General features: G+C 30.1%; 6 protein-coding genes and 1 long non-coding RNA gene across 8 annotated transcripts in view; 3 read left to right on the top strand and 4 right to left on the bottom strand.

The window, feature by feature from the left end:
• The first annotated feature begins 3,808 nt into the window (after nt 1-3,808).
• On the top strand, nt 3,809-8,877 carry LOC105124466 (adenine deaminase). 2 transcript variants are annotated; one of them, XR_842050.1, is made up of 7 exons: nt 3,809-4,067; nt 4,328-4,445; nt 4,540-4,610; nt 5,877-6,164; nt 6,288-6,388; nt 6,728-6,836; nt 8,563-8,877. XR_842050.1 is itself a non-coding variant. In XM_011024492.1 (7 exons), the coding sequence occupies exons 1-7, from the start codon at nt 4,044-4,046 to the stop codon at nt 8,639-8,641; spliced, it is 786 nt and encodes a 261-aa protein (XP_011022794.1). In that variant the 5' UTR covers nt 3,810-4,043; the 3' UTR covers nt 8,642-8,877. The 2 variants fall into 2 exon arrangements, 1 of the variants encoding a protein (XP_011022794.1); XM_011024492.1 differs by having other exon boundaries at nt 3,810-4,067; nt 6,288-6,384.
• Nucleotides 8,878-17,298: 8,421 nt separating this feature from the next.
• On the top strand, nt 17,299-21,745 carry LOC105124465 (BTB/POZ domain-containing protein DOT3-like). Its single transcript, XM_011024491.1, has 6 exons — nt 17,299-17,687; nt 17,854-17,923; nt 18,356-19,242; nt 19,350-19,614; nt 19,698-19,826; nt 21,169-21,745. The coding sequence occupies exons 1-6, from the start codon at nt 17,500-17,502 to the stop codon at nt 21,541-21,543; spliced, it is 1,914 nt and encodes a 637-aa protein (XP_011022793.1). The 5' UTR covers nt 17,299-17,499; the 3' UTR covers nt 21,544-21,745.
• A 5,746-nt stretch (nt 21,746-27,491) lies between these two features.
• On the bottom strand, nt 27,492-31,605 carry LOC105124464 (CMP-sialic acid transporter 5-like). Its single transcript, XM_011024490.1, has 7 exons — nt 31,323-31,605; nt 30,717-30,765; nt 30,392-30,618; nt 29,597-29,795; nt 29,374-29,517; nt 28,180-28,254; nt 27,492-28,050 (listed from the first exon to the last, which is right to left on the bottom strand). The coding sequence occupies exons 1-7, from the start codon at nt 31,448-31,450 to the stop codon at nt 27,889-27,891; spliced, it is 984 nt and encodes a 327-aa protein (XP_011022792.1). The 5' UTR covers nt 31,451-31,605; the 3' UTR covers nt 27,492-27,888.
• A 3,451-nt stretch (nt 31,606-35,056) lies between these two features.
• Nucleotides 35,057-40,222, bottom strand: LOC105124463 (oxidation resistance protein 1-like). Its single transcript, XM_011024488.1, has 8 exons — nt 39,469-40,222; nt 37,862-38,388; nt 37,657-37,729; nt 37,191-37,268; nt 37,053-37,116; nt 36,076-36,163; nt 35,639-35,723; nt 35,057-35,459 (listed from the first exon to the last, which is right to left on the bottom strand). The coding sequence occupies exons 1-8, from the start codon at nt 39,595-39,597 to the stop codon at nt 35,376-35,378; spliced, it is 1,128 nt and encodes a 375-aa protein (XP_011022790.1). The 5' UTR covers nt 39,598-40,222; the 3' UTR covers nt 35,057-35,375.
• An 18,868-nt stretch (nt 40,223-59,090) lies between these two features.
• Nucleotides 59,091-61,715, top strand: LOC105124462 (annexin D2-like). Its single transcript, XM_011024487.1, has 5 exons — nt 59,091-59,267; nt 60,021-60,166; nt 60,354-60,572; nt 60,751-60,963; nt 61,214-61,715. Exons 1-5 carry the CDS (start codon nt 59,192-59,194, stop codon nt 61,508-61,510), a joined length of 951 nt encoding a protein of 316 aa, XP_011022789.1. The 5' UTR covers nt 59,091-59,191; the 3' UTR covers nt 61,511-61,715.
• A 488-nt stretch (nt 61,716-62,203) lies between these two features.
• LOC105124461 (uncharacterized) lies at nt 62,204-64,181 on the bottom strand. The gene is made up of 3 exons (XR_842049.1): nt 63,935-64,181; nt 62,693-63,549; nt 62,204-62,590 (listed from the first exon to the last, which is right to left on the bottom strand). It is a non-coding gene; the product is annotated as an uncharacterized LOC105124461 (long non-coding RNA).
• A 6,110-nt stretch (nt 64,182-70,291) lies between these two features.
• LOC105124460 (hematological/neurological-like protein) overlaps nt 70,292-70,777 on the bottom strand; it is a 3,188-nt gene continuing 2,702 nt past the window's right edge. Inside the window, exon 5 of the mRNA XM_011024486.1 lies at nt 70,292-70,777. This exon is cut by the window's right edge and continues 44 nt beyond it. Within this exon, the coding sequence (XP_011022788.1) occupies nt 70,549-70,777 (229 nt within the window). The 3' untranslated portion in view covers nt 70,292-70,548.

Below are 70,777 nucleotides of genomic sequence, written 5' to 3'. Positions count from 1 at the left end.
ATCATGAAATAAATAATACTTTATATATAATATTTTTTATTATTCTATTAAATTATCTACAATTCCATCATGCATGAAAAACATTCGACAATAACTATAGTTTTTTTGATTTCATAGACGTGTAACAATACCAAGTAAAATATAATCAGGAATAAAAATAGAATTGCATTCAAATTCTACAAATGTCACATTATCAAACAATCTTTGTCTAATTTATATAATGTTATTAAATAATGTTAAACACTAGTTTTTTTGAATAAAATATAATTAAAAAAATAAAAAATATTTTTTATTTTTATTTTATTGAATTAAACTCATTTCAATACATTTTAAGCTTTGTACGGGAACTCATACGATTAGAACAATAGAGCTGGCTACCCTGTTCATGCTAATTAATTAATATGATGTGTGTAAGAAGCAATAGAGAGGTAGGAATACTATGAGAGAAGCATGTAATTTCAGTTTTAATAAAACAATTTTTTTAACATAAATAATGGTAGGGTCTATGCATGAAAATCACAGCTGAATTCATAACCAAACAATATATTGTAATTGTTAAATAATAAATACAGTAAATGTTTAGCCAAACAAATTTTAAATATTATATTTTAAAAATATTTAAATTTTTATTAATGTATTTTTTACGTTATTATATTATTTTATTGTGTTGATTTAAAAATAATTTTTTTAAAAAATAAAAAATATTATTAATATTTTTTAATAAAAATACTTTAAAAAATAATTATAACCACGTTACCAGACATGTTATGTATTGCTGAAAGGAGTTAGTTTTAGACAATTTTGTGCCAAAATATATAAACTTTTTTTTGGCACGTGTTCCATGATTGGATAGCTAATTTGAAGTGTTTATCATTATTGTTTATTTTATTGTATTTTATTTTATTACCAGAATGTATAATATTTCTGTTTATACGGGAAGAGGTGCAATAAAATTAAATGTTCTTCTTTATTTGAGGAGAGTAAGCAGTCCAGTGTCGGCAGGGATTTAAATGGATGCCGCATGCCAGCAGGAGTGCTGTGGGAGGTTGGATAGTGTAATGGCTACAAATGCGAGATGGTCCGAATGCAGCCTGACAACCCAACAATTTGACTTGTTTTCTCAAGGTACGTTTGGCATGCCTCTTGCGGGGGTTGCTGGCTTGCTGGACGCTGCCCCTTGTGTTGTTTGTTGGGATAAGGAAGACAATATCTGGAAGCCCACTCCATCTCGACTAATCTGATCAATCTATGTCAGCTAATTAAATATTAAAATTCTCTTAATAATTGTATATTTTATATGCAAAATTCAAGATCTTATTTAAAAAAAACAAGTGTCAAATTATTTAAACGATTTTCTGAGAATCTCACAGCACGAACATAACTTTAAAAAATAATTATAACCACGTTACCGTTACCATACATGTTATGTATTGCCGAAAGGAGTTAGTTTTAGACAATTTTGTGCCAAAATATATAAACTTTTTTTTGGCACGTGTTCCATGATTGGATAGCTAATTTGAAGTGTTTATCATTATTGTTTATTTTATTGTATTTTATTTTATTACCAGAATGTATAATATTTCTGTTTATACGGGAAGAGGTGCAATAAAATTAAATGTTCTTCTTTATTTGAGGAGAGTAAGCAGTCCAGTGTCGGCAGGGATTTAAATGGATGCCGCATGCCAGCAGGAGTGCTGTGGGAGGTTGGATAGTGTAATGGCTACAAATGCGAGATGGTCCGAATGCAGCCTGACAACCCAACAATTTGACTTGTTTTCTCAAGGTACGTTTGGCATGCCTCTTGCGGGGGTTGCTGGCTTGCTGGACGCTGCCCCTTGTGTTGTTTGTTGGGATAAGGAAGACAATATCTGGAAGCCCACTCCATCTCGACTAATCTGATCAATCTATGTCAGCTAATTAAATATTAAAATTCTCTTAATAATTGTATATTTTATATGTAAAATTCAAGATCTTATTTAAAAAACAAGTGTCAAATTAATTAGACGATTTTCTTAGAATCTCACAGCACGAACATGTTACATCGTGGGAGAATAATTGCCTTTTCTTCCAATTAGAAAAAACTTATTATTGTTTATTGATATGAAAACAGAGAAAAATTAATTAAGAAAGAAAAAAAGGGTTAAAAAATAAAAATAAAAATAAAAATGAAAATACAATGTAATAAAGGTTGTTGAAGAAGTGAATTACCAAAAGGAGCTACAATAACGGATAATAATGGCCGCGAACTGTATAATGATGTCGATGTTTGCTGAGGTTCATAGAATACTAGGTGCCTTTTTAACCTAGAACAGGCAATACCACAGTATTCATACATGGCGTGAAAGTTTAAGGGGTTAGGTAAGCTTCTCATATAATACATATAATTTTATAATATATTTTTTCAAGTAAGCTTCAATTTCATAAATATTTATACTTAATTTTTTATCAAATAAAATAAAATAAAATAATAAAATTTAAATTCATAATTATTTAGTTAATAAATTTCTAATATCATATAAAAAAATTCAACCTAATAATTTAAATCCTTAAATAAAACTTCAAGATATATTTATATAATTCTATAACATAGTACAGTATAACAATTTTTAAAAATAAAATTATTAAATTTGATTGATATTAAATTCTGGGTCATATATTAAACATGTTAATCTAAATTTATTTTAAACAATATTTTTTTAAAATTTTTGTAAAGTTAAAATAGTATTATTTTAAAAAAATTTCATAAAAAATTCAAATTAAATTTTAATTAGATCATGAGTTAATTAATCGAGTTAACCCCTTCTATCCATGTTTATTTTTACTTCTTTATTTTTTTTTAAAAAATCTTACCTGTATTAGATTTTAAATCAACAAGCATTTTAATTACCCTAGACTCAGGCCGAGTTTTTATAATAGTAATTGCAACTATGAGATTACAGGACATGGAAAATTCTTTTTAACAATTTATATTATATTATATTATATTTAAAGAAAATATAACGAGTAAAAAATAGCCCCCTATGAATATTAAGGCCGGCAGATAAAAATTGCGGACAGAAATAAACAATGATATATCAAATCATGGAGGGATATGGATTGCTTTCGAATTGTTTATGCTATTTTAATTTGTCGTCATATGTCAGTCCATATGAACCCCCCAAGCTGTGTTGCGGTTCAACCGTAATTTTATAAATTTATTTTTTATTTTAAATTTATTTTATATATTTAAATTATTTTAAAGTGATAATATTAAAAATAATTTTTTAAAATAAAAAAATTATTTTAATACATTACTAAATAAAAGATACATTAGAAAACAACCTCTATTACTATTCTTCACACTTATTTAATAAAAAAAAATTAATCTATCTCCAACTCATAATCCCATGAAAATAAAAATTTAATTAATTTTACAAAACTTGGATACTTGGTATTTATTTAATTTATTGTTCAGGTCTAATTGTGTTTTATAAATTTTATAAATTTTTTTAGTGTTTTTCTATAATTTTAATATATTAATATTAAAAATATTATTTTAATAAAATTTTAAATAAAAAAATATTTTAAAAAACAACTTTTATAACCTATACAAACACTGTGGAGTACAGAATATTAAACTTTTTATTGATTTTAGCAACAGTGCTATATATATATATATTTCTCTGTCTCTCTCTCTCTCTATATATATAGTAGTATTCGTATATTAAGAAAAAAAGAAAGCAATCATAATAGTAATAAAAAGACTTTGAAGGGGCAATATAGTCATATAAGAAAAAAAGAGAAGCTTTATGTGTCTTCCTCTTTAAAGATGTCATCAGTAGACACCAGTAACTGAGTCTTTTCTGTCTCTTCATTTTTATCTGCAGAAACCCGTGCCACTGCCACATAAAGAGAGTCTCCTCTCCGCTCCGCTCCTCTTCTCTTCTTTCAATGTGACTACTCTATTCTCTAATTCTCGCTCCTTCCTATCTGTTTAGTATATTTATTTCACGCACACATGTGAAGTTGCCTTTTCTCTGCAATATCTCGCTCTGCATACTGCAATGACTACTGATTCCTTCACCAAGGTCAGAATTTAGATCATTTTCTGCTTCAGAAGCTCCATTTTCTCTGTTTTTTTGTTAAAACCTTGGCTGCTACAACTTCCCTTTTTGCTACATTTTAGTTCTAGCTAGTTAATCACGCTCTTATTTTTTGTTTTATTTTGCTGGTTTCTACTTCTTTTAATTTATCCTTACTAACTTTTTTTTTCTCAGTAACCAAGCAGATCTTCCCTTACGTTAGTTAATTTGTTTTTATTTTTTTTTATTTTTTTTGACTCATGAAGGAAAGCGAGTACTTTCCAGCTGCGAATTTTGATGGAAGTTGCGATTTGCCTGTTGGAGACTCGTATTTCCAGTCACTAAAGCCGAGTTTTGACGATGTCAACCAGCATCGTTCTTTAGGTAATGGTGTTTTTAGTGAGCTATTACGTGATTAATTGCTTTAAATACATGTAGCAAGCTAATGGAAGCTTTTTTTTTGGTGTTGGAATATTAGATGCTTTGCCTATAATCATTGATGAGGCGTCGTTTCCGGTTGAAGAAAAATGTGCCTTTCGCAATTCACATGTAAGCTCGTCTTTGCTAAGATAGTAATTGGTATTGTCTGGCACCTTAAGCCTTTTTGGTCTATGATGGTTTGCCAATAGGAGCTCTGCTATGATCAATCAGTGTTACCTCCCGATCATCAATCCTTGAGCTCAGAAATCCGCCTCTAGTCCTAACTAATTCAAGAATTCCAACAAGATAACAATTGATGTTCAATAGGATGGCCAATCGGTGAAATGTTGCCTCGATTTGCTCTAGCCAACACATTTTCTTTCATAATAATGGTAGAATGTCATTGATGGCAGAAAAATCATGCCATTATAGTAATCTTTCTAAAACGTTGTTCTAATGCTGAGTAGTTGATGCTAGGGGACTGGATATACTTTTCTTTGTATATTTGCATTTTATAGACAAATTCATGTCTATGCCGTTGGAACAATGCTTGCGTGATTCCTTGGTGATCTTTCCAACATTACTTAGAATAGTCCGTTATAGAAAATGATCTAGCATTCTGCAGTGCAGTGTCTATTTGGCAGGTTGATTGAAATACGTACATACAGATATGCAGACAAGGATTGCAACCCATATACTGCACGATATGTTGAATCTAGAAATTCTATAATAGGAAGAATCAAGGAAACATTGATCCCTGTTCATAAATGAATAGATCTTAATCTTATCAATGGATCTAGACAACTGAATCGTACTTAATGTTTATTCTATTCTGTTGGTGGATGAAGAACTGATTGAGGCTAGACACCCTACATATTATTTTGTACGATTCCTAATCCTTAGATCTTTGTCTCAGAGGGGGATTCCTCCGACACAGTTTTGTTCTTTAGATTGTAAGTCCTGTTAGATTTTAACTAATGAATACTATGAAGATGATCAGGATCATCATATGTATAAACGATATGGCATACCTTTGTCTAATTAAGTTTGTTTAGATTGCAATCTTCGGTATTTTAAACTAATTGATGAAGAGGCCTGTGCATGATATATATGGTCTTGCAAATTTTTACACGAGGCCAATAAGGAATTTGAAGACAATATTTACACAATTTTTTTTGCTAATAGTGACTCTTTTCTGTCATTTCCATATCGAAGTATTCTGCGATCCTAACCTTAACTGCTTGAGTTAGCACTCCCTTTTCGCTCTTTCATGAAGAACCTTGTGCCTATTGAAACTTTCATTTCTTTCTCATGAGATGGTCAATAATGGTCATTTAGCAGCCATATATGATTAAAATTGTGCATATCTTTTGAAGTTTTTTCACCTTTGTTTAGGGCCAAGATGTCTTTGATTTTTCGATGTTGTCCGAGGAAAGCAAGACCACTTCACAATTTACATCTCAGCTAGCCTTTCTAAGCTTTGTAGAGCTTCCTTTACCACCGAAGAAGCAGATGTGCTTAGATGCTCAATTCAGTTGCCATAACTTCATTGATTTACAGATGGAAAGTGAAGATTCTTATTCACCATGCGTTGTGGATATAGATATTGAGATGGAAACTATTGCAAAACCCAAATCTGGTGGTATAACTGTTGGAAGTATAGAAAACGAAGATCCATTAACTGTAAGTTCCAAGGATGGTCTGCAATGTTTTGTTTTATTTCAAGTGCTTGCTTGTTTAGCCTCAATGTGAGATTTGTCAGTCTTCCTCTAATTGTGGTATTTGTTTGCTTACATCATTATGCAGGGGGTGGTGCAGAGACAGGCAAACCTGAAAACATGTGGGAGATTCATGCAACTTTTTACAAATCATGGATCATCATTGCTGAAGTTAATTTCTAAAGGCATGTAAGCATACTCCATTACATCACTGCTGTTCACCTAATCCAATTGGATATGTTCATGATAGTCTAGTCAAAGACTGCTAGCTACCTGACCTGCTATTCACATATGATTTGTTACCATCATTCTCTTAGAGATGTCCCAACTAGTTTGGGATTGACACTTTGTTGTCGTGATATTCTTTTAAGAGATGCAAATTGTTTATCACACGTACTCCTGCTCCTGGCATCTGGTCCCCATGATTTTGCATACGCCTCTTTTCATATTTATTATTAATCCAGCAGAATATGCTTGCAACAATAAATGAGAATCTACTTTGTGTTAGTAATTCCTTTCATTTAACAGACAAGTCATTCACTGAGAGAGTTCATGATACACCAAACAACAGATGGAGAAGGTATAAGCGTGCATCCTCATTTGATTCAAGAAAAATTGTTCTCCTATTCTCAATCATGTAAGCTCTAAATTCAAAAGCTAATTATACAGCAAAGTTTTAGTTGTTGCTTTTACTTTGGTCTACCTCAGTGCTTCATTAATTCTATTAAGTTTTCCGGTGCCTCCCATAGTTGTATATGCATTGCCAACATGCATCTAGTAATGTAATGGACTGAAAATGTGATAGACAGTAATTAACTTCAAACTCATTTTACTCTGATCATCTTTTACTGATCATGTTCTACAATTAGCAACTCATTTTTATGTTTAAGATGGATACTTCTGTGGAAATCTACATGAAAGTAGGCAATCCTAATTGGACTTATGGAGACAAGCTTGTTTAAGGATAAAATTAGACTGTAATATCGCTTGTCCAATGTAGGATCATCAATCATCAAGAATTGAAAAGCTTGTGACCTGAAGATTGTTTGCCATTGAGCATTGATTACCATGGTTTTAAATAATGGTCAGTACATTATACGATGGTTTAACAAAAAAAAGGTCTTATCCTTTATTTCATTGCACCACTATACTATGTGTAACAACATTTCATTCTGAATGACAATAACAGCATTTTATAACTGTAAAGTCGTCCATTTTAACTTTAAAAAGCAGAAAAAATCATGTTTTGCTCCAGTCTTCTGAGTTTTTTTTGTTTGCATAATGCCCAAATGTTTTTGGGGAAATAGCACAATAGAAACTTATTTGGGGAAATAATAATTTAGTTATTGCGACCAATTTAAATTTTAAATGCTTTAAATTTGAAAAAAAGTTGCTGTCATTCTTGTGCATTTAAACTTTTTTGTTTCAAATTGTACTTTGCATTAATAAATATGTTTTTCCTATGCATTTCATAAATGTTATCTATTTTGTTTCTTGCTTGGACAATGTGAATATAATGAAATATCATTCTGGTTATGCATGGGAATCTGTGATTTCTAATTTGTAAAGTGGGAACATATGATTTTTCCATGCACTTTACAAAATGATTGTCCCATGCACTTCACAAAATGATATTTCTTTCTATTCACATGGTCGAGGGAAGAAACAAAATAAAATAGCTTTGTGATGTGCATGGGATAATCATCTTTATTAATGTAAAGAACACTTTATTTTTTAAATTTAAAGAATGTGGCAATGACGCTGCTTCAACCTTTAAAATTTATTTTGGCTGTGCCGCAGCTCAATGAATTGTGTTATATCCCCAAATAAGTTTCTTACCATGCTATTTCACCCAAAAAAATCCAGGCGCTGTGCTAGTTTTCCGAAAAGAAAAGAAAAGAAAAACCTCCAGTCTTAAATTCTCTCGTCTTTCTCAACCCCTTAATGCAAAATTCATAAAAAAACAAATCTTATCATGCTTGGCTATTGATATTATAAATCTATCAAATCCTATAAGACTTGCAGATTTTATGCCCTTTCCCCTTCATATTTGATCGACATGACCATTCATGCATGGTATGCACTTTCACATCTCTCTCTGCATGTTTCTTATCGATGAATAAAGTTGGGTTAGCGATCTACCTAGCTGGTTGGCAGCCTAGACCGGATGTACAGTAACAGAAAAGCACAGAAGCTGTTCATGTCTCTATCAGGGGAGATGCCATCCATCTCTCCTTTCCACGAACACCTCTCTCTCGTCCCTTTCTTAGTAATGTTCATAAAACAGGAACTGGAATTTTCCTTTAATTTTCAATCGTGGACTAACCATCTTATTTTTTTCTTGCTTCTTTTCTTTAATCCAGGTCAAGTTTGGGTACGTTGATATTGATATATCTAACACTGAGAGTGAGGCAGACGGTTGATGGGTATGTCAATGTCTAATGGCTTTACGCCTTTGTGCTTCTAGTTCATGCTTGAACTTGCCATTTTAAGTTATCTATTGTGAATAACTGGTGCTGAAGTTCTCTTTTGTGCCTTTCTTTTCTCTTTTTTTCCCTCCCTTTTTATGGTGTCCCTGTACATATGTAGTGATTATATTCCAATTTAGTTGATTTACCGTCTACTGCATTTTACAACCAAAGGGGGCTATGCCCGCCTATAATATTTTGCTGCCTTTCGCAATTACGAACCAGTAGTGTTCATGAGATACCATGGAAGCAACAGCTTTGTTAGTGGCAATAATCAGTCTACCCTCTCAGATACAAGGCAAACAGTTATTTTGGGGTGTACAGAAATTTGTTTTTTCAACCATTCAAAATTTGTGTTATTTTTTTTTTATTTCTACATAAAAAATAAATTAGAATTTAAATAAATGACATATAAAATAAATGGTCTATGTATATTTCTTGACCACTAAAAAATTGATGTATGACATGAGATATTTAAGATTATTTTATTATAAATACAAGATTTCATAAATAAAAATTAATCAATAAAATAATATATGATTTGCAAAAGACCTGAATGCTTTTATAAATATAGAGCTTTACCCTGGACACAAAAAGAAGAGATATCTTCCTGTATATATTCTAGAAGTAGAAATCTTAAATATATAAAATTTTTTTTAAGACAAACTATTCAAGGAAGATTGTCCTTATAAAAGCTCTTAAGCTTCTAAGATTTATCCTAAAAAACTATAAAGAACAAAGCTTTTCTTGGAATTACAAGGAACAAAGCTTTGGATTAAAGTTTAAATATTTCATGAGAGTTTTTAAAGAATACTTCGAAGACAAATAAAAAAAACTCTTTAAATTGTCAAATCATCAAATTTTGCTTCATAGATACACAACAAATTAAGATAAATCTTAGCTTGATTTTATTCTTAAATCAAATTAAAGAAAAGAATTACATGATTGTTTATTATTTTGTAAAAATATTTCAAATAGAGATCTTATATAGTTATATTTTAATAAAATTAAATATTTATATATGTATGATTGCTTAATTTTAGATACTTAAATTTATGTTTATAAATTCCTTGAGACTCCACTAGGAATATCTATCTCTCATCTTTTCCATTCAAAAAAGAATTTTCAACAACCTCTCAATAATAACTAGAAAGAACACAATTACTGTTATTATTTCCAAAGCAACAAGACTACTAAGTTAGGTTGTCGACACTTCGTTAAAGATTCTTCAATCCTCCTATTAAAAACAAAATCCATCATTGAGTTGGATGTGCAAACTAAACTAATTCTCGAGCCTATAACCACATCAAATGCATAATGGGCAAGAGGATTCACTACTTCAAGTTTAAAATTACAAGTAACTCCATCATAAAAGTCAAGTGGGGTGCGTGACCTTTCCATCATCACCCAGGGTGGCCATTTCAACAATTTACTTGTGAAGACTTCTTCATACTAACTAACTATATCGGTGATGATGACTGAAACTATATTTTTAGAGGATCAAGTGGCTAATTTTTTTTTTTTTTGATTTATGTGGGATGTTCGGGCCAGCTTGCGCGCACCACGATTAATCTCCACGACCCATTAGATACCCTGCAAATCCAGTAGGCATGTAAGGCACCACGGGGGTGACAGGCGTGCACACCAGGGCTCGAACCCAGGTGCAGTGGAAGGAGCCAAGCCCCTTCCACCGCTAGGCCAAGCACTTGAATGCATCAAGTGGCTAATTTGACAACACTTGTCGATGAGCTTTCAACTTCACTCAATAGCAAAGTTGATGAACAAACTCAAAAGTATTAATAAGGGAGGCCAAACTTTAACTAGCCTTGTATAAAGATCACTCGGATATTGTTAAGGATCCCATAATTAGAGCTACAAGGAATATGTGTGATATTACTAACAATATATAATTTGAAGCTGTTAGAGGTCATATTATTTTTAGTAGAGTCGCCAAAAATTTATAGACACAAATTTGAGTACTTGATACTAAGCAAGCACACATATATGAATATTTGATTTTATTAAAATATATGACTGGGTACGATTTCTATTTAAAATATTTTATAAAAGAATAAACAATAATTTGATTCTTTTTTTGAATTTGATTTATGATGACCTGATTTGTTTGTAAAATTAAACTAAGATTTATGTGCCTTGCAAGAACGTGAATCTAGACATGTATGTATAAAACATGATTTGATACTTTTAAGAGTATATTTGATTTGTCTCTAAAGTGTTATTGAAGAAATTTTATAGGACGTTTAGGTTTGATCCAATAGAGTTTCGTTTCTTGTAGTTTTCAAGCTTAGATGAAGGACACTTAAGAGCTTTTGAGAAAGTTTCTTTACTTAAAAAGTTTGCCTTAAAGAAAATTTTGTATCTAAAAAAATAAAGTAAAATTAAAATAAATAGAAAATTTTGATTGGTTGATTTTTTTTTTGTTTCTACATATACCTTCTTTAGATAGGTTCACTTAGATTTAAAAATAAGCGGGTATGTCTTAAAAAAATGGTTAAGAGGGTTTTATAAAAATGGTTAAGAGGGCTTTATACTTTGAATATATTTGTTCAACTAAAATTTGATTTGAACATATTAATTTTTCACAATAAATTAATATAGATATATTTAAATCTGAAAATAAAACATAATTGTGAAAATTGAAAATTTAAGGATTAATTTTAGTTGAAATTTATCAAATTAAATGATAGAATTTAATTGCGATGCTCAATTTCAAACAATTACAGATTTTAAAAAACATATAAAATTTAATACTAGCAACTTTGACATGTTAATAAGATTTTTTTTAACCAGAAGTAGTTATTATAGGATCATGTTTAGAAGTTCTTGTCATCATAAATTCAATGGAGCTATTTGTTCACAATTCTTATTAGTTGTTTAAAGATATTGATGTCTTTTTCTCTCTTTATCTTGATTTTTGTGCACTCATTGCTATAATTTCTTTCTTTTTTTTATGAGTAAGTAGTAATGTCACCACCACTAGCACCCACGATACTTTTATATTATCAATTATAGTTATAATTAGTATATTAGCGTGCACTCTACAAAGGGTTAATATCAATTTATAAAAAAAAATTAAAGAAAAAATTAAGAGTATGAAAAATATTTTAATAATATTAGTAAACCTAACCAAGTGGGTTAGTTTTTAAATCTCCACTCATCTCTTTGACAGACCCACATGCAAATTCAGACACCTTAGGTCTGACATCCATGCCAGACCTAGACACCCTGGCAATAATGCTAGACTCAGTCATGTCAGACCTATGTGCCTTGGTGTGATAAACATGCTAGACTTAGATGCTTAGCTTGACAACCAGACCAGACTCATACGCCTTAGTGTGACAAATATGCCAGACCCAATCATGTTAGACCATAGTTATCAAACTTGGCTTGTGGGTTAACCCAGCTAGGGGATCAGGTCTCGGGTCATACATGTTGATCCTAGTCACACGGGTTGACTCAGGTCACCTAGAAAAATTAATTTTTTTTTGAGGTTTTAATATTTCATATGAAAAAATTAAGAAACAATTTATATGGATATAAGTTAAAAGATTATTTCAATTTTTTTTATCCCACATTAAAAATATATTATCTTATCCTATTAAGTTGAAGTATTTGAACTAAAAATGTTTTTTTATCCCACATTAAAATGTTAGTAACCAACTGAAAAAGATGAAAAAAGAAAGGTTTCTGGCTAGGAAAAAAAACACATTTGAAAAAAAAACAGATTTTTACCGGGTTTTGATGAGTCACCCGAGTTTCAAGTTGAACCCACTGGATCAGGCCAGGATGAGTCTGATAACTATCCTTAAACAACAAAAAGTAATCTTGAGAGCGTTAATTATACTTATCCTTTTATTTAATAAAATCAATTAATTGATCCTTAAAAATTCAAATTATAGATTTATGTTCTCTTTTGTACTATTATTTTCTAATATTATTTTTGACCAAGCATTTAGGCATGACAATCATACTAGATCCATGCACTTTTTTTTGAATGACAAACTCAAGGCATTTGGATCTAATAGCCAGGCGAAACCTAAACATGATTGTCAGATCCAAAACACTTGAGTCTGGAATGGTTGCAGACCTATATACCTTGGGTTTGATGTCTAGGATTTACATAATTTTATGAGTCAGACAAAGGTAATAGTTTTGTTAAGGATCAAAATACTTGTGAAAATATATTGAGTGGTCTTAGGATATCTAACTAATAATTCCTTGTGGACATCTAATATATTGTTAAGAAAAAAACTAGACTCATGCGCCTTATTTTTTAAAGTATAGGAATTCACTTATAATTGTTCTAAAAATATATTTATTTTGTATTTTTGGCTGTCTTTTTAATCAAATATATTTTTATCTTTTCTATATTTCTTTCTTCTATTTTGGGACATTAAACACATGCTTCTGTAAAATTCACTCAATTTTTTTTTATTAATCTCGAATTTTAGTGAAGAAATAACTACAAAATTGTACAAATTAAGATAGTTTAAAGAAAAATAAGTTTTTTACATGTATAGTATTTTATTTTCCTATAACATAATGTATCAATTCAAAAGTTTTCTCTTATGATCATATATTTCAAATTTTCATATATACTAATAGTTATAATATAAAATAAACTCTCATTGTAACAAACTTTGACAATTAGATCATGCAACACCTTAAATTTCAAAAAGCATGAAACCTTTAAAAAAATGTGCAATACTCAGATGGAAACATAAAATTAATATTTTTATCCATAATGCATACAAAAAAAGATAAGTTTATTTTTGAAGACTTGAAATAACTCACTTAGAATTCAATATTTTTTTCCCATTCTTTCGTCTTTTAATATAATAAATTTATAAAATAAGTTGCATAAACAAAAAAAAAATTATAGTTAAGTTCTACTGCATATAAATAAAAAATTCCATTTCAATGAACAGTGTTTGTTTTTACAGTCCAAACTATAAAAATTTAATTTTTTTGACTTAAGTGCACGGGTCTGATATGGTTGCCAAACCTAGGTGCTTGGGTTTAGACCTAAGTGACTTAGGTTGAAAAACCATTATAGAACCATGTGTATGGTCTGACAGCCATGCCACCTGTGCACCTGGGTCTGTCAGACCCTTGTTTTGGTTTAACAACCATGCCATACTTATGCCTGGGAATGACAAACATGCATAACTTTATAAATAACAAACAAAAAGGATAATTATGCACTTTAGTTGTTAGGAGAGATAAAAAAAATACAAACATTTGATCATCGACGACAATCCAACCATTATCTATTTACATGTGCCACACCATGTGTAATAGGGTATGACTACATATCTAGTTAGATGATGAATTTCTAGATTTGGCTGCCGGAAAGCATCGTATTCATCTCTTTAATGACGGAAGTGCTGCCCACTCGCTGGAATGTGAGAAACATTTGCCCGTAATTTTTGCAAGTAAAAATTAATGAATGCATCATGAAAATACTAAAATGCTCTTGTGGTTCTTTTAATTACACAAAATATCCATATAAAAATACAAAAATATCCCCCAAATCAAAGCTTCTTTTTTTTTGTTTTTACGAGACTAAAAATATTATTTGATTGTACTTGGAAATTGAGAAAACCAGAATAGCATTGTGGAAAAAAGTCAAAAAAAATATATATCCACTAATAAAAAATTGAGAAATTAAAAGTAAAATTACTATTATAATTTATAATAAAAACTCTTGTGATCTTCATTTTCTGTACTATTGAACTTTTATTATAATAATTCACCTTCCTCATTTGTTAATTTAATGTTGTTATGCCAATTTGAATTTAGTAGAGTGAACTTCATATTTTAGGAAGGGATATCGAAGAAAGAGAAATAGTTAGCACAAATTTGACGAGCTATCCCCCATATTTATATGATTTCACCCGTTCAAAAGCTAGCATCTAACACACTCAATTGGCAAGATCAATAATTGAACTTAATGTGTTATTTTTTATTTGTTTTTGTTTTTTTAATTTTAAGCTCTGATGAACACGATCCATTCTTTTATTTGAGCTTTTTTTCTCTCCTGGCCGGCAAAGACAATCACATAAGACTGCATTTACAACTGGGCACCAAAGCTTTTTCTGTCTTCTACTCCTTGTCTTTTTATTTATTTGGAAAAAAGTTTGTTCCCAAGTGGCGCATGCACCTGGGTCTCTTCCTGCTCAAATTTCAACAAAGAAAACAACACAGATATTTTGACAGATCATGACCAACTCGCTAGGTTCCACGGAATGGACTGGTATCATTTTGGATTATTATCTCTCTGTTCTTAGTCAAAAATCCCACTTCCTCTTAGGATTAATTATGTACTTACAGAAAAAATCAAAAAACTATATGTATGTTTACCGGCTTATTTTTCGACTAGCTCCGAGCAGGAAAAGAAAAGGGAAATCCTAATGCAAAATGGAAATTAGGGTTTATGTATTTATGTATATAACGATATCATGGACCCAGATTTCAGATTTGGTAACCCTGCCTGAAGCGCAGACACAGTAATTGCCCTAATCTTTTGAAAATCTTTCCATGGCTCGTGAGAGAAGCTGCTGCTGCTGCGGGTATATTAGCAGATATTGATTCGTCTTCTTAATTTTTCTTGTCCAGGATATCATTTGCGTAGTACGAAGATCCATCAATTGTAAAGGGATTTTTCTGAAAGAGCTAGCAAACGAGAGAAGAACGTCCAAGTTGAAGAAGAAAATGTTAAACGGTTCTGCTAAGACCGAAGTGAAAATGTGTATTTGGCTCGGAAATGTGATTGATTTTTTTTTAAGTAAAAGGAACATTTTATAAAAAATAAAAAATACATGTTTTTTTAATTATAAAAATAAGTTGAATTGATTAAATTTTAAATTTGTTTTTTAATAGTTATGAGTTTGTGTTATGAATTTCGAGTTTACTAATAATTATTAAAAGTTTATATAATTATTAATTTTAAAATTTATAAAATTATTTAAAATATATACAAGTTAGCTTAAATATCAATAATAATTAAAAAAAATATACTTTTTTATGTGCATCCCATGGAAAACCACCCCTTCCTTCGAGCCAAACGCCCCTGAAAAGGCTTAGCGAGATGAATTTTGGTCACTTTATCAGGGTTGAATTAGTCATTGCAGCTCGAGTTCATTTTTTCGAGGATACATTTTAGGTTCTGGAATGAATTTTGTGAAGGAAAGGCTAAGGTGCCGTTTGGAGAATTGTGTTTTGTTTAATTTAAAATTATTATTATATATATATATATATATATTTAAAATATTTTAAAATAAAAATAATTTGAAGATGCAATTATTAGTTTATTACCCCACTCTCAACACTTTATACAATTATTAGGAGCTCCAAGTTAGAGAACAAGTGGAAAAGGTTGCAGGTTACTGAAGCTGATCGGCAGGTCAAACTGTCCTTGCTGGCACAGTTGGTCCAGGGGCATATTATACTCAGGCGCAGTAAATTGATCATGATATTGCAGATGATAAAAATTAGGGCAAACTGTTACTAAGACTTGAGTGGTTTATTGAAAGTAATTAATTAGTCCTTGTAATGTCAGAGATAATTAACTAATTTCTTGACTGACCATCACCTCAATCTAATTTTTCTTGTTTAAGAAATGTAAGGCCCTGTTCCATAACAAAAAAAAATAATTTTTTTAATTTTCTTTTTTTTCATGGAAAATTAAAAAAAAAACATGTTAATTTATTAAAGTCTCAGAACATTTTTTTTTCAAAAAAACCAAAATATATATTTGTATTGCATTGTTTTCCATTTGAAGAAAAAAAAATAGAACATAAATCTTGCTCAAATTAAACTTGTTTCTTATGATTATTTTTACATTTACATAAATTAATATTCTTACCACTTTTTTTAACATAAATGGATGTTGTTCCAATTGAGTATTCAAAAGTTTCTCATGAATCGAAATCCATGCAAATATAACCACAATTCCTTTCGATTCACCTTCTTTCCTTCCCCACTAAACACTCCCACCACCAAACATTACCATCGCTGCTTCTTCTTCAAGACTTGTTTTCCTCTCTTTGTAGTGAAGAATTGAATTCCAAGAGAGAGTAAGAGCATAAGTATATATTGGATACAGTTGAAATTGAGCAGTTCTAATGCAACTGTACCGACAGAGTTTCTCTGGAAAAATCTACTCGTACAGCATTTGCACGGATGCGATGGTGATTTCAGGCAACCCATTAACGGATAAAATGGATTTGATTAGGACAGTAAGCACAAGCAGAGTTTCACCTCCTTTCAATAATTCCACACACCAGAGTTAGAGGGACAGCTGCTGGAAAGTAACATACAGTAAGCACAAGCAGAGTTTCACCTCCTCTCAATAATTCCACACACCAGAGTTAGAGGACAGCTGCTGGAAAGTAACATCCAGGATAGAGCCACACAATAATTCATTGGTCCTAACTCTGGTGTAATTCAATTAGTTCGTCATTGAATTTATTTTTAGAAACTATTAGTTTGAATGCCATAGATTTTAAAATTATTAGAAACTTGGATGGTTAACTTTGGAATTTTAGAAGATTAATTAAACTGAATATACGCTAATCCGGATATTCATAATTACACAAAAATAAAAATCCATTGGACCGGTGCACAAATACGTGTTTGAAAATTGACTATTCAAGGCCAACATTCTTTTTCCCATGAGCTTGAGTGATCTCTATCAGAATTCCCTGAAATTCCATACTTGCCTCACAGTGCTCCTCCCATGCTAGCCACAGACTCACATCTCACATTTATGATCGAGCCCACTTTCTCCTTTCATGTCCTCGCCATTAAATGTTCGGTGCCCTCACAGCAATGCCTTACATCCTCATTGCAAACATGAAGAAGTCCCTTCTTGTAGTTCAATCACAAAGCTCAGAGAGTGATTCTGATGGCACTGATCAAGCTCACAACCAGAGCATTGTAGTTCCTACTACAGTCATTGCGATAGCCGATAGCCTCCAAAAGAAAGATAACTCATGGTACAACTCAAATCAACCCTGATACAGCCCACAGATTGTTAGCATGACTATGTTAATGTTAGAATATCCAGGCAGACATTTTCCTTTTGGTCCTTCTCTGTTTTCAAGCTGCCTGTCTCTCTTACTAATGTTTCTCTGTTTGTTTTCCACTGACGGGATGGCGCAGGGTTGTTACTTCCCAAATCGCTACAGATCTATCGATTCAAGTTCAAGACATCACTTTTACTGTTCACAAGGTAACTTACAGCTCGTGTAGAATCATTTCCCCCTCTCTACCTGTGTATCAAAACACTAGACAAAATTATAACTAGGTCTGTCTTTTAACTAGAGTTACACACACAAAGAACAGGAGATGGATTTACAACATGTGAAGTTAAGAACACGCCATAACTAAAGTGAGTTCATCTATGCTCACCAGAGTCAAACATAATAATCCCCTTCTGTTCTTCCAGTTGATTTATGAGCAGTGTAAACAAGTAGAAGATTAACAAATCAATTCTCAAGGCATGAACACATACTAATTAAGGTGACCTCCCTTTCTTGGTACCTGACAAGGTTTCATCTATGGCTAAGACAGTTAATAAACACACTGATGGATCTAATGCACTCACTGCCTGTAAGGAATGAACCAACATCATTTGCTAACTCCTCTGTTTCTCCTGATCCAGTATCCATTGGTATCAAAATGTGGCTACATAGGCCGCCTGGAACTTCAGCCTTCGATTTCAAATTTTGGGTACGAACTCAAGCTTGAAAACTTCCCAGGTGGATCAGAAGCATTCGAAATCATTCTAAAATTCTGTTATGGTCTCCCGTTAGACTTAAACCCCAGCAACATTGCTCCACTACGATGCGCATCAGAATTCCTAGAAATGAGTGAAGAGATTGATGATGGAAATCTCATCTCAAAGACAGAAGCTTTCCTCACATTCGTAGTCCTCTCATCGTGGAAAGACACCATCACTGCTCTCAAATCATGCGAAACTTTATCTCCATGGGCTGAAAATCTTCAAATAGTTAGAAGATGTTGCGACTCAATAGCATGGAAGGCTCCTAGAGACAATTCAATGGTTAATGATGAAGGGTGGTGCTTTGATGATGTGGCTTCCCTTCGCATTGATCATTTCATGAGAATTATAACGGCAATAAGGGCAAAGGGAGCAAAACCGGAGATCATAGGTAAATGTATCATCCGCTATGCAGAGAGATGGTTGCCAGGCATGGATGCAGAGTTAGAAGGACTCAGAGGGTATGGGTATGGAAAGAATGAACTGCAGCTCAGTATTGTGATCGGAAGGAAGGAAGACGAGGGTATTGAACATAGCAAGGAGCAAAAATCTATTATTGAAAGCCTAGTAAGCATACTTCCTCCTCAACCAGAAGCAGTCCCATGTAAGTTCTTGCTGAAGATGTTGAAAATGGCAATGGTTTACTCTGCATCCCAAGCTTTGATCTCAGAGCTTGAGAAAAGAGTGGGGATGGTGTTGGAAAATGCCAATGTGAATGATCTTTTGATTCCTAATTATAAAAGTGAAAATCAGGGGAAAATGGTCAAGTAAGTATTCAACTATCCCAGTCTCCTTAAGATTGCCTAACCTTGCATAAAAAATTGAGGCAAGTCTTTCCACCCTCGCTAATTATCATTCATGTATATTCATATAGATCACTTGAAAAACAAACAATGCACAACACAGATGTGGTACAAAGAATGGTTGAGTATTTTTTGATGCATGAACAAGAGAAGCAACAACTGCCACCGACATCAGGGAAATCAAATGTTAGCAAGCTTTTGGAAAATTACCTAGCTGAAGTAGCAAAGGACCCTAATCTTTCCATTACCAAATTTCAAGTTTTGGCTGAAGCCCTGCCAGAGAGAGCTCGGGCATGTGAAGATGGTCTTTATAGAGCCATTGACACCTATCTCAAGGTTTGCCATCAGTTGTCTTTCTGGTACTCCGTCCTTTTAGATAAACAATAAGACGAAGCTAAAAACTCTATTGTTCTTTCCAGACTCATCCTTCGCTCTCTGAGTACGACCGAAGAAGACTATGCAAAATAATGAGCTGTGAGAAACTATCACTTGATGCGTGCATGCATGCAGCACAAAATGATAGGTTGCCTTTAAGAACAGTGATTCAGGTAAAATATGCAACCATTTTCCACTATGAATCTATGATACCCATCAGTAATAAATCAAATAAATATGCCTGCCATGTACCCAAGCTGTAAATTTAATGTCTTCTTTCAGTCATTAAATCAAAAGCCATAAGAGAGGCCACAAGCCACGTGGCAAGTATAAAAGAGGATCATGGGATCTACAATGGTTAACAAAGGCTATAGCAAACTGGTAGTTTAGCTATTTAGAAGGCAAGGAAAAATCTAAGAGATCGATTTAGCACCGTTTTGAGAAACATCCCAAGTGCCAAAAAAACATGACGCATTTTGCAGAATCCGAGACACTCTCAAAAGTTTCTGATAAACAACAATTGTTTTCCCACAGAGCTTAGGGGCCTGTTATCTGATTTTACTTTACTGTGCCTGAGATATCAGTCAACACATTTTCCAACACCTTGAACTACATTTTTTTTGCATTCCACTCAAGCTGCCAACTACCCTTACCATCATCAACACAAAGAAAAGCCATCCAATTAGGTTATACTCTACTTGATCTTTACTATTCCAATTAGGTTATACTCTACTTGATCTTTACTAACTTCATCTTCTTAAATATAGTCTTTCCAGCTCTATCTCTCTGTAAATTAAAAGGGGCTCTGGATTAAAAAAAAGGTTAGTGGGACGAACTCAGTGAATGACACCTATTTACATAAAACCTAAAAATAACCCAATACACAATTCTGAGATACCATGAAAACGCTGTAGTTAAGGACTTTTGGAAACCAAAGCTACATGGTATAACATGTACTGTCCAAAATAATCACATTTACTACCACTGACTTCCATTTTAGCCATAGGATCCTAGTGATCTATGTAAAAGCAAGTTGCACATTGTTTGTTGTTGAGCTCAACCAGAACTTTAAGTCTGTTTCTAGGAACTCCAGGCTCTAATAATTTCTTTCAGATTGTTTCTTTGAAGGACTGTCAACTTTTATACAAGACATAACCACAACAATGGAAGACACTTTAAATGAATAATTGACTAGCTTTATTGTTAATCCCCAAATTTCCACATGACAAAATTGCTGATATTGTAAAAGCAGAGTGGCAATACACAATATTTCAAAACATTAGGTTAAACCAAAAACCACTCCTAACAAAAGCTGTTAACGCTACGTCTGCATGCCTTTGAACAGATATTCTAAAAAAAATAACTTAGAGGATAGGCCTTCTAAATTTTTCTTTCCGTGTGAATCACAAACCTTGATAGCATGATGTGCAAATACACGGACCAAACAAAGTGAAAGGCAGACTTTAATGTTTCATCAAAATTAACATTTCTGACTAAGATGGGACGGACATGCAGGTGTTGTTCTCGGAGCAAGTAAAGATGAGGGCAGCAATGCAAGGAAAAGAGCCAGCAGCAAGTGATAACAACTCAGAACGGGAAATAACTCAAACATCAACAAAAACTGAGATCAGGACCCTAAGAGCAGAGCTAGAGAATGTAAAGATGCAAATGACAGAGCTGCAGAGGGACTATTCAGAACTGCAACATGAATATGAAAAGCAAAACAACAAGCATAGAAATGGATCAGCTTGGAATTTTGGGTGGACAAAGATCAGGACATCCGCTCTTTTTCATAGAAAATTAGATGGGAATGAAGGTGGAGAAGGACACCAGAGATCAAATTCACTTGGTAGCAAAATCAATTTCAGAAGACGACAATCCATATCATAAATTTCTAGTCACCATGCCCACCCCCACCCCCACAAATTCTTGTTTGATATCAATTACACTGTTTTCTTAGGGTAAGTTCACCTGGAAGAACAAGCTTGGGTACATCTTGCTTGTCAAAGCATACAATCAACCAAGTTGTGGTTTCATCCGATGTTAAAAAAAGGCTTGCAAAGAATAGAATAAATTCCAGTACATTACGGCAGCCTCGTTCCTTACAATCCCACTCACTAAAGCATTACCATATCCATAATTCAAAACAAAATTTGTTTCAACAAAACTCAACTACCAAAACAAAAACTTTGCTTCGCCCTAGCATTCGACAGAGCACTGAATCTAAGAACAACAGCTATACTTCTAATTAATTTAAAAACTAATATAATTACCATTAATCTGAGAACATTCCTGTTCTCATACTATATAATTTCCAAGCAGATCCAATCAAAATAAGTCTAATAAATTCCAACACAATTAACACGATAAACCCTAATTTACCGAAATCAAGCCAATACTTCTCATTCCTCAAATAAAAAATAAAAAATCCTAAAAACACCACCTAGAATTAGCAGTAGCACTCCTCATGGAGCTCCAAGGAAACTTGGCCTTCTCCGCCACCACATCACCAAGACCACCACACCATCCATGGCCGCCACCGCCACCCTCCTTATCATCAAGCCAGTGACTTCTATTGTCCTCAAAAAAACTATTCTCGGTTTCTTCTTACTCATTCGCTACTTCTCTTCTTCAATAACTCTAATAGGAAACAAATTGGGGGAAATGGAGAGCGGATTTCTAAGCGTTATGTATGTTTTTTTATATTCAGGTTTGGCGATGAGTAATCCGCCGCGTTTTTTTCTTTTTCCATTCCATGTTAAGAGTGCGTACCTTTTCGACTTGGAAGCCTTTGAGTGATTAGAGGACGCGCTTGATTTTGATTTTGGAAGCTGAAGGGATTGTTTTCAGTATAATTTCGTAAATGTTCGTATATGTTGTTGCCATTAGGATCTTTATTGGAAGGTTTGCGAAGTTCATCACTCTTCTTCCCAATCTGTCTACCATTTCTTTGCTCCGACGAATATGTTATGAAGTAACAAAAATTCAACTAGCATAGTAGCTATAATGAATGTGTTCTATTAATTTTATAATTTTTTTTATTTTTTTTTTATTTACGTGGGGTGTCCGGACCAGTTTACGCGCACCATGACTAATCTCCAAGGCCCACTGAACACCCTGCAAACCCAGCAGGCAGGTAAGGCAGCGCGGGGCTGACAGGCATGCAACTCCAAGACTCGAACTCTGGGCAGCAGAAGGCGCAAGACGCCTACCACCGCTAGGCCAATGCCTTGGGTGCATTGATAAATTGTATTCGGTCCTACCACTATGAATTATAGCTAATACTTATAAAAAAAATATTTTAATGGAGATAAAAGATTTTCTAGTATTTAAATAAATATTTAAAAAAAATATAATAATATTCTAGAAAAAATACTTTAAAAATATATATAAAATATAAAATAAAGATTATAAAACTTAGTTTTGAAGGTTCGATGATGTATTTATAGTTTATAAGTTTTATTTTTCTGTGAAGAGTAGAAACTAAAGTGTAATTTTATTTTTATAATATTTTAAGTTGCATTTTACTTATTTTATCTGGTTAAAAGATAGTGACATGGCTGGTCATGAAAGATTTTAATATATCTAATAGTCTCGAAGGAATATAAACTTATTTAATTAAGCTCAGTTGTTGATAAATAATTCATTTATGATTTTTATATAAAATTTACAAAATTAATGGTGTTAGACTCAATCATCTCTTGAATCAGGTCAATGCCAAACCCAACATGTTTAGCTTAAGCAAATTAAAAAGTTCATGTGAGGCTGAGTTTGGTGTTACTACCAACCTCATTCGTGGTTAGGTCTGGCTAGCACTAGACCTGTCACGCCTAGAGCTTAGCATAATACCAAATCCAATCGTATTTGGGTCTAGGATCGGCCAACCTATCATATCTAGGGCTTGACAGTGTGTCAGGCCCAATAATAACCTAACAATGCAATGAAATGAGATTTAATTAAAATAATAAATCTCTTATTAATACACTAAATACATATTAAAAACATGATTTGTTGCCTTTTAATTTTATATATATAACTAGGTTACATGATATGAATGAGTTACTTATAATCATATAAGATTAGAGAAAATAATTAAGCGAAACATATATGTTATATTTAGATAAAGAATTGTCACATAATTGATTTAGAAGCCACATAAAAATATGATTGATAAGTTGTGTTATCTATATAATTTAATTGATTTTGATTTGTTGAGTTAGTTAAGGTCATATAAATTAAATAGGATCATATCCTACTAAGAGATCTAAGCAAGATTCTCCGAATTAATTGTGATGACTATTAATTTACAGGAAAATAATGGGAGATCAAATTATAATTAAAGATATTATCTAAATCTTATTATAAATATTTATTCATGAAACAAATACTCATTTTCTTTACATGGATATGTTGATAAATTATCATAAGTAAAAATAAATGTATTCTTATGTAGCATACTTGATGCTAATAAATTGATTAAACCAAACATTTTGGACTGATATCAAAATATGAGAATTGTTCTAAAAAAATAATGTTGTATGTTCTTGAAAATCATATTTTTTTTGTATTTTTTTTGTTATTAATAAAGAAATTGAAAATGAAATTAAAACTGAATATCAATGTCATTAATGATAATGAGCATGCTATATGTGTGATGTCAATCAAAATATCACTTAAGCTTCAAATATAACATGAAAATATAAACACTTAAATAATAATTATGCATCTTAAATAGTTGTTTGATGCACTGAGAAATATGAAACCTTTAAGGAATTGTTTCGTTGTAAGATGATAAATGGTTCTTTGGTGAATACCCATATATTAAGGATAATTGGTTATTTTAAGAAATTATACCAATTAGGTTTTGTTACAAACCATAAGTTAATCATTGATTTGGTCTTGCAGTTCAAGCATAAAAGCCTACTTGGGGCATCAAGAATGATAAGCGTATTTGTCATCATTATGGCAAGGAAAATAATTATAGAAGGATCTACAAAGACTAACTTACAATCGTTGAGGCTAAAAATCTTATTGAAGCTTCTGTTTCATGTGTGTTTATAATTGAATAAAGGTAAAGTGGATCTATAATGAAGCAAGCATAATTACACTAACTTTTTCAAATAAGCTAATACTAAAACTTGATAATTGTTATTTTATTCTAGCACTTTTAAAAAACATAATATTCATTTCTGAATGAATTTGAATTTATTATTAAGAAAAAATATTATTTCTTTTATAATAATGATGTGTACAATGAATTTAATACTTATATAAAATTTGTGAATTTTGTTTATTAGATAAGAAAACTAAAATACCATTTGTTGAAAAGAGTGAAAGGTCTAAAGAATTGTTAGGTCTAATAGATACAAATATATGAGAATCAATAACAATTAGTGTCATAATTAGATATATATGTTTCATCATTGATGACCATATTGAATATAATCATATATATTTGATGAAAATCTAAATTATTTAAAAGGTCCAAAGAATTTAGAAATAAAGTTGAAAAATAAACTGGAAAGAATATTATTATATTTTGATTGGATAGAAGTGATGAATACTTCAACATCTATTTTTAAGATTATCTAAAAGAGAATAAGATTATCTCATACTGAACACCTTTTGAAATACCATAATATAATAGAGTTTTTAAAAGGAAAAATTGCACCCTACTAGATAATGTAGGTTTCATGATGAGCTATACAAACTTTTCATCTTCCTTCCAAAGCTATGCCCCTATAAACTGCTTCCAAGGATATGCTTTTATAAACTGCTGCTTACATTAATTTTTTTTTTTTTTTTATCAAAATCTATTAATAAGACTATATATAAAAAATAAAATGATATGAGACTAATCTTATCATACTTAAAAAGTTAAGATGTGATGCTTTTGTGAAGCGTATTGTATTTAAAAGGCTAAGAGCTAGGGCAAATAAATATAAGTTTAGGATATCTATAAAAAATTATTGTATAATATTTATGTCACCTTAAGGAGCGAAAGTGTTTGTTTTAAAACATGTCATCTTTCTAAAGAAATAATTTGTTTTTAAAATAAGCAATGATAAAAAAAATAGAACTTGAAAAAGTTCAAAAACTATAAAATGATATCCAAATAGAGGATATGAGGCTACAATATTTTTTGTTCAACTTAAAGCTTTAGAAACATAAAAAAATCCTTAAATTTGGTAGGACACGTTATACACCAATAAGATATGGACTTCTCATGAAAATTGAATGAAAATTTAAAATAACAAGTTACTCATATTTGATAAGCCTACCAATTACATAAAACCAATATTAGATATTAATTCTAAAAAATAGATTGAGTCTATGAAATAAATTTCATATAAGACAACCAGGTATAGATTGTGGTTGATCCACCTAAAAGAATAAAACTCATTCAATGTAAATAAGTCTTTAAGATAAAGATTGGTATAAATACTAATGTATAAATATACAAAACTAAACTAGTTGTCAAATATTACAGACAAGGACAAATAGATTAACTTTGATGAAACCTTCTTGTTGATAATTATGTTAAAGTTTATAAGAATTTTGCTTATTATGATTATAATGTTTGGAAAATGGATATAAAAATTATATTTCTAATGGGAATCTTCAAGAAGATGTGTATGTGACATAACCGGTTTTGAATATAAGAAATTTTGCAATAAAGTATGCAAGTTATGAAAATTCATATATTGGTTCAATTAAGTTTCAAAGAGTTGGAATATCCATTTTGATGAAATAACCATAATGTTTGACTTCATTAAAATCCATTTGAGTTTATAAAAGCGTTAGTGAAAGTTGAACTATTTTTATAATATTATATTTGCATGATATATTATTAATGAAAAATGATATTTCTTTACTTTACTTAGTAAAGATTTAGTTGTTTAGTAATTTCTTTATGAAGAATATAAGAGAAACAACCTATATACCGGGAATAAAGATCTACAAAAATATATCTAAAAGTTTGTTTGGATTGTCTTAATCCATGCAAATAGACAAGATGCTAAAATAATTTAGCATGAAAAAATCTAAAAAATAATACTTACCTATTTCATATAGGATACATCTCTCTAAGATTATGTGCTTTAAAACACAAATTGAGATATATAATGAAAATCATTCCTTATATGTTAAAAATATCATGTACAAGATTAAATATATCTTATGCTTTGAATATAATAAATAAATATCAATCTAATCAATATAAAAGTAATTGGAAGATAGTTAACAATAATATTAAGTGCTTAAGAATAACTAAGATGTTTTTTTAGTTTATAAAGAAGATGAACTAATAGTTCATAATTATTTGAATACTAGTTTTTAATTAGATATTAAAAATAAAAAAAAATAATCTAGTTCTATTATACTCTATATAATGATGCTATAAATTGAAAGAGTTTCAAATAAAATATTGAAGTAAATTTTACAATTAAAATTGAGTATATTTTTGCATTTGAGGAAAAAAACTTGTTTGGATAAAAAATTCCATCACTAAACTGGATGTAATTTCAAGGATTTTGGACATAATTTCTAGTATTATTAATACAGTAGCTATTTATTATAATTATATTATATTCAAATAGAGGTTCATCCATGATAACAAGGATCGATTTGTCAGTGACCCTCGCATTGGTGCTATCTTGTACATTCTTCCTTTTTTATTTTATTTCCTTCTAAATTTCTAGAACTGAATTTGGACTTCCACCATAGTTGCATGGGTGGAGGAGTACATTAGCAGAAATACGAGATCCCAACAGGAAACAATTAAGCAAAGAACAAAAAGTTCTAACATGCATTTCTCCGACAGAGCTAGAGAGACAGAGAGAGAGAGGAAACACCCTTGCATGGGTTTTGTTTTCTACATTAAATCCATTCGTGTCAAGTTCACAACGTGCAACAATAAAATATTCATGTTGACAAGATTCTAAAGAACACAAGTCATCCATAGTCAGAAGGGATCACAAATCAGTACCCTGTTCTCTTCCTTTTGCTAGAAACCAGTATTGAATTTTGTCGAATGAAGACTGCATACAATTTTGAGGGGAAGAAAAAACAAAGCAGTGCTTTGAGCCCTCGTCTCCTTATCTGGCAGCTATGGAGAAACTTCTTTAAAATAGCAGTACTTTCTCCATCTACTAGTTGAGATGCCTAAATTTTAAACCAAAAGAAACCTCTATCTACTGGGGCTAGTTCAATGATTCCCTTTTGTGGTCAATGTGATTATGATTCCTTCTTTTTAACTCTATATGGATATTTCTGGTATATCGAAATGCTGCTCATGACGAGTGGAAGAGCCACAAGACAGTACACTGAAGGTGGTTTCCCTTCAAACATGAACTGAAGCAAGGCCGTTACAAGAAGTGCAGAAACAATGACAAACCCCTGGAGAAGATTTTGTGGAGATAAAAAGCTGTCTTAGTAGCTCATAATTGAGGAAACTCCAGGCCATATCTTTAGAGTTGGCTTCCATTATCTGATAAAAATTATCCACTTTGACATTGTTATATTTACCTTTCTCACACCACCAGCATAGCTTGTGACAAGGCCAACAAGAATTCCACCAAGAGCATTGGCTACAACTGGGATCTGAAACAAAAGAAACACAACTTTTCAATGTTAAACCGCATGATACAGCTGTTAGCAGGTATGCCGTCAGCAGAAAAATTGAAAATGCACCTTGACATATCTGACAAGAATATTACTGGCTCTGTAAAATTCAGAATGCAATACTGCCAAGGCTCCAAGAGAAGAAGCTGGGGGAATAAAAGGCCTCGCATATAAATTATATCAATTCACAACTACTCTAAACCAAAATATCCCTCACATCCACAGCCTATCAACCCAATACACCCCACCCAATGCATATGTCCCATTCAGCTTTATTTGAGATTTGTGTATTCAAAAAAACATGTTTTTGAGTGTCATTGGGATCCAATACATGAACCCAAAAGGCAGGATTCAAATCTGATTTTTAACTCAAAATACTTTTTTCCAACTGTATCACAATTTAAACACTCTCTTTGGATAAACTAATGACTAGATCCTCCTCTACACCTCAACAATCTCAATACATCATATTTCAAAATATTCCTACTTCAAATATATAATGCAGATAAATTTCACCAATCTGAAGCATTATGCAATGCCAGATGCACTTGTGGCTGTCAAACTATATTAGTAAGTGGACAATTTTAACAGCCCACAGAATGACAAGCCATCTACTAATGTTTCTTGAGTAACCAGAAGAAGAAGAAAAATCCAAAGAGTCAATGCATAACCAGAAGGACAACAAGCAAAATTTTGTCTCTGAAAGAAACAGGAGTCACAGGAGATTGACAGCAAATTAAAAGCATTCCAACTTCAGGCAGATATCCTAATACTAACAACCGCCCGGGATATATGAGCTTTACCATCCAGCTATATTTGTGTCAGTGTAAAAGATTTAAACAGAGGGAAAAGACCATATGATCTATAGACAATTTCTCCATCCTTCAGACAAGAAAACTACCTCAACTGGAAAAAAAAAAGAGAGAGAGAGAGAGAGAACCACAAACCAATTGGAGTTGTTTTCTATTTCATGGCAAGATTTGAAACTGAAACTCCCACCAATCATATTCCAACTCCAACCCATTGCCACTTTAAATATTTTGCCAAGTATGCCATTGTTATCTTCAAGAACAATTGCATTATGGGTAAGATCATTACCATAGTTAGTGGAGTCCAACCATAAAAGTATCCATGCTGTCTGATAGCTTCTCCATCTGGAGACTTAGTGGTGCTGGCCAACAAGCATAAGCTTCCAACAATTGACATTTCTACAGTCATCAAGTACGACGAGTGTTTCTTAACCTGAAATGAAGAGAAATAATGTTGGAAGGGTTGGGAATAGACAACACTGATAAGATCATTTAAATACAAGTTAAAGTACCTGAGAAGCCCATTGACACAAAGCTGAAGCAAGACCAGAGAGAACAGAAGCAACCAGGACTGGAATGATCCCATAAAATAAAATTTGCTCGGGGTCACTACTACTAGAGCCTTTGCTAGAGCCTTCACCAATGCTTAGAAGAACAGCTGCCATTATCAGCAACAACAAAGCCCCAATTTGTTGAATTGATTGCTTCTGCCTGCACACTCCCACCAGAGAAGAACGTAAAAGGAGTTTCCAATACCAACCTAAAACTTAGCATAACTAGTTTCACGTACAGGTATGTGGCTTCTCATAATCTACTGCCTGGATGTTGCCTCAGTCACATTACAATTAAGGACGGTGGCTTATTAAAAGCAGGCACATACTCAAAAAATATCCAAAGAAAGGTTCTCATACATTAGCTTCAGAATAGAAGATGACTTAAAATACCAGCTTAGTTGGCATGATATTTCAAGAATTCTTGAACACCAAGAACAAGGAATGAAAGTCTATAAAAAGACAAAGTGATAGGGATCTGTAAATCACAACTTATAGCTTTTCTTACTAATGAGCCACTATGGGATATCAATCTGTAAGCAACTCATTTCAAAATAGAAAAAAATTCAACGAGGCAGTTATTAGGTGGAGCATAGCACAGACTCAAGAGCCAAGATTCAAATAAACCTAAACAAGAAATGGTTTCTAGGTTTTATAAGATGTTAATTGCTTGGACATTGAGAATCATTGCTGTATACTTAATATAGTCCAAAAGAGATGAATAACGGACCACTAAAAAGAAATTTAAGAACATACCTCAACATTATGTATGTAAAGAATGCAGTAAAAAATATTTTTGTCTGGTTCAATATTGAAAATGTGAGTGAATCAAGATTCTTGTATGATATCTGCAGCAAGCTGTTTTGCAGTGCATAAATTGCTGCAGGAAGTCCGGATGCAGTCAACGAACCAACCAAAGTCCACTGGCTGAACACTTTCTTCAAACTTCCATCTCTTACCATGAGAATTAGGGCACATACAACCTAAAGAAAATAAAAGAAAAAAGTAGATGATCATTGTGTTTAAATATAAACAAAAACTTCAATGAAAACGAAATTCATGTACTTGGAACATGACTTACCTTAGCTAACTCGCATGTCAAAACAGATGTAGTCACGATTACTTCACGTCTGCATGAAACTCAATTAATTAGTGACTAGCATTGCATAGAAAAACGCATGCCAAGAACATTTGTTAACATATAAAGGAAACAACGATCATAATAAATTGGATCCGTTAAAGCTTGGGGTAGCTTAAGAACGAAAGCAAAAAAGCCAGATTGAGCACAAATTCACAAATTTTTCAGGCAATAAGACCGTCGAAATCAGTAAAAATTAGGTCAGAACAGACCAGCTGATTTTGTATAAACTAGGTCAGAATCACAACATACCAATATCGGAATCCGGAAATTGAATAACTAATACAAATTACGACTAACCTGATCATGCTTCCTCAAATTGTACCAAAAAAGGCAATCATTAATCAATCAACAATTTAATTTCAAATTCATTAAAGGAATAACGAGAATCGAATCCTAATGCAAAATTTACTTGGAAAAAACAAAGCGAGTTGAATTGATGAAATTCCAAGAGAAAATAATCAATGCGAGAAAGACAAGAAAATCGAAGAGAAAGGAAAGTAAAAGCCGTTGGAAATTGGAATTAGAAGGGAAAGGAAAGGAAAGGACCTGGTGAAGCGTTTGGAGATGAGAGGCTGGGCTCCGTATTGAAGAGTGAGCAAAACGGAGTATAGCCAAACCCTTGGGTTCGTTCTCTCCGACCTGGTGGCTCCACCGTTTCGCTTCGTCGTCGCCATTTTTGGCGAGCCTTTAGGCGCGCTCTCTTTCTTCTTACTTTTCTTTTTCTGTTGCCTTTTCCTGTGCCGTCAGCTGTGGAAATTAAAATCCACAAGAAAAGTGAATACCTTCATTCCTAGGCTAACAACTCCTCCTCCGGCCCGGAAGATTTTGATGGAGAATTAGTAATATTTTATTAATTTTTTAAAATTTAGGTTCAATGTTTATTAATTTATCAGAGTCTGGTAAATTATTAAATTTATATATATTTAGGTTTAATGTTTGACTAAATGATGTTGAATCTGTTAAATTATCATACTTATATATAATTGAACTCAATAATTGAATGAGTCCATGCAGATTGATAGAAACATATACCTGTGGGCTGAGTTTAAAGATGCGTTACTTCTAATAAATCATCAGAATTATATATATTTGGACTTATTACTTAAATCAACTTAAAAATATTGAGTTATCACCTGATTACTGGTTCCTCTAAATAAGAATACAAATAAAAAAAATATATATTTCCCTTCTATAACCCCCAAATCTCTATTTGTTTATTACTCAAATATTTGAAAAAGTTATTAACAGCAAATAATTTTTTTTTATTCACGTCATCTTTTTATTAAGTCTTTTTTACTTTTAATAGTGTGGTTTTGCAAAATTGATGCTCAAATAAATTATAAAATAATGTTTGTGATAAAAAAAAACAAGGGCGGAAGAAATATTTAAAAAACAATTATGGGTATGCAATATAGAAGAAAAACACAATATAGTATGGGTTACAATAGTTATTTATGATTTTTTTCTTATTTGATTTTTTTATATTTTCAATTTAATCTTTTCATACTAAGTTGATTTATGATTATGTTTGATGTTTTATTTAGGTTGTTTTTATATAGGCTTTTATAATATTAAGAATAAGTTTTGATAGTGTGTTAATATCTAATTTGACAAGATGAAATTTAATTGTATTGATTCAAATCAATTAAAACTTTAGGATTTAATTTTAAATTTAAACAAATATTCAATTTTTTTTCTTTTTAAAAAATAAAATTTTTATCTTAACTTTCCAATACATATATAAACTTTAGTTTACAATAAATTTTTTATTAATGGTACCTTTTTTTTGTTGAGGAAAAAAAAACTCCATCTCCGAGGAATCAAACTTAATCCAATAATGGTGATATTTGTAGTAACAAAAATATGATATAATGTTGCGTTTGTAATTAATTTGCGGACTCATTTGGTCATATTCGTGTTAATAGTTGCATTCTTGTTGAAAAGATTTTATTAAATATGATGAAAGTATATAACTAGTGTAGTTTTGTGTTTTAAAAGTATTTTAAAAAAAATTAAAAAAAAATTCTTAGCTTTAAATTTTATGTTTTTTTTAGTTTCTTCATATTTTTTGATGTACTGATATTAAAATAAATTTTAAAAGATAATTATTACTATAATACCAAACATATTCTTAATTGAAATGCTAAAGCTTGTAATAGATGTGTTGCAATTATAATTTTTAAAAATAGATATTTTTTATTAGTAGTATTCATGCTAGAACTTTGAATTGATATCAATTATAAGTTTAATTATATGCTTAATATCAAATAATCATCTCTATCTAAAAGTTTAAATTGTTAAGTGAAGTTTTAAAATATGATTTATATTATTCTTTAACACACCCCTTCAAGTGAAAGCTATTTAAGTTTGAAACTTACACAGATCCACGTTAACTTGTACTTGATTTTTATCAAATAAATAGAGTGATGAGATTCGAACTCTGCTCTGGTACTATGTCAAATTATCATCTTGACCTAAAAGTTTAAGCTATTAGATAAAATCTCAAGATATGATTTATATTATTCTCTAATATTTAGTATACATGTTATAATTCTTTTTATTATATTTATGTCAAAAGCATGTCTACAATGAATTATGTTTTAATATGCTTATAGTTTTAAACATGTATCAACTCTACGTTTTTGTTAGACATCTTTTTATTTAGTATGCCTTTACGATGATAAACTAAATATCTTTATTTACTAGACTAATATGTTTACAAACTTTAATCTATAATCTTAAGGTTTTATTTTTATATTTGACTTTGTTTAGTTTATCTTGTGAAAAAAAAATGAAAATAATAATATAGATTAATTATGAAATAAGTTTTTAGCATCTTTGAAATTTAAGTTATAATTTATTTATTTTTTAATTTGTTATATTCCCAAATATATATATTTAATTTTATTTCTATATGCTTTAATCTGTAATCTTTTGGTTTGTTATGTTATAACCTTTTGTTTTGTTATGATTTCTCTTTTTTTTTTGTTTAATTTTAAAAAGTGGTTATATATCTTTGTTTTAAAGTTTTCATTTATTTTCTAAAATTATCTTTCTTGTGTTTTGGATGTCTTGATGCATGCCATATATTTTATTGATTTATTTTTTCTAATAAGTAAATTATTAATTTGTTTATAACATTTCTTGCTATTTTGTTAGTTTGATCATGTTTTTTGTTTATCTTACTTATACTTTCTAAGATTAACATCATAGTTATCTAGTTGATTTTGTTCACACATATGTTATTGTTTATATATACAAAAAGTTAGTACAATAAATAGTTATAGTTTATGAAGTTTTGTTTAAGAAAATTAAGTTTTATTTGAGATTGTTTGTAATCTCTCTAATATTTCTTATAAACTTACTTGGTAAAAGTATTACTTATACAATATTATTTTTGTATACAATACACTTTACAAGTGAAGTAATAAAAATTAAAACCCAAGAAAGGAAATGAATATTGATTTTTATCTTGCATAGTTTAATTATTTTTATTTATTAAGTTGCTTTATTAAAAGTTTTATTTTTTTATTATTGTAAAGTCAAAATATTTATTTATAAATATTATTAGCTATATATATATATATTCTACTCTTTCTACTCAAGACTTGATAGTGAGAAGCAAACAAAAAAATCATTACTTTTAAGCACATCAACTAATAAATATTTTTTTAATTTTAATTTAAACATAAATACTTTTTATTACTAGTTAATATCAATTACAAGTTTAATTATATAATTAATAAGCATGCTATTTTTTTTATATTTATGTTAATATATATTTGTCATGAATTATGCTTTTGCATGCTTATAATTAGCATACATTAACTCTAAGTTAAAGAGAATGAATATTGATTTCTATATTGCATAGTTTAATTATTTTTATTTATTAAGTCGTTTCATTACAAGTTTTTTTCTTCTTATTGTGAAGAAAATATTTATTTATAAATATTATTAACTATTGTTTTTTTATATAAATTATATTGTATATTCTGAGACTTGATTATAAGAAGCAAATAAAAAATTCATTAATAATAACAAGAATTTCATTACTTTTACATGCTTCAACTAATAACTATTTTTTTTTGTTTTAATTTAAACATATACTTTTTTTGTTACTAACTAATATGCAAGTTTAATTATATATTTAATATGCTAAAATTCTTTTTATTATATTTATGTTAAATATGTTTTCCATGAATTATGCTTTTGTATGATTATAATTTTAAATATACATAAACTCGTAAGTTTTGGTTGAACATCTTTTATTTCACATACATTTATGATGATAAACTAAATATCTCACTAATCTAATATATTTACAAACTTTGATCTACAATTAGCAGTGCCATAGGTGTTCTTCTATGTAGCATGATCAGTCATTACTGTCAAATCCAGCTTACATTAAAAAACGTTAAAAAGCACTCTTGGTTTAAAGATTGAATATCTGTGTACAAAGGTTGATAGTAAATGATTCTTTACATGTACCGACTTCCATTTGAGATGTGCAAGGGATTGGCATCAAGCATCATTCAGTAGTGTCAAACAAACCACTTGATCCACGTCATAATGAATGAGCTCTGTCCCATTCTTGAACGTTCAAAACCGACAAATCCCAGGAGCTTCAGTTCGGCTTAAAGCAAGTATTTCCTCATACTTTGAACCATATACAAAGCCCCACAACTGCAATACGGAGGGAGAAAATGCGACTTCTGTCAGTTGTTTTGTAACCATCCCAAAAGGAATTTGACACTGTAGAGCTGATGAACCACAGGAAACGGCTTGCTTCGTGTTTGTGTGTGAAAGAGAGAGAGAGAGAGAGAGAGAGAGAGAGAGCGAGAAGGGTAGAGGCCCATGCATACCTCAACTTCCTTAACTTCAAAGTCTTCTGTGTGCGCAAGACAAGGGTTCCCATAGGTTTCCGAGACCGAACTTGATCCATTTAATCTTCGCATTGAACAGACAAAAAAATTAGATCCATTATATAATCACGTGTAAAGGTAGTGTCTCAAAACAAAAAGGACAAATTTAAAAGAAACCGAAATAAACAAAATATATTTGGTTAAAAAGACAAAAGATGTGAAAATAATTTTCTAGGAAAGTTTTGAAGCGATTTTTTATCCCTTCAAAACAGGAAGAGGGGACAAGTCTCCCTTATCCCCGCAGTCTCAGTCTTTTCTATCCTAAAACAATAACTAAACACTATCTAAATTTTATTCGAGGAAACAGACATAATTCACATTACACATGGTTGCAGAATAAATACATATATAACAGAGAAGTAAAGGTTGGTGCTCACAGATCACTGTCCATGTAGAGTGCAAAGTGGCCACCTCCACCAATTGCGAGAAAGTCAGTGGAGCACAAAGTGAAATAACGATTAGCACCTGCTTTAACATAGCTTTTAGTGCACAGACAGATTTAGCAAAAACAGAAATAGGTTTTAAATAGATGATAAACTGAAGTCCCGTAGACTTCTGAGAAAACACCTTTTTGGGATGGCCATGAATGTGCTTATGTACCCTCATGTTGTAGGCTTTTTCATTCTTCCACTAAGTTTCCACTCTCCGTTTGAGAAATTTATTGAGTTCCTATTTAACTGTAGTTTTCTTGGCATCATGCAATTTGACTTGGATCTTGTGATTGACATACACGGTTCAAACACAAGTTTCCAAAAATTCTATCTTCAGGAGTCTTAAGAGAGATACTGAGAACAAAATTTGGGAAGAAAAGGAGTATTAACATGTTGGATGTCCTTGTATTGAAGGACCATTAAATTTTATGTTGCAAGTAATAAGTTCAGTGTTCTCATGGCCATGAATATCTAACAAGTTAAAGAGCAAGAGATATGTAGCATTTGCTTGCAGCAGAGTACGCTGTGATTACTTCATCTAAAAGTTAATTAAAATGAAATGCACTATACGCAATGCAGTTTTTGTCCTCAAAGTTGCGAATTCCGTAAAGCAAAATTTATTTAGCAAGACAAAAGGCACCAGCTGAATAAGAAACTATTTTTCATTTAACAAGTATGTATAAGCTTCTTTCAAACCAATTTTATTGTAATTCCTGCAATCAATATCAGTTTGATGAACATTTTTTTTACCCATTCTCACATGACATATTTGCATGCTGATGCTAGAACAACATCCATAAGGTAAGCAAGTGCACACAGGGAATAATGTTTTGGCACGCCAACAAAAAAATCCAGATGTTTCCAATAGTAAGACAGTTAATTAGAATAAAGAGTTTTCACCTATAAATCTGAGAGGGAAATACCTGTAGGACGGAATATAACAGGATGACCAGGTTTATTTGTGAAAACAAATGTACTATTCGTTCCCTGTTCAAACTTCATGGTCAACACAACGCATAAAAGAAAGTGCTTTCTGTATGAATTAATAAGTTTGTATCTACCTGATATTTCTTGTTGGTTGGCCTTAGCGGAGCTTCAACCAAGCCACCAAATACTGCCCCCTTGCGATCTCCAACAACCTGAAAGAAAATTAGCATGGTAAGACATGTGGAGCAACTCCAGTTCCAAATTCCATATGCATGGCTTATGACTAACGTGCAAAGCTCATAATCAATGGGACAGATCCAGTAATTCAACTTTGGACTCAACAAATTCACCACATCCTCTTGGATACTGCACTCACAGGAGAGGTTTCCTGTGGGAAAGTTCGTCTCATCAACTTTTTTCAGTTATTTCACAATAAGAATTATGAGCAAGGTAACAGTACAATATAATTACTCCCATAAGTGATCAATTTTGCGGGGGTGGAGGGGCAGCTTTCCACTTGAAAAATAACCTTCAGGAGACAAATCTAAATTAAATAACTACAAAAAGTATTGTCCTTAGCCAAAAGTAAATTAGCATTACCAGCAAGCTATGTCCAGACCAAAGCATGCTTCTTCTATACAAGGTTGAAAGAGATATCCCGTGCCTCCATGTACTACAAAGAACTCCATGGAAAGAGAAAGTCAAGGAAAGACTGCTATTTATTACCTAGCTATCAACCACATGACTATATATATATATATATATATTAAAATCAATTGTATATTTAAAATCTGTAATCCTGTACCTGTAGAGCAATAACCATTTCCTCCCTTGAACAAGTGCTGGAAGGGAAACATAAAGGGTGCTTCTTTCTTTCTCTGAAAGAAGCAATGAAGGTTCAGATATGTCTGGAAGATCACCCAAAGCAACAGGCTCTTTCATGTTCTGCTTCGGCATACTCTTCACCTCAAGTCCACCAAAATCACCATTCTCATCAACATTTTTCAAGTCTGAATTACCCTTGCTTTCTTGGCTCCGATATCCACCAATTCTTGTAGCTTGGTAAACAGCTCTTAGAGTTTGTTTGCCCCTCGAAAATAACCCCTTTTTTGTGCCACTCTCTTTTGCTACATTCTCTGATAGCTGGTCACCCGTTTGTGCTGAATGATCATTTTGCTCATCCAATTTTGGATTATTTCCAGACTCTGAGGACGATAACAAAGAGTATAAGAATGCACTAAATGAAGAAGTATCAGGCTCCTCAACTAAGTGCCCTGTATCCTCTTCAGTAACGAACTCTAGCTGACTCCTTTTTGACTCACTGACATCTTCCTGTCAAAACAATAAGTGGGTAATTACAACTTCAGCACACTTTTGAGAGTCCAAACATAACATTGCTATGTTATCAGATACTTGTTCGAATAAGACTTAAAGAGTGTCAGCTATCCATCATCAGGTTCATTTTAGTCATGATTTGTGACATCAGTTGCATTTTAATTTTCAATGAAGTTCCCTTTTTGCTATGTTATCAATTACTTGTTCGAGATTCCCAACATAACATTGCTATGTTATCAAATACTTGTTCGGATAAGACTTAAAGAGTGTCAGTGATGCATCATCAGGTTCATTTTTATCATGGTTTCTAAAATCAGTCACATTTTAATTTTCAATGAAGTTCCTTTTTTGTTTTGTCAGCTAAAAAAACAGACACTGATTCCCCTAAATCCCATACGAAACCACTGTAGAGAAACACATTGAAGTTTTACGATCAAGATTCTAGCTAAAAATAGTCCAACCACAGTAATTCTTGGAAATATCAACCCAACCCAATAGGAAAATGATTACAACATAGATAACCTTGAAGAGTTTCGAACTTAACATTGTTAATGTTAAGCTGCTGAACACAGTAAAAAAAACACCAATATCTACTTGGATAAGATTATCAAACATCTACCATGGAGCTCATTTCAGTCTTGATTTATAGCATTTGGATCATTTTTCATTTTGATTTCCAATGAAGTTCCTTTCCTCTTTTGTTTACGAAAAAGGCAAGAAGAAAACAGACAGTTAATTTCATAAACCTATTAAGTGCACCCCGGTGATCAAATGCATTGAGCTTTCCATGATCAAAATTCTAGCGAAAAATATTCTAGTTACATTCATTCTTGAAAATTAATAACCAATAAACAGAACTCACAAAAAGAAGAAAAGAAAACAGATTTATAAGATCAAATACCAAAGTCCCAATAAAAAAACAAATTAAAATCCCCCTACCCATCATAAAATTAGAAGTGGGTATTCATCCAATTATCCAGAAAAAGGCAACATGACGATAAAGTCTCAACCTTTAACCCCAAAACATGAAAAGAAAAGAAAGAACATCGAGAGAGAGAGAGAGAGAGATGGACTTACAGGAGGAGGATGAGGAAGAGGAGTGGGATGCTTGGAGGGTTTATCAGAGATAGGATTAAGGATGACAGTGGTGAGATCAGACACAAAGTGGACTGCCTTGCTCCTTAACGACTTTTGTTGCTTTCCCATGCTCCCTTTTTCTTTAAAACACTAAAAATTGGTAGAACGGATTTCTTTTCCACAAAAAAAAAGAAGACTAAAAACTACACAAATAGTGTACTAAAAGAGAATATGTTTGCAGATATCTTTCCTTTCATATTTCCATGGCCATGGCATCCCAGTTCTTGTTTCCTTTCTGGGTTCAGCAACAGTTACGCTCATAGAAAAAAGCCTTGTTTTCTGCTTTTCGATACCTAGAGGTAGGTTGAAGGAGGGGAAGGAGGGTTCTATTCTACCGACCGGAGGAGGGGAGAAGAGTATGTTCAAAGTCTTGTCTTTGGATTTTCTTGCTAAAAAAATGATGATGCAACAGCACCCCTGCTTTTGAGACCCTCGTATTTAACTTTTTAACCTCTATATATATTTTTATATAAAAATCTTAAGGAAACAGTAAACAGAAAGACTCCTTGACCCAATGGATAAGGTGCTCGTCTCCGTTCGATCCCAGTCATTTATGGACTTTTTAATTTAATTTTACAAAATGAATAGCTCATACCAAATCCTTGAAGGAGTATATCGTTTTAATCAATCGCGTTGAAGCTTTCGCCATAAGGATCGAGTTGTTCTTTGTACAGAGGCTAGAAAAGAGACTTCCCGGGCCACTCCGCTATCCACATCCGTGCTTAACGACAAATTCAGAATCACTGGCTAGACTTTTTTTTTTGTTTCCAACAAGAGAGAAGAGGGGAAGTATTTATATATGTCAAGTTGTATCTTTCTTCAAGTACAAAAATATATAAATTTTGTTTCAAAGTTTTTTTGAGGAACCAGGAGCAATGGCTACCTAAATAATTTTAATCCATTGTTTACACTTTTGTGTTGAATTACTAGGCTAATAATTTTTATCATTTAATTTTTATGCTGAGATGAGATTGGTTATTTCTAGATTTAACTCATTTAAATTTAAATTTTCATGTATCATTATCTTTTGATCTTTGCAAACTTATTATATAAAATTAAAAATTCCATTATCTTTGTATTATGAGTAAAGTAAAAGGAGAACAACGGGGATAACTTATTTTTTACCCTGAATTTTTTAATATATTCTCAAAAATATAGAATTTTTCTAAAATATATTTTCAATAAATTCGTTATTTTGTATTAGCGTTTTTATCTATTTTATTTTAATAAAAATAAATTGAAGAATAAACAAAATTAGAGAGCAAACCGCAAGCAAATAAGGAAAAGGGACCTGAGTAACCAAAAAAAAAAAAAGGAGAATCAAGTAAAATTAAAAAATTATATTTGATTTTTTATGTTGGATTATATTTGGTTGGGTTTGTTGTGGAGAATATTTTGGCTATTTAATCACGTGAAAAGGATAAAAATAATAAATGAATCGTTAATTAATTTTATAATTACTAGAAAATTTAATTAGTTTTGAGAGATTTTTAGGTAAAGAGTTTATTATATTAAATAGAAAATAAAACTTATTCTAAAACATCCAACCTAACATAAATTATATTATTATTTGACTTTATAATAAAAAAATTTATTATGCATTCATGCTAATATTTCATCAAAACTAGATATATGTATTTATTAGAGATAAAAATCTCTAGAATAGTTTTGACTTCACAACTAAGCTCAATCCTCACCTGCAGACACGAGTTTTGATTATGATTTTTTAATTATTTAATTTATATTAACTCATCTAAATTTAATTATTTTACCAAGCTTAACCACCATAAATAACTATAAATATTTTAATAATTTTAACTAATATAAGCTAGCATAGTAAAAAATAAAAAGAAAATCATAAATATATACTGAATTTATATCTATATTAATACATGTTTATAATTCAAAAATTTACGAAACAAATCACAAAATTATTGATAGACAAATATATCATATATTGGTTTAAAATTGCCAATTACGATTCGTCAGAATTAGATCAAATGAGACGAAAAGTGCTGGAAAAAAGAAAGAAAGAAAGAAACAGCCCCGGCACGTGCTGCTCACGCACAAATTGACATGTGTTCTTTCAAAGCTCCATTACATGCTCCATTAGCCCAAGGAGGCGCGTGGACCACCATGCATTGTGCAAGATCCCCTCTTTTGGCATAGAAGGTGGCGACCACCTCCCACTATGGTAAGAGATCCGACACCGAAAAACGGTTGTTGTTGGATAAATTGGACTCCTGTGTTTTTTTACTTCTTCCTTCTATGCATATGCTCTTTCTTTTTTTCTTTTTTCTTTTTTTCTCATCCTCTATTTAACTATTTGGAACCCTCTGCAAAAGTGGAAAAACTAAAGTAGAAAAAAAAAATTTGTTAAGCAATTATATTTTCTAATTCTTATAACAAATTCTTAATTAATTAAATTTCCTCTTTTACCCACACACTTTCTATAATTTTTTAATTTTACTTGAACCTTCTATTTATTTATTTTTTCTCTTTTATATAATCTCTTATTATTATTTTTTAGTCATTTGTTTTTTTTTTCTCATTTCACTCATTAAACTCTTTTTTTATTATCATTATGATAAAAATTAAATGAAATACCAAAAATTAAATTGGAGCAAAAATATAATTTTTAAAAATACATAGAAAAATCATGGATAAAAAATAAGTTATGATAATTGTCTTTTCTTTATAATACTTATAACACAATGTCATTGAATTTTTATTTTTTTATCTTTGTGTAGTTAGTTTGTAAAAAAAATAATTTTGTATAGTTAGTTTTATAAAAAAAAATATTTTTTTAAAATAAAACAATCTTGTCAAAAAATAATTATTCTCAAAATGACATAAAAGACAAAATAAATCTTATCAAGAGATAACTAATCTTAAAAGTATTACAAATAAAAAAAAAATCTAACCCCAAAACAAGTGTTGTGTTATGGTGTGTATTGTGACGGCTCTAAATTTTTGGATTTAATTTGAAAAGGTCTGAGGAAAATGAAAAATTTAATGTAATTTAAGAAAACTAAAAATTTTAAAATTAAATCTATATTTGATAAGTAAAAAAAATTGAGCTCAAAAGAGTGGTAAAGTGAGGATTTTAGCCCACATGCGTTGAAAAATAAATACCTTAACCCTTTTCTTAAGAAAAAATGTCAATCATCAATTGAAAATCATTATCATTTTTTATTTTCAAATAAAAGGTTTTTCTTTTTTTTAGCTATGTGTGCTCAACTAGCTATTTTATCTTAGCCAAATTTTTAATAAACTTAATAATTAAATTTATTAAATCTACAAATAAATACAACAAAAATAATTTTTTTATGAAAGCCAAAAACACAAGAATTTTTTTTACAATGTTAAAACATGAAAAAAAAAATTATTTGGTTTTTTATGCTAAACATGGTGTTTTAGAAAATATAAAAATATGCAAAGATATTTTCTTTTCTTTTCTTTTAAAGTTTGGTTAAAACATTTAATATTTTTTTTATCCTTACGTTTTAACCATTTATCTAATACATGACAAAAAATAAAATATTAACCCACACAAAGATCACCTTTCACTAATTACTCGCACACTCTGTGATCACACTCTTATAAACATCATCATAATTTAACGCACGACCATCTAAAATCAGTAGTAGATATTTTGGAAGAGGTTGGACAAGATCTGGACGATATGAAGGAGCTGCTAGAGAGAACTGGAGGTGCAAAAACAATGACGGCGCCTGGGTTCCACACGCCATTTCCACTGCCGGCGCCCGGAACCATGCATCATCATTGCTGAAAGGAAGTAACCTAATGGGTCTGAAGCGCCTTTCCTCCTTCGTAATCTCCCTGATGGTGGATAGCTTCAACATTACCTGCAAAAGAGAAAAGGAATCATAAGAGCATTTCAGTTTCATTTTCTCTTATCTATCTCTTCTTCTTCTTTATCATGACTTTTCTCTTTTAGTTTTGTTTCTCTCTCATCGGTTGGATATTGTCATTGCTATAGAGGCTAAAAGCTAGTCTTGGGGTTGTAATTTAATTGAGGAATGCTTCGGGTCAATGAGTTGATTATTGTGGTGGCTGGGTTAGAGGTGTTCTCGGCTGGTCAGTTGAAGAGGGAAACAATTGGGTTTGTTATGGTTCTCGAGTCAGATCGTGCATGTGTGGTGAGCAAAAACTATGGTGGCGTTGACGTGGGAGAGGTTGTGGCTACCGTGGTCCAGGGCTAGTCTTTGGCGCTGAGAGATTGTTGAGGGGTGTTTGGTTGTCGGTTAATTTTGAGGAAAAGCCAAGGGTTGCCGCTGTTAGTCCATGAAGGAGGTTAGTGTTTGATAGGAATAGCTGCTGCCACGATTTGGATGAAGAAAGGCTGCACAATGTCGATTATGGTGGGATTGAGGTTTCGGTCCTTACAGTGGAGATTTTCTTAAGGTCATTTCGAGTGTGAGTTAAAATGGTGAAGAGAAGGCTGGAAGGTCGTGGTGGTGCTGGGTTTCCATGAAATGAGAGATGAAATCGTCAACCTAGGCACCTGGCAAAGCTAATGCCTAGATGCTTATCACAATACATGGAAACCATTCAAACCAACCTTGGTATTTAACGTTTTATACACAGCTAATTGCTCAAAAGACCCTAACTTCTTGTTAAATTCAATTTAATCTCTAACCTTTTTCTTTTCTGATTTTAGACCCTCAAACTATCAGGTAAAAACAATTAACTACCTCCGCTTGAAAACAGATGGTTATGATGACAATTTTGACAGGTTAAAAACAGACCTGATAAGGCTATATAATGACCACCTCTATGGTCAATTTTTCTCACCAATAGTTTGGGAAGTTAAAGTTGGATTTTACCAGAAGTTTTTTTTTTTTTTTTTTACTAACGAGCCTTTGTACATGGTTGACCATCATTTATATTTAAAGGAAAGCCCTTACAAGGTGCGCTCATGGATTTTAGCCCACAGGCCCAAGGTGTTACTAAGGCCCATGTTGTTTTTGCTCTTTCTTATGGTCCAAAAGGCTCAGATTGTTTTCAACTAACAACGTAAAAGTTTCAAACTTCGTTTGCCACAATAAGCCCATCACTGTTTCTTCTGGCCCATTGACTCTCTTCTTCTTCTACTACCGCCCCCCGAGCATGTAATCACTGATAATACAAGCTTGAGAAATTCCTCAAGATAATTCAACACTCCAGTTTGCCAATAGATTGTTTGGTTCTTCTTTACCATCTTCTTTTTAAAATAGTTTTAAAATTATTTTTTTAAAAAAACATTAAATTAATATTTTTTAGGTATTTCTGAATGTTTTAATATATTGATGTAAAACAATTTAAAAATATATATATAATGATGACTAGATTAATATAATGATTTTGCAGATTTTGCAGAAGCATTTTAGTCCACTGAACCAACGCTTTATTACTTTCTTGTTTTGTTTATTGTTTTTTATTTGTGGGTCAAATACTTTATTCCTCAATTGTTCTAAGCTATTAATTTGTGGGTCAAATACTTTATGCCTCATTTTAGTCCCACTTACCCAGAGGATTAATGATAAATTTTAGGTAAAGAGTTTATTATATTAAATAGAAAATAAAACTTATTCTAAAACATCCAACCTAACATAAATTATATTATTATTTGACTTTATAATAAAAAAATTTATTATGCATTCATGCTAATATTTCATCAAAACTAGATATATGTATTTATTAGAGATAAAAATCTCTAGAATAGTTTTGACTTCACAACTAAGCTCAATCCTCACCTGCAGACACGAGTTTTGATTATGATTTTTTAATTATTTAATTTATATTAACTCATCTAAATTTAATTATTTTACCAAGCTTAACCACCATAAATAACTATAAATATTTTAATAATTTTAACTAATATAAGCTAGCATAGTAAAAAATAAAAAGAAAATCATAAATATATACTGAATTTATATCTATATTAATACATGTTTATAATTCAAAAATTTACGAAACAAATCACAAAATTATTGATAGACAAATATATCATATATTGGTTTAAAATTGCCAATTACGATTCGTCAGAATTAGATCAAATGAGACGAAAAGTGCTGGAAAAAAGAAAGAAAGAAAGAAACAGCCCCGGCACGTGCTGCTCACGCACAAATTGACATGTGTTCTTTCAAAGCTCCATTACATGCTCCATTAGCCCAAGGAGGCGCGTGGACCACCATGCATTGTGCAAGATCCCCTCTTTTGGCATAGAAGGTGGCGACCACCTCCCACTATGGTAAGAGATCCGACACCGAAAAACGGTTGTTGTTGGATAAATTGGACTCCTGTGTTTTTTTACTTCTTCCTTCTATGCATATGCTCTTTCTTTTTTTCTTTTTTCTTTTTTTCTCATCCTCTATTTAACTATTTGGAACCCTCTGCAAAAGTGGAAAAACTAAAGTAGAAAAAAAAAATTTGTTAAGCAATTATATTTTCTAATTCTTATAACAAATTCTTAATTAATTAAATTTCCTCTTTTACCCACACACTTTCAATAATTTTTTAATTTTACTTGAACCTTCTATTTATTTATTTTTTCTCTTTTATATAATCTCTTATTATTATTTTTTAGTCATTTGTTTTTTTTTTCTCATTTCACTCATTAAACTCTTTTTTTATTATCATTATGATAAAAATTAAATGAAATACCAAAAATTAAATTGGAGCAAAAATATAATTTTTAAAAATACATAGAAAAATCATGGATAAAAAATAAGTTATGATAATTGTCTTTTCTTTATAATACTTATAACACAATGTCATTGAATTTTTATTTTTTTATCTTTGTGTAGTTAGTTTGTAAAAAAAATAATTTTGTATAGTTAGTTTTATAAAAAAAAATATTTTTTTAAAATAAAACAATCTTGTCAAAAAATAATTATTCTCAAAATGACATAAAAGACAAAATAAATCTTATCAAGAGATAACTAATCTTAAAAGTATTACAAATAAAAAAAAAATCTAACCCCAAAACAAGTGTTGTGTTATGGTGTGTATTGTGACGGCTCTAAATTTTTGGATTTAATTTGAAAAGGTCTGAGGAAAATGAAAAATTTAATGTAATTTAAGAAAACTAAAAATTTTAAAATTAAATCTATATTTGATAAGTAAAAAAAATTGAGCTCAAAAGAGTGGTAAAGTGAGGATTTTAGCCCACATGCGTTGAAAAATAAATACCTTAACCCTTTTCTTAAGAAAAAATGTCAATCATCAATTGAAAATCATTATGATTTTTTATTTTCAAATAAAAGGTTTTTCTTTTTTTTAGCTATGTGTGCTCAACTAGCTATTTTATCTTAGCCAAATTTTTAATAAACTTAATAATTAAATTTATTAAATCTACAAATAAATACAACAAAAATAATTTTTTTATGAAAGCCAAAAACACAAGAATTTTTTTTACAATGTTAAAACATGAAAAAAAAAATTATTTGGTTTTTTATGCTAAACATGGTGTTTTAGAAAATATAAAAATATGCAAAGATATTTTCTTTTCTTTTCTTTTAAAGTTTGGTTAAAACATTTAATATTTTTTTTATCCTTACGTTTTAACCATTTATCTAATACATGACAAAAAATAAAATATTAACCCACACAAAGATCACCTTTCACTAATTACTCGCACACTCTGTGATCACACTCTTATAAACATCATCATAATTTAACGCACGACCATCTAAAATCAGTAGTAGATATTTTGGAAGAGGTTGGACAAGATCTGGACGATATGAAGGAGCTGCTAGAGAGAACTGGAGGTGCAAAAACAATGACGGCGCCTGGGTTCCACACGCCATTTCCACTGCCGGCGCCCGGAACCATGCATCATCATTGCTGAAAGGAAGTAACCTAATGGGTCTGAAGCGCCTTTCCTCCTTCGTAATCTCCCTGATGGTGGATAGCTTCAACATTACCTGCAAAAGAGAAAAGGAATCATAAGAGCATTTCAGTTTCATTTCCCCTTATCTATTTCTTCTTCTTTTTTATCATGACTTTTCTCTTTTAGTTTTGTTTCTCTCTCATCGGTTGGATATTGCCATTGCTATAGAGGCTAAAAGCTAGTATTGGGGTTGTAATTTAATTGAGGAATGCTTCGGGTCAATGAGTTGATTATTGTGGTGGCTGGGTTAGAGGTGTTCTCGGCTGGTCAGTTACCAAAATTTTTTTTTTTTTTTTTTTTGACTAACGAGCCCTTGTACATGGTTGACCATCATTTATATTTAAAGGAAAGCCCTTACAAGGTGCGCTCATGGATTTTAGCCCACAGGCCCAAGGTGTTACTAAGGCCCATGTTGTTTCTGCTTTTTCTTATGGTCCAAAGGGCTCAGATTGTTTTCAACTAACAACGTAAAAGTTTCAAACTTCGTTTGCCACAATAAGCCCATCACTGTTTCTTCTGGCCCATTGACTCTCTTCTTCTTCTACTACCGCCCCCCGAGCATGTAATCACTGATAATACAAGCTTGAGAAATTCCTCAAGATAATTCAACACTCCAGTTTGCCAATAGATTGTTTGGTTCTTCTTTACCATCTTCTTTTTAAAATAGTTTTAAAATTATTTTTTTAAAAAAACATTAAATTAATATTTTTTAGGTATTTCTGAATGTTTTAATATATTGATGTAAAACAATTTAAAAATATATATATAATGATGACTAGATTAATATAATGATTTTGCAGATTTTGCAGAAGCATTTTAGTCCACTGAACCAACGCTTTATTACTTTCTTGTTTTGTTTATTGTTTTTTATTTGTGGGTCAAATACTTTATTCCTCAATTGTTCTAAGCTATTAATTTGTGGGTCAAATACTTTATGCCTCATTTTAGTCCCACTTACCCAGAGGATTAATGATAAAGGGCAGCATTGAAAATCTTCGGAAGCTAAGAAGCTAACATTGGAAGTTACTTAATATTAGGGTTTAGAGTGAAATATCTTAAATCTATGATGACAAAATTATGCATGATTTACTTTTTCTTCCCTTGAAATAGTGAAGCAGCTGGCTGATAAAAATGTGTTTGAAACTGCATTTGAAAAATATTTATGAAAAAAATTGATTTTTTTTAATTTTAAATTAATATATTTTTTTATATGTTTAAATTATTTTGATGTGCTGATTTAAAAATAAATTTTAAAAACTAAAAAAATATTATTGACATACTTTTCTGAGTAAAAAATATTTTTAAAAGCAATTACAACCATATTCTTAAACACACTTGAAGTCTTGGATGCCCTTTGATATTATAATTATAGTTATTTTTTAAAATTTATTTTTAATATTAATATATTAAAATAATCTAAAAATATTAAAAAATAATTTAAAATAAAAATAAATATTTAAAATTTTAAGCAACAATGTTTTGGGCGCTGTCATGTGGAAACACACTCTTAATGTACACTTTATAATATATTTTCATGGAATCTTCTATAATTTTTTAAATTTTAATTATTGGGTCTTGTAGGTGAATAATTAGCCTTTTCAGCTTTTAAAATAATCAGCTATTTTTTTAATTCGAGCAAAAATGTCCAACCACTTATGGTAAGAGAAATTCACATTGATCAATGCGTGACAGTTTCTATTTTGTGGTTAGCATTAGTTGTTTCATAAACTTTTAGTCAAATAAATCTCCTATTCCAGAAAGCATGATCGTGCAGCTTCTTCTTCTTCTTCTTCTTCTTCTTCTTTCGGCGTAGGATATCTCTGAATTTTATTAGCGAGGGGGCGAGGGCGGAGGGACAGAGTTATACATGAGAAAATAATTTTCTCAGGTCGAGGAAACTCTAGCATATCTACAGGTGCGATGATGTTATAATATTGATATCTACTATATAGATGTTTGGATGATAATAATATTTTGAAAAGAGCAAGGAAAATCTTAGAGTTGAGTTATTTATTTGAATGAGTTGGATAAGTTTATTATTTGAATAATATAATTATAAAAAAACCAATAATAATTACTAATAAAAAAACATATTTGTCACTGCAATTGAAATATATTCTTTAAATATTTTAAAATATCTTAAAGATCTTTAAAAAATAACAAAGTAAAAATAAAATAAAAATAAAATAATTTTATAAAATGAAAAAAAAATTCAAAGCTCAACAACTAGCGAATTAGATATCGAAGAATGAACTTAAAAAAATAATTTAAAAAAAAATAAAAAAACATATCTTGAATTAACATGCTGAATTTGCAGCCCTGTCATGACACTATAATAACTCATACAAAATTTTTGAAGAAAACATTGGAGATCAACTCTCAAGTAAACTAAATAATAAAATAAAAAAATGTGAAAATAAAAAAAAATGAGTTAACTTATATTAACTTGACTAACTTATGATCCAGGGTATGGGTATGGGATAACACTGTAAAAATAAAAAGCAAAAAAAGTTATAAAATCCAATGCCCCATAACCTAATATCGAAAAATAAAATTGAAAAAAATATCAATTTAAAAAAATATATCAAGATCAAATCAGGCTAGCATTCGAAATTGAAATTATCCCATATAAGACAAACACTGAAAAAATATAAGCAAAATTTACAATGATCCAAATATCAAGGGATGTAATTGAGAAAAATCAATTAAGAAAATGGTTAAAAAACTAAACAATAGCAAATGATAGAATGAGGAACAAATCTAGGATAAAGATAAAATAAAATAATAAGGGATTGAATTGAAAAATAAAATAAATCAGAAAAATAATAAAATAAAATAATAAGGGATTGAATTGAAAAAAAAATAAATTAGAAAAATAATAAAAAAATATACAATCAAAAGAATAAGGATAAAATTAAATACAAAAATTATATGAAATCAAATGACAAGAAACGAAATTAAAAAAAAAAACAAATTAAACTTAGAAAACTATTAAAAACAAAACAAATAACAATTATAAGATAAATAGCAATAAAGAAACCAAAATAAATACAAATATAAATTAATAAAATATATTTAATTTTTAAAAAGGCATACACAAAACCTAAAGCAATGAGAGAGAAAGGAGGGATAAGAATAAAATTCACAAGAACTCAAATGCTACTTTGTCATGTACATGAACTTAACACTATAAAAAGGATGTTAAGACACTTCTATTATCATTATGAACAATAATGTCTGATTTCTACGAAACACCGCATACACCACCCCAAGAATGCAAACATTTCCCAATTGCTAGAGCATATTTTTTATACGCTAGCTATTTTTATTTTTTAAATAATATTTTATATTTTTAAAATATTAAATTGCATTCAAGTCAATTTAATAATAACAAAAAAAATAATGAAAAAAAGATGAAAAAGCCTATAAACACAAGTTTAACATTTTTTTATTTTAAAGTTCATTCAGTCATTTTATTATATTTAAAAAAACTAAAAAACTAAAAAGCACTAGGATAGCATTTAGTAATTTTTGCTTTAAAAGGTGTCTAGATCATTTTACCTGCAAGAAAGAAAGAGACTGATTTGTCCTCACTAATATGTTAATAACCACCGGAGTATTATAGTAAAAAGATTATGTTACCATTCAATAGCTAGTTATTTGGTTTTATTTGAGATGGGCAAAATAATTATTTTATTGTTTTAATTCATAGCAACAAGTGTCTTGGTGTGCAAAGACAGATTGAGTCCTTTTTGTTTTTTTAGTAATGTAATCGTGAATATTATTTATACTTTTTAAAGGAATGGTTTCTCTTCAATAAACCTTTTTTTATATTGGCATTGGTATTATTTGGTATGCTTTATTTATTAACAGAGGATTAAGATTCATCAAAAAAAGAAATCAAGATTTTTTGTTTCTTAAGATAACGGGGTAAAAATCATGGAGAAAATAAAATCAAGGCATTATATTTTTTATTGTAATTTAATTAATATAATTACTATTATAAAGAAAACCAAGTATATACCATATAAAAGGATGAAATCAAGAATTTTGTAATTTATTTTCATAATTGCTTGATTGCATTTCTATATATACTTTTTAATTGGTTGATTAATTAAGTTTTAATTTTTACATAGTAACAAAACAAGCAATTTTCTTATATTACATTCTTTAACATTTTTTGCCTTATTGACATATAACACAATGGCTTATTATTGCCAGCCGACCGGTTAGTTTTTTTTAATCTTTATTTACTTTATTTTAATTTTTTGTTTTTTCCATTTTTTTCTATCATTATCATACATCCCATAATAAAAACATTTCTTTGTTAATCCTTTTTGTTTTTTTCCCTATAATGTCATACGGGACACAAGAAAAATCACTTTCTATCAACCTATATTTAATTAAATGATTTAAACTCCAATCCTATAATTACTAGCCTTTTTTTTTATTATAATCAGAATTATAGTTTGAAAAATATTTTTTTTATTACGTCTTGTATAAGATTTCTCTTTTTTATAAAGTATTAACTTCAATTTATAATTTTTTAATTTCTAAACTCAAGTAAAGTTTGACTTTGATTTTTAATGATCTACATAAAATTAAATATTGTCTTATTGAATTTTATTTTTTTTCCTTTGGTTGTCATTGGCTTGAATAGCCTTAGGGTATTAAGGGTATTTTTTCAAAATATTCATCAAGATTTCAATACTATCTTTAATATCTTTAAATATAAATATTTCACTCACAATTTTTTTTTTTAAATCTTTATAAGTTTAAGCATGCATGTTGAAATAAATAAATATAAGAAAATATATTTTATATTATAATCCAATCAATTTATTCATCATTTATGGAGAAAATCAAGGAGATGAAATTAAATGTTTTGAATAATTAAGAAATATAATTTGTTTTCATAAATATTTAGTTGTATCTCTCTCTCTCTCTCTCTATATATATATATATATATTCCAATGGATTAATTATAATTATACCTCATATCAATAAAGTTTATCATATATCAGGATAAAATTTTTTTGAGGGGTGAATATTGATCACATGGGACTCACGATTGTGTACCCTAACCACCATGAAAGTTAAAAAGTAAAACTTTGATTATTGAGCTTTTCAGTACATTTCATACTGAAGCAAACAGAGATTCAATTATTCTGTCTCCCTTCAATGAACGAGGCTCCCTCGAAAACTTGCAAAATGAGAAAAGTATTGTCACCTTTACATTTTCGTTGGTGTTTGGCAGGACGAATAGTGTTTTTAAAAAAATTTAATTATTTTTTATTTTAAATTAATATATTTTTAATAATTTTATATCATTTAAATATGCTAATATAAAAAATAAAAATATATATTATTTTAAAATAAAAAATATTTTAAAAAATAACTATTATTATATTTTTAAATATACTTTTCATCTTACTCTAATAGTAAATTAACTGGTAAATTTATGAAAAAACACTATTTTTTTTCAATCACATGGTAACTTCAATATATTAATTGTACTTGATTGAATAATATTTTTTGATATATTCTAACTTCTAACTAATATAATAAATTTATAATTTTTTTAAATTTATAAGATAATATATTTATATAAAAAACATATAGATCCCCTTGACATATAAAATAATAATTTTTTATACATTAATACCACACACACAACTCAATAAGAAGGATTTTATAAAATATAACTCCAACATTACTTGTTTTCTCATAAAACTAACATCTCATTGGATCTTATTTCTAACTATTTTTGTGCATTAAAGGTCATAGTGTAGTGTTTTTGTCCTATAAAAAAGAAATTCGAGAAAGACAAATTCTAGTATAAAATTATCATCTTGAACTCTATCTTTTTATTATTTTCAATAACCTTCTAAATAATTTATTCTCTACTCAACAAATTTGAAATTGCCTCATTTTATCTCAAGCAATTCAAAACATACTCAATATATATTCATTATATCATAATATTTCCGTCTTGAACAACGACCATCTTTGAACACATTTTCTATTTATTTTTTCTAACAATTTTATCCATTTATTTTTTAAGAAGATTTTTTTTTTTGGTTTTTTTTTGAAAAATTAGTCAAAAAAATCAATTTTTAGAGGGATAAATCTAGTTTTAAAAAACGAAAAATATTTTTCATGAAAATTAAAAAACGTAAATTGCACATATCATTTCTTTTATGTTTATAAAAGTACTTGGGATTATAAAATATCATTAAAAAACAATAAAATGTTAATGTGTCCATGAAATATAATATCAGGAAATTACATGGAAATTGAAATTAGGGTTCCAACACAAGGAGCTCACTTACCAAGAAGTTTCCTCCTACAGGATGTTTGTTGTTTTTACACAATATTGTGATTGATTACGAGTGTAGTTGAAAAATTATTTGTTTAAGCAGTAAGAGTTTAGCTGATGAAGGGACGATAATCTCGACTTGTTCATGTTGGGGGAACTTTCTACTAGTTGTTATGCTATCATGAATACTTTCTCTTATCGAATTTAATTTCTTCTTCAATAAATCATTTTTCAATTCTTGTGGAATAATTTCTTTTGAGCCTAAAATGTTTTCTTACACATCATCTCGTCATGATCTTGAAATCTATGGAAGGAGGAAATTTCGTCCAATCCGAATTGGTGTCGTGATACGAAGTATGCTTTTTTATCTTCCTCCCTAGGTAGGGAATAAAAAGCCACATATATCACCATGATAAAAATCATATAGACAAAAATCATATAGACAATTTGAAGGAAAGTAATAATAATTTATTTATGACAAAAAAATCATTTAAAAACACAATTAATGTTAATATGTACGTGACAACATGTTTTTTTTTATAATAATATATATATTAAAACTATTCGATGGTTTATAAAAATCTACCAACCAAAAAAAAATAATTTATCTTCATGCCCGAAGATATGCTACCTCTTTCATAATTTCTTTTGAGCCTAAAATGTTTTCTAACACATAATCTCGTCATGATCTTGAAATCTATGGAGGGAGGAAATTTCCTCCAATCCGAATTGGTGTCATGATATGAAGTATGCATTTTTATCTTACTCCCTAGCTAGGAACAAAAAGCCACATATATCACTATGATAAAAATCATATAGACGACTCGGAGGAAAGTAATAATAATTTATCTATGACAAAAAAATAATTTAAAAACACAATTAATGTCAATACATACGTGACAACATGGTTTTTTCTTATAATAATATATATATATTAAAACTATACGATGGTACATAAAAATCCACCAACCAAAAAAAAGAATTTATTTTCATACTCAAATATATGCTACCTCTTTTTTTTTTTCTCTCAATTCAATCCTCAAAAATTATTTAAATCTCAATTTAGTACTATAAAAAAAATCTTAATCACTAGTAATAACAAGTTCAAAAGAATATAATACCATCTTAATGTGTATTTATTTTAGAGGTGGAAATTGAGGTTTGGGTGTGAAATTTACTAAAAAAAACTAAAAAAACAATAAAAATTAGGTTTTATAGTTAAATTTTATTTATAATTAAGTTATATTCAACCATAAACCATAACCTCAACCACAAAAATTAAAACAAATATAATTATCAGTGCAACACCACTTTTCTCTAATATCTCTTATTAATATATTCATGTTTAACACACACCTCAATATGTTTTATTCCCCATATTTTAGTGCTGCACCACTAAGCGCACCCAAAGTTTTTCTATGCAAAGTATTTGCCATTTTTCTATTTCAATAAATATTTCTTATATGACACTGCTAATCATCAACTTCTTCATCAATATCATTACAATTATCATAATCAATGGTGAGCAATCAATGGTGAGCATCTGTATATCCAACATTGATTGCTTGCAACGACAAGGCATTTATAACATAAAAACTTGTTTTTATGTAAAATAATTTACAAGATAAGTTTAATCAATATATATAAATACCTCTTATCATTAGATAAAAAGCTAAGTAAAGTCAAGTCAAGCCATACAATTTCACACAATAACAGGAATCACAGGAAACCATATAACATTATTTTATTTTTTTTATTTATAAAAATATTACTCTACCCTTAAAACCTAAATGTTATTATAAATCAACAATTTTGAAATCACGAATTAACCCCTCAAGTTAAGCTTTTGAAAACTTGGATTCAAGGGTCACAGAGTATTATATTGTAGCAAAAAAATATGAAATGATCAAAAAAATCTTAGGTTATAGCTAAATAATTGTATGCTTTTTAAGGGTAATATTATCATTTTACTGTGAAAAAATAATAATAAAATCTAAACACCTCCTAAAAATTCTAAAATAACCAATCAACCAAAAAAATCATTTTATCCCGAAAAACAGTTTATAAAGAGTTTTTTTAAGACAACCAAGAATTTACTATTGTAATCCACTTAATACAATGACACGTATACATTGTATGGTTTTTTTAACTTTCTCTTTGATATTTTAAGGTTTTGCTAGTTTTTTTTTTTTAAAAAAAAAAAAACCTCGAAAACGAGTAGCGGACATAAACAAGGTCGGTGAAGACCAGACACCGTATGGTTTGTTATGCTCAAGCCCCACCGCCCATCAATTCTGCCAAGTTTATGTCATGGTGGGGTCCACAGGCCCAAATTCAGTACGACAACTGGATAACAATGTAATGGTGGATAATTTGGGCATTTGTGTTTCACGTTCCGCTTTAAACACGACTAATTGTAAATCAGTAGTCCGTACACATATAAGCTTTCTCAATTCAAATCCAAAAACTCATCTCTATTTCAATTTAATAATATTGCATCCAACCGCCATTATTATCGATTAACTACAATTGGTGATCCTCTGATTCTTAGAGGTTAGTCTAATTGTTAAATATATAATTTTCTCTATTTTTTTATATATATAGTTTGAGTTTTGAAATTAGTTTATGCAATCAATTTATTTTCTTTGATATACTAGACTAATATAAAAGTATATCTTGAAATTATCCGCATAATAAATTTAATCTTGATTGTTTTGCAAGCGAATTCTAACTATCCATTGTTATTTAAAATCTAATAATAATAATAATAATAATAATTTATGACCTGTTTAAGTTGTACTGGAAATCATCAAAATATCTTTTTAAAATATAAATTTATTTGTACAATGACGGACAATTATGTGTTTTGGAGATTTTTTTGAATATTTTAAGATTATTTTTTATGGTAATTTCAATCACTAATAATTTTTATTTAAATACAGGAAACTAGATAAAAATAGAATAACTAAATAATTGTAAACATTTCCGTGCGTTTTAGATCAATTTTTTATTGAACATAAAAAAATAGTTAGACATTATTAATATATTTTCTAGAAAAAATAATTATATGAAGATTGATCCAATATGATATAGTCAATTTTATAAGTTCAAAGACAACCTGAATGATTGAAAAAAAACATAGTTTAAATAAAAAAATCAAGACAATATTTTTTTAAAATATTAAAATAATAATATAATAAATCTATTTATATTTACTTGAATCAACTCGGATTTAATTGGATTAATTCAAGTTAATTTGTCAAATATCTAACCTAAGTCATAAGACCCTCATAACCTTGTAAAAAACAATAATAATAATAATAATATAAAACCTAATTATTGATCAATCTAATATTGAATGATAAAATTAAAAATAAAATTCAATTAAAAAATAAGTTGTGTCCACCTAGGTTAATCTATCAAACCTTATTAATAAAACCGGGATAACTAGATAGAAAGAAAATTGAAATAAATTATGAAGGTTAATTTTTAATTAACCTAATATTAAAAGATGAAATTAAAAAAATTAAATATGAAAATAAAAAAAAATCACCTAAGTTAACCAACTATATCAATGACTTAAGTTATGAGATCTAGATAATCTCATAAAAAGCAAACCGAAATAAATTATCAAACATAATTTTCAATCATTAAATATTGAATAATAAAATTATAAATAAATATGTTAGAAAAAGGATAAAAAACCCAAGGCGACCGAACTACCTTACAACCCAGGTTATAAGATTGTGATAATCCTATAAAAAAAAAATAAAAAAAACTTGAAGCATAATTCATAATCAATCAAATATTAATGGATTAAATTAAAAAAATAATTAAAAAAAATCTCGAGTAAACTCGGGATAACTCGCTAAGATTAGATTATGAGACCAAGATAACTATATAGAAAAAAAAACATGAAGTTAAATTCTCAACCAACTCAATGTTAAAGAATAAAATTAAAAAAATTATTTAAAAAAAATTCAAAAAAACTTGAGTCTACCTTACTAACCTGTAAAACTCGTGGTATAGATTATGAGACTGTGATAACCCTCGATATAAAGAAAATAAAGAACATAAAACAAAATTTTCAATCAACGCAATATTAAATGATGAAATTAATAAACAAATTAATTAATAAAATGATGTGAGTCAACAAGAATTAACCTATCAAACTCGGATTATAAAATTTAAATAACTTTATAAAAAATAAATTGAAACAAATTATAAAGTTTAATATCCATTAAATCTAATTTTAAAGAATAAAATAAAAAATATTAAAAATCAAATCATAAAATATCTAAACATTTTATTGTTAATTGTTATAGTGAAATGAATAATTTTTACCATATGTTAATAATATGGTGATAGTCTCACCTATAATAATGTCGGGACAAGTAAATTGGGATAAACAAAAACCTATTTTTTTCATGGGTTATGTGACCAAATGTCTAACCCTCCTTTCTATTGAGATATTAATATTTCGCTTCGCTTCCATTTGCTCACAGAAAAATACCATACAGTATCGCCTGAGGTGATTGGACACAAGGAACACATCTTGTATTAGACAAAATATATCTAGGACGAAATTGCAACCAGTTTTTTGTTTGGGGTGAAATTGATAAAGAGGTTTTACGTTATCTAAGAAATAGTAACTCCATCCATGTTCCCATTACCTGGCCAAATTCATTGTTGTTTTTCATTTCTTTAATTAAAAGGATATCTGAGAGTGATGATAATTATTTTTTAAAATATTTTTTATTTTAAAATATATTAAAATATATTTTTTTTATTTTTTAAATTTTATTTTTAATATTAGTATATTAAAATGACATGAAACATAAAAAATATATCAATTTAAAATAAAAAATAAAATTTAAAAGTATTTTTCAATCACAGTGCTAAACACTGCTGATATATTAAAAAACTTGTTATTTTTTTTCATATCATGTTTCTTTTTTTGGTTGTTGTTCTTACATGATTTTTTTTAAAAGTATTATAATGCCTTTTAAAATAATTTTTTAATTAATGTTATTATTTTTTATTATTTAATTAAAATAACCTAACTTATTAATCTCACTTGATGTCATAATTTAAATCTTTATTTTTTTTATTTTTTAAAATACATTTAGATCATCCAAACTTTATTTTTTTCTTATTTGTTTTTGTAAAAAAATATAAACCGTTTGCATCCTAAACATATTTTTTACAAGAAAAACATGGACCACATCCTAACGCGTGACATGCCTAATAAAATAATAAAAAGTAAGATATAATCATGGCGGGGATTTCGATTATTTTCTATACCATCACAATTTTTGTACTTTTTTTTTTTTTTTCATTTTCATGCACCATAAAAGGAACTCAAAACTCATACCTTCACCCACCGTTTCCGATTCTTGGCAAACACAAAACAAAAAGAGTGTGAAACAGAGTGAAGAGTGAAAACAATGGCGTCACTTAAAGTTCCAGCTTCTGTTCCTCCTCCTTATGAGGATGCTGAGCAACTTCATAAAGCTTTTGAAGGTGACCCTTTACATGATGAATCTATCCTTTCTTTTCGTTATTTTTTTTTTTGTTGAGATTTTTTGTGGATTCCTCTGATGTGCTGTTTGATGCTGATCGTAATATAAAGTGACACTCTTTGGTAGATAATTTGGCATTCAGTGGTTGAAAACTTGAGCTTGATTCATAATTTCTTGAAGAAATGGTTGGTTTGACTTTGTGAGTCAAACATGATATGAATGGTATTTGATCTTGTAGATGTTTTGTTTGGTGTTTGATCTCTATGCCGATCTACATTGTTAAGTTACCGTGTGTTGTTCCTGAGAAATAACACAAAAGGCTTTTGAAGTTCGCCTTTTACATCTATTTCTTTTAAAGGATTGATTTCTTGAACCAGTTGCTGGCTTGACTTTCGAGTACATGATGGCAGGGTATTTGATTTTGGAGTTACTTTTTGCTTCGTGTTTGATCTCTATGCTGATATGCATTGTTAAGATCTTGAGTCGTGATCTGCAGAAATGAGACACAAGTTAGCTATCTAATTTTCTGTTTAATAACGTTAATGGTGTTTTGTAAATTATTTGTCTTGATCAGTTTTCAACTAACCAATCATCATTGCAGAACATAATGGAATCTTTGCAAATTATTTGATGTTGATGTTGTAATCTGTACTTAAAAAATTGATCTATATCTATTTTTCTGTGATGCATTGCCCTGCTGCACTGAATTTATCAACAGTAAGCTGTTTTTTCTTTTCTTCCTCTTCGTTTGCAGGATGGGGTACAAATGAGGGATTGATCATCTCAATCCTGGCTCATAGGAATGCTGCACAACGTAACTTAATTCGAAAGGTTTATGCTGAAGCATACGGGCAAGATCTCCTTAAAGATTTGGACAAGGAACTTTCTAGTGACTTCGAGGTCAGAGTTCGATGCATCTCGTGTTAATTCTAATTAAACGCTATCTTCCTGTGTATCAGGAGTAATTTTATGGCAAGCAAGGCTTTTAATGCCTGCCAGATCCCTCTCTATTTTGGAAAGGTATTGCATTGACACTGAGGTTGTTAATACATATTTTTTTTTTGCAAATTTTGTTTACGTGAAACAGAGGGCTGTGTTGCTATGGACACTGGATCCTGCTGAGCGTGATGCATATTTGGCTAATGAAGCGACGAAGAGGTTCACTTCAAGCAACTGGGTTCTAATGGAAATAGCTTGTACTAGGTCCTCACATGACCTTTTTAAGGTGAGGCAGGCATATCATGCTCGTTACAAGAAATCCCTCGAGGAAGATGTTGCACACCACACAACTGGAGACTTCCGCAAGGTAATGCCCTAAGCCTCTTAAGTATTTTGCCAGAGAGATTTTAGCCCGTGTACATCATAGGCTAGTTCTAATGAAAAGTTAATAATCTGATGATTGATCTTCTCTTAAATTTTTGATGCTTTGTTAGTAACAACAATTTTGAACTGCTTGGTTCTGTGTTTATTATTGTTCCGAGCAGCTGTTGGTTCCCCTTGTAAGTGCATTCCGATATGAGGGAGAAGAGGTGAACACGATGTTGGCAAAATCAGAGGCTAAGATACTTCATGAGAAGATCTCAGCTAAAGCTTATAGTGATGAAGAGATCATCAGGATTCTGACTACAAGGAGCAAGGCACAACTTAATGCAACACTTAATCACTACAACAACGCATTTGGAAATGCCATCAACAAGGTATAATGATCTGAATCTGATACGACTTTTATCAGTTATTTTTTGAAATCATTCCCAAAGTTAAATTCCAGTTAGTCAATAATGATTTCAAAGTTGTCTCAATGGGCGAGTAGAATAACCAATTTGCCGCGAAGTACTGAAAATCTATAACATGCCATTTTTATTTAGCTCTTGCAGTAATATCAACATTTCTAGGTGCATTGTAGACATTTGTTTCGCTTTAAATTGACAATGGAAAATCTGTTTGCAGAATTTGAAGGAAGAGGCGGATAACGATTTCCTCAAATTACTGAGAGCAACGATTAAGTGCTTGACCTACCCTGAAAAATACTTTGAGAAGCTTTTGCGGCTGTCCATCAAAAAGCTAGGGACAGATGAAAGGGCTCTTACTAGAGTTGTAACCACCAGGGCTGAGGTTGACATGGAACGTATCAAGGAGGAATATCATCGCCGAAATAGTGTTACTCTTGATCGTGACATTGCTGGAGACACTTCCGGAGATTATGAACGAATGCTTCTTGCCTTGATTGGCCATGGCGATGCTTGAGCTATTTCTTGTGGATGCAGAAGATTTGTGCTTTGTATGAATGTTGTTGTTGTTGTTGTTTTGCTTTGCTTTTGATAGACATAATCTTCCTGACGTGAGCTATCATCTTTGCTTGTATTGCTTATATTATGTATCTCTGAAATGTTTTGTGCATCTTTTCTGGCTTAATAAATCTTTGAAATGGACCAAAGAGATCGTTTCATAATGTATCAACATTATTAAAAAGATGGGAGCATAAATATGATGTTCGAATAAATCCTTTCAAGGGACTTGTTGAATTTTGGCCATGTCTAGGATTACACGAGGAAAAAGAAAGAATTATAAAGTAATACTAGAATTCTTTTTTAGAAAATAAAAACACAGGTAGATTATCTCACGGGAATCGATTATTTCACATGAATATTATTATCACATCACACTATTTATTTAGAAGAATCTCCACCGCATCTATATCAAAAAAGAAACTTAAAATCATTCAGAGAATAGCTATAATCATACACGAAATGGAGTTATGCTACCAACTGGAGGATGTAACAGCCGATATCTGAACTCTCAAGTGTTTTCTGAAGAACTCGCTTACTTTTGCACCAACTCGCCACGCCACCTCACTGTTGTGTTGTCTGTCTACATTAGCAGCTTGCAAACTGCTGGCGTATTTATAAGCACCCAGACAGAAAATAAGACCATGAAAGTCGAAGGATGCACTTGGTTTTTCCAAAACTTTGTGTGTGTGTTCGTTCGGAAATCATCAGGGCTTTATGCATGGTTTGAGTGGCAAAAAGAAACTTAACCTGTTAAGAATTCTAACTTGAAACACCACAGAACCAATGTCAATAGGAGAAAGCACTAACATCACTCGATACCCATGTCATTAATTTAGTTTGAAGTATGTTCCACTGATATAAAAAAGAAGAAAAATTAAAGAGATACGATGCGCCTGAAAAGTAGTTCATCTTCATCATCACCTTGTTGGACAGAATTTGGCACCTGGTAATTATAACTTCCCACCCATGCAAAATGATGGAGCCATAATCTGATTCTATATAATCACCTTCTCACCTCTCCTCAAATCTTTTATCACTACAATTAAGGAACCATAGTGCCTCAGCTAATTCGCAAAGCTATATATCTACAATCCAAAGCATTTCGCGCACGCAAAAATGAAGTGTATGGGAAAAAGACCTGAACTTATGCGATAGTGCAGAGTAGGGGAAACTGGCCCTCGAACTGGAGGGACCAAGAGGCCCATGTTTCTTTCTAAACAAAAGCGGGTCCTAATGCAAATCCAACAAAAGGTAAAACCATAAGCAAGCATGCCAAGCTGTTCAGGGGAAAAAAGGGGGAAAAACAAGAAAGGTAGCTGATCAAACACAAAAAGGCACAAAATTCTTGGAACCCAAGGAAAGTGAATGATAGGGAGGAAAAAAAAAAGATTGGGTCACGGAAAAAAGGATAACAAAAAAGAAGAAGCTTTAGAACTGCAGAAGAAAGATTTGAAAAGCACGCTGCAAAAACAGCAGGGAAATATAAGAGAGTTGAGAAAATAGAAGAGAAGACCTCTTAACAACAAACTACGGTGAAGACCATGATGAACAAACGATCTGGAATCAGCAATGTCATGCAAGGCAAAAAATACTAACCATTGTTCTTCTGCATCAAAAATTACTCTAACAACCTACCACAAAGATTGCTCCTTTAAAGAATTGTTGCATGGTAAGTTTAAAATATATAGTCAAAGACCAGAAAGATTATTCAAAATCCTTGCAGGTTAACAAAAAGTAAAGTTAACACCTTATCTTCTATCTTTCCTTAGATTTCCAATCATATTCTTTGAGACTCCATGACACTCCTTTATCATATTCTCCAGGATAACATGATTAGGAATGAGATCTCTTAATGCTAGAAGACCCAAATCTATATGTTTGAAAATATTCTGTAACAAAATGATTACTTACAATGTGTGGTTACAAATCGTTGACGTCCCAAATTGAAGAGGGAAAATTCTAAAATTACATCACCTCCTAAACCACCATGTCAACCTACATAATTAAGTCCAGACATGAACAACAAAGTACTTCTATAAGCACCATCTCTTGAGTTTCACGTGATTTATCTCCAATGGTGTACTGTTGGGTGAGAGATTACTATTAAAATAAAATAATGAGAAGAAAATCTTGCAGAAGATATAGTCAAAAGCCAACATTCCATAATGAGAGACAAGAAATACTGCAGAGAACTTGCCAAAATTAAACAAAAGTGAGAGCATAGTAGGTAATTATTACTGCGGAATAATTCTATAATAAGAAAAGTGCGGAAACATTATGAAATGCCAGTCCGTGCAAAGTAGACAGAAATTACACAGTCGACGACTAAAAACAGGAAAGAATCAGAAAGCAGTAAGCAAAAAAAGGCAAGCTGGCAAACCTATTATTGTGAGAGTTGTTGCAGAGGTCAAGGATGCTACAATTCATTCATGATAGTAGTGGCCAGCAACCATGATTTCAACAGTTAATGAATAAGGGCTATCTATCATTGTTAATATTGCCAATCATTAGTGAGATAAGCTAATAGCAAAATATACAAACTTGTAATTTTAAAAAGGTTAACAAACCTGGACCATTGATGGATTAGGCCCTGACAGATAAATATAAACAGCATGCCCGACCTTCACAGAATATTCAGCCAGTAAATCGCAACAAAATATATATTCAAACAAGGGATGAGAACATATAGGATATTGTACCATACACAGCGTCAAGATTGTGTGACCAAGCTTAAAAAAAGCAAAGGTATATAAGGTAGTGTTTAGTCATTGACCCATTACAGATTGAAGGAAGACACTACAGACATAGAAGACAAGATAGAAAATTAGATGGCACTATTATAAAATTGATAAATATAAATGGACACATTGATGAATATTTTTATTGGTAGATTGCGATGAATTTTTCCAATTGCATATGTCCTCGACGTGTTCATAGATAAAAACCAACAAAAATACTTTATCGATATATATCAAGAGAATTATAATAAAAAAATAAAAAATTAATAAAAAAGTATGATGATGTCATTTTTACAAGCAAAATTGCCAATGAATTTAATTCTATGAATAAATCCACCTGTAATATTTAATTTATGACATGACAAACAACACTCTTCTTTCCCTTCCTCATTTCTTCTTCTTCCTCTATTTTTCTTTACAACAATCAACACAACCCCCCTCCCTCAATTTTATCACAAATCAATCTTTCACTACAAATCCAGCCACCCCAATATTTAATTTGTTAGCATCTCTATTCTGATTCAAATTTTATTGAGTATTCTCCATTTCAAGTAAGAAAAATTACTCATTTTTTATTTGTTTGTAAATTGATAAAATTTATTTTGAATTTGAGATAATGACTTTTTTAACGGGGTCGTTTTATATTTTGTTAATTTTATTGTTGAATTGAAACTTTCAGTAAATATATAGAAATTTAAATTTATATAGATAATTGATAATGAATTAGTTATACTATTAAAATATTTTGAATAAGTTTGAGTTAAACCAATATTATGTTATTATTTACTGTATGAATGTATAATTTGTATATATTGTAATCAATGTTCTATATAGGTTTGACATAAGTAATGAATGATTTTTCATAGATGTATCGAGATTCACCTAAAGGGTTGCGTAGGATAAATTATTGTAATGAGGTTCGTGACTCTATTAATTATATAATATCTAATATGAGAAATATTAATAGAAAAGGTATTAGATGTCTATATAAAAGGTCTAAAAATAAAATTTTTCTCAATCTATATGTTGTAACGATGCATCTTCTATAAAAAGGGTTCACAGAGAGATACTTGTGTTGGTTTATGCATAGAGAACTATATATTCCTCATGAAATCATGGTAGAAAAGATGATTAAGTTAACTTCTAATTCTAACAATGTGTATGAAGTTGTAGATGGCAATAGTATCCTTACAAAAGTATAATTGTTAATGTGAAGGGAATGAATCAGAGTTATGTTGATCAATATCCAATTATAGATGAAAAACCTAATACAGATAAGACCAAGTTTTTTTTATCTCTTGAAAGACTCAGATGAACCATTATATGATGAGTTCATAAATTATTGTCATAACCTAATTTTTGAATAAATAATAAAAAATCTGAATAAAATATATTTGTGATAATGGGTTTAAGACAACACAAAATTTAAAATTTGAGGATGAAATTATTAAATTTAAAAGTAAATTGATCAATAATTGAAGAATTAATAAGTTGAAGACTTTAATTAAAATTTGGATTAGTTTAATTAATACAAATTAAGAGCTTCATTAAAGAATTGATAAATTTGAGAACTTAGTTAAACTTTGATTTAATTCATTAAAGAAATCAGGAGTTTGATTAAAGAAATACCAAAGTTATAGGCTGATTAGAGATAAAATTTCAGAAAATTAAAGACTAAGGTTCATAATAAAATTACAGGAGTACTTTAGGGATTTTAACTGATATTTCTAGGGTTAGTTTTGAAAGAATTAAAAGTTGAAAAGTTAATTAAGGATCAAATTGAATACTTCAAAAATTAAGGACTGTTTTGCAAATTGTGTTATAATTAAGGGATTTAGTTAAAATTAATCCAGGGAAAAATTAAAAGAAAGTTTTAATTATTTAGGATTCAATTGTTAAATCAAAAGTTTAGGGGCCAAAAATAAAAATGCCCATTTATGCTGAAACGGCATCGTTGCTGGGTGGAACAGTCGTACTTGTCTTCTTCATCTCAATATAATAGGGGAGTTGGAAAAAGTGCAGTGATTTTGGTCTGAATTGTGGACCACGTCTCTTGCCCACGATCTCGTTCGTGAATTGATTAACAGCCTGCAAAGGCAAGACTAATTTAGGGGCAACCTTCTAGAACGCTATAAAAGGACGAACCAAAACAGAGGAAAAGTGGAGAAAAACAGGGATTACACAAAGAAGGAGAGAAATGCAAAGGAGAGACACAGATTAACCCTACCATTATCTTTGTCTCTGTAAAAAAAAAAAAGACCAAGAATCAGTCAAAATAAATTCACACAAAGCCAGCCTCTTCATCATCTTCTTAGTTCTAAAAGCTACTGAAAAAACAAAAGGTAAGAAGAAAAGGCAAATAGTGGATACAAAAGGAAGACAAAGGAAAGCAGTAGATGAAAGTCACCACTAGCGTTTCAGCCATCTTCAGAAGCATATGCGCCCATTCCCCCTTTCATTCTATCATTCCATAACAAAGTTTAAAAACTATGCAAAGGTAATTCATATGCGCCCATTCCCCCTTTCATTCTATGCATTCAACAAAGTTTAAAAACTATGCAAAGGAAATTTAATTACATTTGCACTGTTCATATCTTGTTTTGCCCTGTCGAGTCATTGGATTGGGCTAGTGACCGGGCCGAGCTGGCTGGGTCTAGCTCAGCCTATGCATAAAAATAAAAATAAAAAATAAAAATTTGTGTATGCATAAATAAAAAAAATATAACTATGAATTTATTTTTTTGATTTATTTATTAACGATAGAGTCAGGAATAAAAATACAGATTCAAGTTTATTTCATTATATTTTATTTATTTACACAAAAATAAATATGCATGTGCAAAAATAAATTAATGGATTATTCACTGACGCCAGAGTGAAGAATAAAAATACATTCACTGATGTCAGAGTCAAGAATAAAAATATTGATGTAAATTTTTTTATTGTATTATTATTATTATTATTTATTTAGCTATGTAAAAAATAAAAAAAATTATATGTGTATACATAAAAATAAATTTATTTTATTTACTTACTCATTGACGCTAGAGTTAGGAATAAAAATAATGAATTAAATTTATTTTATCTTTATAGCTACATAATATTTACCAATGCTAGAGTTGAAAGTATCCACAGTTGAATATTCACTGGTGTTAGATTAAAGAATATTATACGTAAAACATTATCTCATAAACCAAAATTTTTTTAGCAATTTATGACAAAATCAGCAATACAGCCCACCTCAGGCAGGATACTTAAAAGGTGATCATATATTTCTTTTTGTGTAACTAGTCTCATACTATAAAATCTCTGTTGACCAGTTAGGGTTCCTAATAACCATAATACTAGGAACAACTCCTTAAATAAGACCATTCCTTCATTAAAGAATAGGATGCTAGAAATCTGTTTTTTTACATGAAATTTTTTAAAACCGTTGCAATGTCGGGTGTGATAATCATAATAAATTATTAGTCATTTTTCAAGTATTTATCATCAAGTCAAATCATGGGTTAAGTAAGGTCGGGTATGAAAGAATTTTTGAATGAACGAGAAACATTTAAGTGAAGGGAATAAGCTGAAAGATAACTTTTATGATGTTAAATCCATAATAAAACCCCTCAGCCTTGGATACTAAAATATTAGCATATATCCAAACATCTAAATGTATTATCTTGAAAATGTAAAGTTGAGAGCAAAAATATATTGGTATACTCATTATAAACCCAAAACTGGTGGAGAAAAGACTCTTGTCGCACATAAATTTTTTTTGATACTTCTCAATCACACTTAGACTGCAAAGATTATTCATGTCACTAAAAATTATTGAACACATAACATGACATCATTCACATAATGCGGTGGATGGAGTGATGATGTACCTTTCCGATGATGAAGCTTGAAAATATTTTAATAAGGTGCATCTTTGTTTTTTAGTATAACCAAGTAATGTACGTTTTAGGTTATATACATATAGATTCAATCCATCCAAGTCATGTGTTATGTTTTATTCTTGTTAATTGATGATACGCATAATTTACAACTTATCACCAGGAATGTTAATGAGGCTGAAGTTCATAATTTTATTTACAATCATACTCGATCTTAATAATTCGAGTCAAAATATAGATATTTGTTTTCGTGCATTAATAATTTTAGTTTGTTTCTTAAAACTTTGCATTTGTGATTTTTATAATTAACCTTTTTTAAGTTTGATGTTATACATTCGATCAAGTGAATTTTATTAAAATTAAACAAACAAATTTATATGATATTTCTAGTCCGCTCAACAACATTTTGAAATCATTCCAAATTATTTTTAATTCTGTTAATATTCAATGTTCATGAAAAATTTAAAAGATCTTGACCTAAAAGTTTTTTATAAATATTTTTGAAAGCAAATTTAAATTTTACTAGCACATGTGAAAAAAAATTCAGTTCAAAAAACTAAAACTTAAAAAAAATAAAAATTTTTTGTTGTCAGTAGTCATTCCAAACAAGGCGACAATGTTATCCAAAATATAATTGTTTAAGAACAAAATTAATCAAATTGATAGCACAAACCAAGGTTGTCAAAAACATATTTTTGATACGGTATAAAAAATACAATATACACTCATATCATAAAATTAACAAACCAAGGTTGTCAAAAACATATTTTTAATACGGTATAAAAAATACAATATACATTCATATCATAAAATTATAAGAAATTTTTTTTTCATACATAGTTCAAGTATCTTCAAATATAATGTTCAAATAAAAATTCGTAAATAATTCAGGCACCTTAAAATACATGATTCAATTAAAAAATTTATATATAATTTAAGTAACTTAAAAATACAATACAATTATTTTATTTATGTTCATAAATTTTTATTAATTAATAATTAACAAATTTAAAATAAATAATCTACTAGCTTCCTAAGATAGTTACTATTTATGTTCATAAATTTTTATTAATTAATAATTAACAAATTTAAAATAAATAATCTACTAGCTTCCTAAGATAGTTACTATTTATGTTCATAAATTTTTATTAATTAATAATTAACAAACTTAAAATAAATAATCTACTAGCTTCCTAAGATAGTTACGCTTTACTTGTAAAACTTCAAGGAACAAGAACTGTTATAACTTTGATTTAAATCTTGAATTGTGTGGAAGGAGCAAGAATTGTGTGTTGTTTTTTCAAGTCATACATAATTGTTTAAAAAAAGATTAACGAGTAATAATTCAATTCTAACCATAGTTAGATTGCATACTTGGAAAGATGGGGGGAAATGATGAAGATATTGTGCCATGACCATTATATAGCATTGTCTTCACCTTTTAAGGCACTTCTTGATCCTAAAAACTAAGTACTTCATGCCTAGGGCTACTAACACTTTTCATTTTAGAGAAAAAAATAAATACTTTAATAAACAAGTATATTACTTGAAAGAAATTCATAAATTAAAAAGAAAAAAAACAATAACGTCAAATGATCCTTAGCTAGTGCACAATGGTAAGAAAAAAAAAAAAACAGAACTAGAACTACAGAATAACTTACAATTATCAATGGAGAGAACGCCACTATCTAGAACTCACAGTGGTTGGGGAAAAGGATACAATTGACAAAGAAGAAAAAGAGAGAGATGGTTGTAGCTGATTGTTGAATGGCTGAGAGAAGAAAATTAAAAAAAGCTAGGGCAAATGTTGTATGGGTGACCGGTGGCTACAGGTAAAATTTTAGTGTTATATATATACTTTAGTTGAAATTGTAAAATCAATTTTAAAATCGTGATTTTACCTGATTTTACCATAATTTCACATGTTTAACATGTGTTAACTCGTGATTTTACGAGTCAACTAACAACCATGGTACAAAACTCATGTGGCACAATCTAAATATTCAAGGGCAAAATAGAAATCCAATAAACCATTTTGATTTATAGAACAATCTTACCCTACGATTGTATACAGTGCATCAGTGCCGAGCTTGGCTTCTTCAGCTACAAATATAATTTAGAAGTAAGCTTCGTTTTTATTTAGGATTTTAGTCATTTAGCATGGTCTTGAAGTAAAACAAAGTTCGAGACAGAACAAGATTGAAAGCATTCAATCAGCCATCCAACCAGCCTTTTAATCTAAACGTTAAAAGGTATTATACTGATTCTATACCCCAAAAAGGGCATTTCACCAGTCAGAACAAAGCACTCACATAGGGATAACATATGGATCAACATTCCTCTCGTCATGCAGCTAGATTGCAGCTGGATTATACTAATGCAATGCTGCTCTGACCACCAGGGGGCTGGCGAACACCACCAAGATAATCTCTGGATGCTGCCTTTCCATCAGAAAAGATACCACTGCCGCTCATTTCTCTCAGTTTTGCCGTGCTTAGAGATTTTTCAGCAGATCCAGGAGGAACATCTCCCTTGAAAATACCATTGCCTGTCAGCTCATTAAACTTCTGGTTGTGTATTTTCCTTGCTGTCTTCATG

This window comes from Populus euphratica, unplaced genomic scaffold (assembly GCF_000495115.2).
Source record: "Populus euphratica unplaced genomic scaffold, PopEup_1.0 scaffold35.1, whole genome shotgun sequence".
NCBI classification, from domain to species: domain Eukaryota; kingdom Viridiplantae; phylum Streptophyta; class Magnoliopsida; order Malpighiales; family Salicaceae; genus Populus; species Populus euphratica.
Note: the sequence above shows the minus strand (reverse complement) of the source record. Positions and strands in the feature narration are given on the sequence as shown.

Bases quoted from the DNA above. Each gene is read 5' to 3' on its own strand.
- LOC105124466 (XM_011024492.1), top strand. From the start codon at position 4,044: ATGACTACTGATTCCTTCACCAAG. The intron at 6,165-6,287 runs GTAAGTTCCAAG...ATCATTATGCAG, and splicing joins AAAACGAAGATCCATTAACT to GGGGTGGTGCAGAGACAGGC. The intron at 6,385-6,727 runs GCATGTAAGCAT...TTCATTTAACAG, and splicing joins GCTGAAGTTAATTTCTAAAG to ACAAGTCATTCACTGAGAGA.
- LOC105124465 (XM_011024491.1), top strand. From the start codon at position 17,500: ATGTTCGGTGCCCTCACAGCAATGCCTTACATCCTCATTGCAAACATG. The intron at 19,243-19,349 runs GTAAGTATTCAA...ATATTCATATAG, and splicing joins AATCAGGGGAAAATGGTCAA to ATCACTTGAAAAACAAACAA. The intron at 19,615-19,697 runs GTTTGCCATCAG...TGTTCTTTCCAG, and splicing joins CCATTGACACCTATCTCAAG to ACTCATCCTTCGCTCTCTGA.
- LOC105124464 (XM_011024490.1), bottom strand. From the start codon at position 31,450: ATGGCGACGACGAAGCGAAACGGTGGAGCCACCAGGTCGGAGAGAACG. The intron at 30,766-31,322 runs GTCCTTTCCTTT...AGTTTCATGCAG, and splicing joins ATCTCCAAACGCTTCACCAG to ACGTGAAGTAATCGTGACTA. The intron at 28,255-29,373 runs GTAATGATCTTA...CTTTTGTTTCAG, and splicing joins GTTGGACTCCACTAACTATG to ATCCCAGTTGTAGCCAATGC.
- LOC105124463 (XM_011024488.1), bottom strand. From the start codon at position 39,597: ATGGGAAAGCAACAAAAGTCGTTAAGGAGCAAGGCAGTCCACTTTGTG. The intron at 37,269-37,656 runs GTAATGCTAATT...ATTTTCTTTCAG, and splicing joins GGTCTGGACATAGCTTGCTG to GTTGTTGGAGATCGCAAGGG. The intron at 35,724-36,075 runs GTGAGCACCAAC...TTCAATGCGAAG, and splicing joins CTCTACATGGACAGTGATCT to ATTAAATGGATCAAGTTCGG.
- LOC105124462 (XM_011024487.1), top strand. From the start codon at position 59,192: ATGGCGTCACTTAAAGTTCCAGCTTCTGTTCCTCCTCCTTATGAGGAT. The intron at 60,167-60,353 runs GTCAGAGTTCGA...TACGTGAAACAG, and splicing joins AACTTTCTAGTGACTTCGAG to AGGGCTGTGTTGCTATGGAC. The intron at 60,573-60,750 runs GTAATGCCCTAA...TGTTCCGAGCAG, and splicing joins CAACTGGAGACTTCCGCAAG to CTGTTGGTTCCCCTTGTAAG.